This window comes from Choloepus didactylus, chromosome 15 (assembly GCF_015220235.1).
Source record: "Choloepus didactylus isolate mChoDid1 chromosome 15, mChoDid1.pri, whole genome shotgun sequence".
NCBI lineage: Eukaryota > Metazoa > Chordata > Mammalia > Pilosa > Megalonychidae > Choloepus > Choloepus didactylus.
This window is the reverse complement of record NC_051321.1, coordinates 25277164-25349252: the sequence shown is the minus strand read 5'-3', so window position 1 is coordinate 25349252 and position 72089 is coordinate 25277164.

The following is a 72089-nucleotide window of genomic DNA, read 5'->3' as shown; positions in this document are numbered from 1 at the left end:
CTTAATCCTCTTTGCAGTATTAAATTCTTTATTTCAGACTGGCTTCTCATGTCAATTCATGTGAGATGACCTCTCTATCTGAACTTTAAGTCAATAAACAGAGACCAGAATATAAAATAAAAAAATTAATATCACAAAAATAAAATCAGTATTTCCCCACTAGAAAAACATATCTATATTGTGATACCAGAAACTCTTCTACCCGAGGATATGGCTAGATAACGAAGATTACTATTGCATTTTAAACAGTTATGAGAATAGATTGAGATGACTTGAATCTTTCATGTTTTTCTTAACTACTGTACTAAATCATGGAGAAATAATAAATTAGAAAATGAGTGGTAAGAGCACAGGCTTGGGAATCAGACAGATATAGGTTTGAAATCCACTAAAATCAGTTACATATATGGGTCCTTGGAGAAGATTTAGTTTTGTTTTATATAAGTGGAGGAAACAATGGCTTTGGAGTATTTGTGAGCTCTGACTGAGACATTGCTATGTGAATGTCTATCAAATATAGTAGGGTAACTTTACAAGTAGTTAGGAAAGTACATGGGCTTTGGTGTCATCTCTGCATTTGATACCTGGCTCTATCCCAATGAGAACTTGGGGGAAATTACTCAAGTTTTCTGATCATCCATGCCCACCTCTACAACACGTGAGAAGTACAAGTATATATTTTATGGGTTGCTGTGATACACACACACACACATACATACACACACATACACACACACTGCAGATCTTAGCAAAATGTCCTTATATTCATTAGTGATTATCATGACTATTATTACATAATAAATATTGATATTCCATTGCAGTTAACTGCAGAACCCCCTTGCTTTTTGTTTCCTTAACAAGCATGTATAGGAAACCTGAGATAGTATGGGATAGTGAAATAAAAAAGAGATTTGATTCTCAATTCTAGGACTTATGAGTTGAGGTATTACGTAAGTCAACTCCCACCTTCTGAGCATCTGAATCTTCATATACAAAATAAGGATAATGGTAATACTCATCTGAAATGTTAGAATAAAATATTAAAATGATTAATAAACAGTTGGAACAGAAACATATGCTGGCTATGTTAATTATATTCCTCTTTTCTAAATACCATGACAAACTCAACATTGCATGCTAATAGAGAAAATAGTCTAGACAGTGGGCCAAAAAACACTTTCCAATGTTGTTGGCTTTTGAAAGCTTCTTTCAAAAGGAAGCCAAGTGCGAAGGGTGTACAAAGGGAAAGGACAATCTATATACTATTCTTCAGAGAGGACTTACCCAAAAGAACTGAAAATTATTCTTGGGATTTGACAAAATGGTGGTCCAAAGTGGTCTCTCCTGGGGTAGTTTCAGTGTCATGGCCAAGGCCCAACTGCCAGTGGTTGAGAAGATAGAGACAACTAACATGGATGGGTCATGAAGTTAGTCTGAGAAGAGATGTCAAGAGGCAGGATTTTATAGAATCTCTGGAGAGGTAATTTTTCTTTGTTTTATTTCATAGGATAGTAGTGGCTTGGACTTGTTTGTAGACTAAGCCAAGGAGAACAGTTGGAAAATATGTGGTTAGGGGCTTGAATGGATCAAATGGCCAGAGGAAGGCTCCAAGTGGGGGATGAGAGGTGTAGGTCTAATATATAAGAAGGTTAGATTGAGTACTCAAGATACAAACAGTGCACAAGAAGGCTGGAGGGCCAATAAAGCAAAGATTATGGTGATAACTGAGACAGGACAGTCAAAGGTATGAAGTGATCAATCTCTTTGAACCCCATCCTACTCTCAGGACTCATCATTGGCATGCATGGAGAATTCTTGATTAAGCAACCCCAAGCCACAGCAGTCCTGTGATGTATGTCATGGACTGGATTTTTGTTGCCAATCTTTTCCCTTTTTCTTCTCAACTTTTTTGAACAGCTATTTCTCATCCACTGAAGGTACTCTCAACACTTGTAAGGACATAGAACAGGAGAAGGAGCTTTTGCTTAATACTATAGTTTAAATCAGAACTCCGAGAGGAACTTCTCAAATGAGTATCTCTCTTCAAATCATTTCACTTTCTCAGGATATAATTTAACCCCCAACTAGCTTTTACCCTTAATTGTACTTAAACATCTCATATATTACCTCAGTTTTTTCTACCTACTGCTAGAAAGTCTCTATTCTCTTTTTATTATGAACCGGTGTCTTGATTAACCAGCTTCAGAATGAGTTTACTAAAAGGTATATTTTCTAAGGAATATACTTATGATATATTTAGGTTTCAAGTCAAGCTCTGATTATTGTATGTAATTGACCAATTTTCCAGGATTTACTGTAACTCATCAAAAACACACAGTCTGGTACTCTCCCCATTCCCCAACCTGCTCTCTAACAATCCATTTACTTGACATTTATTAGCATCTATCCTTTCATTATTTATTGAGCCCTCCTTTTTTACTCAACACTGTGCTGGAGGATATAATGATTAACCACAGAACATAAGATTGCCTGCTGCCCTCAAGAAACTTGCATGCTAGTAGGAGGAAAAGGATAATTGAGTACTTAACAGGCCAGATTGATACACATTATTTAATATTCACCATGCAGTATGATTATGAAACCAAGTTTCAAAAAGTTTGGTGATTTTTCAAAATCACATGCTTATCAATAAGAGTTTTTATTACTCAGAACTGCCTGACTCCAAATCCCATGATCTCCCAACTATATAATACGCTTACAAATAAACATAGTACAAGGTAAAAGAAAAATGTAATCATATGTATGAGATGGAAAAAGTCTAGAAGAGAGATTAGTCAAGTCTTGTCCTTATTCAAATTTGTATATCCAGTGCCTGGCATGGTACCTGACATAGAGCTGAGAACTTACAGATGTTTGTTGAGTGAATATTCTGGTTGGATGTGACAGCAGGAAGGCTCACAAAAGGCTCTGTGAAAGTTGAATTTGAGCTTCATTTTAAAGAATGGGAAGTGTTTAGGCAGATATGGATTAGGAACTGAGAAAACAGAAAGGATTTCATGGAGTATGGACAAGAATGAATAACGGCATTGAGACTGAAATCTCAGGTTGAATTTGAAGAATAGTAGAGTTAAGACTAAGCGAATAGAAGTTTCACAAAGGGATAGTAGTAAATAAAATACTTGTATTACAGGAACACAATTCTGATGGAGTTTTAGATGTTTGCTTATATGTGAATAGGTAGGGGGATAAATACTGTGGCCAGAAAGCCATAGTGATTTCCAACCGAAATCACTCCATGTAATCCCTCCACAATGGCCTTGAGGATTTATTGGCAGAGTTAAAGGGATAATCTGAATTGATCTGGAAAGTGGAACATTTCTCTGAAGACTTGTATTTTTTATTATTAAAAAGGGGGATTTGGCATTCACTTTTGCCATATAATACATGAATATACACTCATATATCTGCATGATTTAATTTTAAAAAAACACACTCCTAGAATACTGAATAAAATGAGCACTCCAAGCAAGATGGATCACATTTATCCTGCAGTTTAACACACCTGTGGCAAGCTACTGTAGGACTCAGGTACTCCATTTTGAGTACAATGCTTTAATTGGTATACCATACCCTCAAGAAAAAAGAAAGCAATGCAAATAGACATTTACTTTTCAACTTTAGAGAAATTTCAAGAATGTAAGAAATTCATCAAAATCAATTTATAGACTCACAAAATCAGGGTTGGAAATGTTAGGCTTGAAAAAAAACAAAAAATCTTTGGATAAAAAATCCCTGCTCCAGGAGATTCCATTTTAAGAGCCAAGTTCATGGCAACAGCGTCCAAATTGCATGGCCCAAATATGACACGTTAGTCAATGGGCAAATAGGAGCATTATCTAGCAGGATGGTAACTTTGCTGAGTCTATGCTTTCTCCTTCCTATATGCTCAAGTCTCACTAACTCATGGATTCTCCTCTGTATTAGTTTCTTATGCTGTTGTAACAGATTACCACAAAGTTAGTGTTTTAAAATACCACAAATTTCTTATAGTTCTAGAGGTGGGAAGTCCAAATGGTCTTACAGGGCTAAAACCAAGGTGTTAGCAGAACTGAGTTCTGTCTGGAAGCTCTAAGGGAGAATCCATTCCTTGCCCTTTGCAGCTTTTAAAGTATGCTCACATTCCTTGGCTTGCGTCTTCATCACTACCACCTCACCATCCATTGCCACATGTTGTTCTCTGACTCTGTTCCTCCTGCCTCCTCCTTATAATGACTCTTGTGATTACATTGGGTCCACCCAGACAATCCAGGAAAGTCTCCCCATCTCCTAATTAAATCACATCTGCAAAGTCCTTTATGCCATGCAAAGTAACATATCCCTATGTTCTGAAGTTTAGGACATGTTTAGGGGACCATTATTCTGCCTACCACACTCTCCATGTTGCTGGCACAAGTAAATGCCCAGGAAGCCTCTGTGAAAAGGTCTTTTTTTTCCTTAATTCAGTTTTATTGAGATACATTCACATACCATACAATCATCCATGGTGCACAATCAACCGTTCACGGTACCATCATATAGTTGTGCATTCATCACCCCAATCTATTTTTGAACATTTTCCTTATACCAGAAAGAATCAGAATAAGAATAAAAAATAAAAGTAAAAAAGAACACCCAAACCATACCACTCATCCCACCTTATTTTTCATTTAATTTTTGTCCCCATTTTTCTACTTATCCATCCATACACTAAAGGGAATGCAATCCACAAGGTTTTCACAATCACACTGTCACCTCTTGTAAGCTACATTGTTATACAATCGTCTTCAAGAGTCAAGGCTACTGGGTTGGAGTTTGGTAGTTTCAGGTATTTACTTCTAGCTATTCCAATACACTAAAACCTAAAAAGTGTTATCTATATAGTACATAAGAATGTCCTCCAGAGTGTCCTCTTGACTCTATTTGAAATCTCTCAGCCACTGAAGCTTTATTTCGTTTCATTTCTTATCCCCTGAAAAGGTCTTTTTACCTCTGAGCTTGCCTGTCTCCCTCCTTTTTGACAAATTGGGGAGCTCTCCTAGCTAAACATTTCCTAGACCCATCATACAGAAGCCATTACCAGAGACTGGTCACCTGGAAGCAAAGCCAGATGATCAGACATGAAACCAAGATGCTCACTATGGGAAGACTAAAGTCCAAATCATGTTAACGTGCTAGCTAAAAATCATAACATTAGCTGGCTTTTCTGACATAGCATTTTCAAGAATGTCTGTATAAATGTGCATACATGTGTGTGTGTATATATATATATATATATATGTACACATGTACATATGTGTATATATGAAAATAAAGAAATATATAAAATGCCTGAATGAGGAAGTAAATTAATATATTATCTTTGTTTCTTCTTTTCCCCTCTCCTTCCCAAGCACATTCATTGAGTTTCTACTTTATGGCAGGCACTGCTGAAAATACAATCCAAAAGATTTCTGCCTCTGCCCTCAAGGAACATGAAATCTTATAGACAAAAAGATGATGGACTGTGTTCTGTGGCACAAAAAGAAGGTAAAGTATGATCTGTGTGGGTTCAATACAGGGAAAAAAAAATCACCTCATCACCTCATAAAATGCTCACAGTATCCTAATTTAAAATTAGGCAGCTGGGGACAGCTGGATTAATGAAGGGATGGATAGATACATGTGCATCCCTTGCAAAGCCAAGTCCATTATTTTTTGTTGTTGAGGCAGAGAAGCTAAGTAAATTGTCACAGATCATAAATCTAAAAAATGAAGCCTATCATATGATTTGTAAGTCATTATTCTACCTTCTTTCTTGAAAGGAAGAAATTTTAAAATAAGAGGAAAAAAAGCATACTTCAAACAGAAAAATGCTCATGAATAAATTTCTTAGAATATAGCAATGAATAATTTATGTTGGCCTGTACTCAATTACAGATTCAAAGCTGACTGAGTTTGATACTTGAATTATATGAATTAGACAATTCTATTAATACAGGGATAATTTAAACTTTAAAATTAAATACTAATTTCCCTAAAGTCAGTCTTTTCCCCTCTTTTCGAAGTTCTACATTATCTCCATCTGCAACCAGAAGCAATTAGCTACCCCATAAATACACCAGTATTTTTCTAAGCTAAAAATGACATGACCCAGTCCTTAATGCCATCTTTGCAAACTGGCCCTGAGTCAAGCTTTGGGTATTTCCCTAGCCCTGGAGGGGAGAAACACAACATGTCCAGATTTTTCCAAGTTCCATGGCTTTTCCTTTGATCCTTTAAAATAAACAAATAACTTACAGAAGTCAAGTTAGATATTCCTTATGCACAGTGGAGAGGCCTTCCTTATGTAAAGAGGAACTTGATGCTACTGAACACAAGAGAATGGAAATGCAGCATCACTACATACATCCACATTCTCTGTACCTTCACCTCTTTTTTGCATTCTTACTAAAATTTTCTATTATTAAAATAGGGACCTTGCTTACTAGTCTGTTCTTGAAAGTTAATCTTCTGGTCTTTGAAATATAGTGGTGAAAGAAACTTTGTGCCACAGTAGTCCACTGGTGTTTAAGGGCTCAGAATTTTAGACATTTTTCTAGAGACTGGAAGTGAAGGTTTAGAATGATCACAGCTATGCTGTATGATTGTGGAGATAAAAGAAAACAGTGCACATCAAGTGCCCAGCCAAGGCTGAAGAAAGGCAGTTGTGACACTAGCATGGAGGAACAAGTCAAGCAGCTGAGAGAGCCCATCCAATGGCCCTTCATCCCTATCTCAGTCACTGTTAGTTCCCCTACATGCTGGATCTCCTACAGCTCAACTTGTGAAGTCAGCCTGCCTAAGTATGAATCCCACCTCTACCATTTACCATCTGCAAATCATCAGCACATTACTTCATGTTTCTAATCCTATGTTTTCTAATGGCTTAAGGGCATAATAATAGCTCCTAGTTCATGAAACTGCTGTGAAAATTAAAAAGAGAGGGTGAGAATATGTGTTAAGTGTTCAGAATAGTGCCTGGTAGATAAGTGCTTCGTCAAATTTGAATAATAGTACCAAGATCAATGATTTGCAAATGTGTCTGAATATCTCTCTCCAGCATACTTTTGTATGAACCTTTTGTTCATCCTATGGTGTCTTTTTAAAAATGCATAAATTACATATATATAGGGCACAAATGTTTTTATACTTCTTCCTAATACATGATTCCAAGACCAATCAATTCCCAAACTCTGAGTTCTGGCAGTGTCTCAGAATCTTTCTGAACATGCTACCTGGACCACCACCGTTTTATGTTTCCTTTTGCTGCTTTAACAAGCTACCTTCATTTTAGTGACTTAAAACATAGAAATGTATGCTTTTACAGTTCTAGAGGTCGGAAATCCAAAATGAGTCTTGCAGGACTCACATCAAGTGTTGGCAGAGCTGGTTCCTTCTGCAGACTTCAGGGGAGAATTTATTTCTTGCTTCTTCCAGCTGCTGGTGGCTGCTGGCACTTCTTGGCTTATGGCTACATCTCTCCAACCTCTCGCTTCTACTGTCACATCTTCTGCATCTTCCATCTCTTCTACTGTCAAATTTCCCTCTACCTCTTTCTTATAAGGACACTTGTGATTACCGTTAGGAAACATCCGGATAATCCAGGATGATCTCCCCAACTCAAGATTCTTAACTTAATTACACTTGCAAAGACCCTTTTGTTATAAGATGGCATTCACAATTTGCAAGGATTAAGAGTTGGGTATCTCTGGGGGCCATTATTAATTCTTCCACAACCATGATTAATTATAAAGAGCAAGCACATGAGACCTGGAAGACTTGATGGAGGAGTGTTAATTTGGGTAGGAAGAGGACAAAGAATGACTGATATTCCCTGTTGCATCTGCTAAGGCTATTCCCTGTTGTGAGCACCCATCTTCATTATCCCAGCAAGATGATTTGTAAGAACATAAAGTTAGCTCATTTTGGAAATTTGTCAGTGCAAAAGCTCAAACAAAATATTTAGGTTCCTATGGGTACTGAAATAAAACTGACAGAAGAATTTATCTTTTCAAGTGGGTGGTGGAGGGAAGTATGCAGAGAATAAGAGCTGGACATTTCCTTTAATATGTGGAGAAATACTACACCGTTTATTCAGTCACTTAGGGGGAGCTCAATAAACCCTTAATGCAAGAATTACAGAACAAAATAATAACATTAAATTTCAACTAGCTTGAATTTAGGGCATAACCTCTGGGAAGACTATGGATTTGAACACAAGGAGAAGGGAAAACATTCGTTTACTGAAATCGTCTAGGGAAATCCTTACTCCCAATAAAAACTGAGTCTTTTCAGGTGTAAAATGAAAGTATGGGGTACATGATGGAAGGGTCTTTATTACCCTGTCCTAACCAAAAGCAGAGGAAAAGAGTACTGGGTAACTTCTTGCTGATAACGTTCCAGTTTAGGATTCACTGCTTCTAATACTGCCAGTCTGTTCCACTTGATTTGAACTAAGTCAATACAGGAGAAAACTTGCCAGATATTCAGTGACAGTCTTCTTGAATAGCGGGGAAGAGCAGGTCTGTTGCAGATTATATCCCTAAAGTCAAATCTGCTTTATTAATATTTTATAATATCTGCTCAGCTCAGAAAAGCCCCCTGATCTGCAGGATTGAAGAGTTAGGAGTCATTGTTCTGATGCTGAACCTACCAAAGTTAATTGCACCCACAGCTAGGCACTGAACTCAATTTGACACAATCACCTCTCTTGTAGGAATCTGGAAACTAAAAGTGGGGATTTTGATAGACCAAGTCTTTGCACTTAATTTGACTGGCAATATGAACATTTCAGAGTCGAAAAGCAGACATCTTTCTATACAATGTTGTCTCAGTAGCAGTGAGAATTCACGTGGTGGGGGGAAGAAATGACAGGTATAGATGAGCACAAAGAGGCTATGTCCAAAGATATTGAAAAAATATAGTTTTACTTTAGGATTCAGTCTCCTTCTAATGTATGGCTCTATTTTCGGTCAGTAACACTGGTCACAAGAAAGCTGTTCAAATGGAATCACAGCCCGTCAATTGCCATTATTTCACTGGTTCTTTTGAACTGCATCTTCCTTTTTTCAGGACTTTATTGGTGGTTGTTCAGATGGTTTCTATAAGTTATCAAGATACCCTATTCTTGACTAGCTCTATCTTTTAGAAATCCAAATTCCTAGTGAGACATGTTTCTCAAAACTGAAAAAGCAGATTTATATAACTTCTGTGTTCGGGTTAGCATGTGATTGTTTTCTTGGAATATCACCCCAATCTTTCCAGCCCAAGTCAACAGGAAAACTATGACAACACACATTCTTAACATGGACACCTTTCTTGAACCCTTCCACCTCTTGATTATGCCTAATCTTTAAAGACCATTAGACTAACTCGTACCACAACCACAAAGTAGATATTAATATTTGCAATTTACAGACGAGCTCATGGAAGTTCAGACAGGTTGTGAAACAAGACTAATGCAAAGTAGCTAGTGAGTAACATGGTTGGAATGTTAATCATAGACTGCTGGATATCACAAAGTTTTCTCCAATGCATAATACTTCTCCCTCCTTGTCAATGGCAGGTAATCATCCTCAGATCCTTTTCTTACCCATAACTATGACCACTGAATAGAGATTTATGTTTAGTACTAAGGCAGTTTAACTTTATCTGGACAGTTTCCTTAAATTATATTTTCTAGCTTTTCGAGTCCAAATCAGCTTCCAGGGCACTGGAAGATAAAGAGGGAAGGACCCACAGTCTCAACATGAGATCGCAGTCAGGGCCCAAGAAAGTTGTTCAAAGACAGAAGAGCACACCCTCTTCTCTAAAGCTTTTCTTGTCACTACTATTTCAACTAATAACAACAACTAGCATTTCTTGAGCACTTAACAATAACCATACTAAGAAAGTTACATGAATTATTTAACACAATCCTCATAATTCTGGATAGACTATAATAGTTCACATTTGACAGGTTTTAGAAATAGAGTCTCAGTGTTAAGAGACTGCTGAAGGATTTCCGGAGGCGGGGCAAGATGGCAGACTGGTGAGCTGTATGTTTTAGTTACTCCTCCAGGAAAGTAGGTAAAAAGCCAGGAACTGCGTGGACTGGACACCACAGAGCAATCTGTCTTTGGGCATACTTCATACAACACTCATGAAAACGTGGAACTGCTGAGATCAGCGAAATCTGTAAGTTTTTGCGGCCAGGGGACCCGCGCCCCTCCCTGCCAGGCTCAGTCCCGGGGGAGGAGGGGCTGTCAGCTCCGGGAAGGAGAAGGGAGAATTGCAGTGGCTGCTCTTATCGGAAACTCATTCTACTGATTCAAACTCCAACCATAGATAGACTGAGACCAGACACCAGAGACTCTGAGAGCAGCCAGCCCAGCAGAGAGGAGACAGACATAGAAAAAAAACAACACGAAAAACTCCAAAATAAAAGCAGAGGATTTTTCGAGTTCTGGTGAACACAGAAAGGGGAAGGGCGGAGATCAGGCCTTGAGGCGCATATGCAAATCCCGAAGCAAGGCTGATCTCTCTGCCCTGTGCACCTTTCCTTAATGGCCCTGGTTGCTTTGTCTATTAGCATTTCAATAACCCATTAGATCTCTGAGGAGGGCCGTTTTTTTTTTTTGTTTTTTTTTTTTAAATCCTTTTTGCTTTTTCTAAAACAATTACTCTAAGAAGCTCATTACAGAAAGCTTCAAAGAATTGAAATTTGGGCACGTCAAGTCAAGAGCAGAACTAAGAGAGCTCTGAGACAAAAGGCAATATTCCAGTGGCTGAGAAAATTCACTAAACAACACAACTTCCCAAGAAAAGGGGGGTGTCCGCTCACAGCCACCACCCTGGTGGACAGGAAACACTCCTGCCCATCGCCAGCCCCATAGCCCAGAGCTGCCCCAGACAACCCAGTGTGACGGAAGTGCTTCAAATAACAGGCACACACCACAAAACTGGGCGTGGACATTAGCCTTCCCTGCAACCTCAGCTGAATGTCCCAGAGCTGGGAAGGGGGAGCAGTGTGAATTAACAGAGCCCCATTCAGCCATCATTTGAGCAGACTGGGAGCCTCCCAACACAGCCCAGCAGCCCAGAACTGCCCTGGGGGGACGGCACTCACCTGTGACATAGCACAGTCATCCCTCAACAGAGGACCCGGGGTGCACAGCCTGGAAGAGGGGCCCACTTGCAAGTCTCAGGAGCCATACGCCAATACCAAAGACTTGTGGGTCAGTGGCAGAGACAAACTGTGGCAGGACTGAACTGAAGGATTAGACTATTGCAGCAGCTTTAAAACTCTAGGATCACCAGGGAGATTTGATTGTTAGGGCCACCCCCCCTCCCCGACTGCCCAGAAACACGCCCCACATACAGGGCAGGCAACACCAACTACACACGCAAGCTTGGTACACCAGTTGGGCCCCACAAGACTCACTCCCCCACTCACCAAAAAGGCTAAGCAGGGGAGATCTGGCTTGTGGAGAACAGGTGGCTCGTGGACGCCACCTGCTGGTTAGTTAGAGAAAGTGTACTCCACGAAGCTGTAGATCTGATAAATTAGAGATAAGGACTTCAACTGGTCTACAAACCCTAAAAGAACCCTATCAAGTTCAGCAAATGCCACGAGGCCAAAAACAACAGAAAATTATAAAGCATATGAAAAAACCAGACGATATGGATAACCCAAGCCCAAGCACCCAAATCAAAAGACCAGAAGAGACACACCACCTAGAGCAGCTACTCAAAGAACTAAAGATGAACAATGAGACCCTAGTACGGGATATGAAGGAAATCAAGAAGACCCTAGAAGAGCATAAAGAAGACACTGCAAGACTAAATAAAAAAATGGATGATCTTATGGAAATTAAAGAAACTGTTGACCAAATTAAAAAGATTCTGGACACTCATAGTACAAGACTAAAGGAAGTTGAACAACGAATCAGTGACCTGGAAGATGACAGAATGGAAAATGAAAGCATAAAAGAAAGAATGGGGAAAAAAATTGAAAAACTCGAAATGGACCTCAGGGATATGATAGATAATATGAAACGTCCGAATATAAGACTCATTGGTGTCCCAGAAGGGGAAGAAAAGGGTAAAGGTCTAGGAAGAGTATTCAAAGAAATTGTTGGGGAAAACTTCCCAAATCTTCTAAACAACATAAATACACAAATCATAAATGCTCAGCGAACTCCAAATAGAATAAATCCAAAAAAACCCACTCCGAGACATATACTGATCACACTGTCAAACATAGAAGAGAAGGAGCAAGTTCTGAAAGCAGCAAGAGAAAAGCAATTCACCACATACAAAGGAAACAGCATAAGACTAAGTAGTGACTACTCAGCAGCCACCATGGAGGCAAGAAGGCAGTGGCACGATATATTTAAAATTCTGAGTGAGAGGAATTTCCAGCCAAGAATACTTTATCCAGCAAAGCTCTCCTTCAAATTTGAGGGAGAGCTTAAATTTTTCACAGACAAAGAAATGCTGAGAGAATTTGCTAACAAGAGACCTGCCCTACTGGAGATACTGAAGGGAGCCCTACAGACAGAGAAACAAAGACAGGACAGAGAGACCTGGAGAAAGGTTCAGTACTAAAGAGATTCGGTATGGGTACAGTAAAGGATATTAATAGAGAGAGGGAAAAATATGGCAAACATAATCCAAAGGATAAGATGGCCGATTCAAGAAATGCCTTCACGGTTTTAACGTTGAATGTAAATGGATTAAACTCCCCAATTAAAAGATATAGATTCGCAGAATGGATCAAAAAAAATGAACCATCAATATGTTGCATACAAGAGACTCATCTTAGACACAGGGACACAAAGAAACTGAAAGTGAAAGGATGGAAAAAAATATTTCATGCAAGCTACAGCCAAAAGAAAGCAGGTGTAGCAATATTAATCTCAGATAAAATAGACTTCAAATGCAGGGATGTTTTGAGAGACAAAGAAGGCCACTACATACTAATAAAAGGGGCAATTCAGCAAGAAGAAATAACAATCGTAAATGTCTATGCACCCAATCAAGGTGCCACAAAATACATGAGAGAAACATTGGCAAAACTAAAGGAAGCAATTGATGTTTCCACAATAATTGTGGGAGACTTCAACACATCACTCTCTCCTATAGATAGATCAACCAGACAGAAGACCAATAAGGAAATTGAAAACCTAAACAATATGATAAATGAATTAGATTTAACAGACATCTACAGGACATTACATCCCAAATCACCAGGATACACATACTTTTCTAGTGCTCACGGAACTTTCTCCGGAATAGATCATATGCTGGGACATAAAACAAGCCTCAATAAATTTAAAAAGATTGAAATTATTCAAAGCACATTCTCTGACCACAATGGAATACAATTAGAAGTCAATAACCATCAGAGACTTAGAAAATTCACAAATACCTGGAGGTTAAACAACACACTCCTAAACAATCAGTGGGTTAAAGAAGAAATAGCAAGAGAAATTGCTAAATATATAGAGACGAATGAAAATGAGAACACAACATACCAAAACCTATGGGATGCAGCAAAAGCAGTGCTAAGGGGGAAATTTATAGCACTAAACGCATATATTAAAAAGGAAGAAAGAGCCAAAATCAAAGAACTAATGGATCAACTGAAGAAGCTAGAAAATGAACAGCAAACCAATCCTAAACCAAGTACAAGAAAAGAAATAACAAGGATTAAAGCAGAAATAAATGACATAGAGAACAAAAAAACAATAGAAAGGATAAATATCACCAAAAGTTGGTTCTTTGAGAAGATCAACAAGATTGACAAGCCCCTAGCTAGACTGACAAAATCAAAAAGAGAGAAGACCCATATAAACAAAATAATGAATGAAAAAGGTAACATAACTGCAGATCCTGAAGAAATTAAAAAAATTATAAGAGGATATTATGAACAACTGTATGGCAACAAACTGGATAATGTAGAAGAAATGGACAATTTCCTGGAAACATATGAACAACCTAGACTGACCAGAGAAGAAATACAAGACCTCAACCAACCCATCACAAGCAAAGAGATCCAATCAGTCATCAAAAATCTTCCCACAAATAAATGCCCAGGGCCAGATGGCTTCACAGGGGAATTCTACCAAACTTTCCAGAAAGAACTGACACCAATCTTACTCAAACTCTTTCAAAACATTGAAAAAAATGGAACACTACCTAACTCATTTTATGAAGCTAACATCAATCTAATACCAAAACCAGGCAAAGATGCTACAAAAAAGGAAAACTACCGGCCAATCTCCCTAATGAATATAGATGCAAAAATCCTCAACAAAATACTTGCAAATCGAATCCAAAGACACATTAAAAAAATCATACACCATGACCAAGTGGGGTTCATTCCAGGCATGCAAGGATGCTTCAACATAAGAAAAACAATCAATGTATTACAACACATTAAAAACTCGAAAGGGAAAAATCAATTGATCATCTCAATAGATGCTGAAAAAGCACTTGACAAAATCCAACATCCCTTTTTGATAAAAACACTTCAAAAGGTAGGAATTGAAGGAAACTTCCTCAACATGATAAAGAGCATATATGAAAAACCCACAAACAGCATAGTACTCAATGGTGAGAGACTGAAAGCCTTCCCTCTAAGATCAGGAACAAGACAAGGATGCCCGCTGTCACCACTGTTATTCAACATTGTGCTGGAAGTGCTAGCCAGGGCAATCCGGCAAGACAAAGAAATAAAAGGCATCCAAATTGGAAAAGAAGAAGTAAAACTGTCATTGTTTGCAGATGATATGATCTTATATCTAGAAAACCCTGAGAAATCGACGATACACCTACTAGAGCTAATAAACAAATTTAGCAAAGTAGCAGGATACAAGATTAATGCACATAAGTCAGTAATGTTTCTATATGCTAGAAATGAACAAACTGAAGAGACACTCAAGAAAAAGATACCATTTTCAATAGCAACTAAAAAAATCAAGTACCTAGGAATAAACTTAACCAAAGATGTAAAAGACCTATACAAAGAAAACTACATAACTCTACTAAAAGAAATAGAAGGGGACCTTAAAAGATGGAAAAATATTCCATGTTCATGGATAGGAAGGCTAAATATCATTAAGATGTCAATTCTACCCAAACTCATCTACAGATTCAATGCAATCCCAATCAAAATTCCAACAACCTACTTTGCAGACTTGGAAAAGCTAGTTATCAAATTTATTTGGAAAGGGAAGATGCCTCGAATTGCTAAAGACACTCTAAAAAAGAAAAACGAAGTGGGAGGACTTACACTCCCTGACTTTGAAGCTTATTATAAAGCCACAGTTGCCAAAACAGCATGGTACTGGCACAAAGATAGACATATAGATCAATGGAATCGAATTGAGAATTCAGAGATAGACCCTCAGATCTATGGCCGACTGATCTTTGATAAGGCCCCCAAAGTCACCGAACTGAGCCATAATGGTCTTTTCAACAAATGGGGCTGGGAGAGTTGGATATCCATATCCAAAAGAATGAAAGAGGACCCCTACCTCACCCCCTACACAAAAATTAACTCAAAATGGACCAAAGATCTCAATATAAAAGAAAGTACCATAAAACTCCTAGAAGATAATGTAGGAAAACATCTTCAAGACCTTGTATTAGGAGGCCACTTCCTAGACTTTACACCCAAAGCACAAGCAACAAAAGAGAAAATAGATAAATGGGAACTCCTCAAGCTTAGAAGTTTCTGCACCTCAAAGGAATTTCTCAAAAAGGTAAAGAGGCAGCCAACTCAATGGGAAAAAATTTTTGGAAACCATGTATCTGACAAAAGACTGATATCTTGCATATACAAAGAAATCCTACAACTCAATGACAATAGTACAGACAGCCCAATTATAAAATGGGCAAAAGATATGAAAAGACAGTTCTCTGAAGAGGAAATACAAATGGCCAAGAAACACATGAAAAAATGTTCAGCTTCACTAGCTATTAGAGAGATGCAAATTAAGACCACAATGAGATACCATCTAACACCGGTTAGAATGGCTGCCATTAAACAAACAGGAAACTACAAATGCTGGAGGGGATGTGGAGAAATTGGAACTCTTATTCATTGTTGGTGGGACTGTATAATGGTTCCGCCACTCTGGAAGTCAGTCTGGCAGTTCCTTAGAAAACTAGATATAGAGCTACCATTCGATCCAGCGATTGCACTTCTCGGTATATACCCGGAAGATCGGAAAGCAGTGACACGAACAGATATCTGCACGCCAATGTTCATAGCAGCATTATTCACAATTGCCAAGAGATGGAAACAACCCAAATGTCCTTCAACAGATGAGTGGGTAAATAAAATCTGGTATATACACACGATGGAATACTACGCGGCAGTAAGAAGGAACGATCTGGTGAAACATATGACAACATGGATGAACCTTGAAGACATAATGCTGAGCGAAATAAGCCAGACACAAAAAGAGAAATATTATATGCTACCACTAATGTGAACTTTGAAAAATGTAAAACAAATGGTTTATAATGTAGAATGTAGGGGAACTAGCAGTAGAGAGCAATTAAGGAAGGGGGAACAATAATCCAAGAAGAACAGATAAGCTATTTAACGTTCTGGGGATGCCCAGAAATGACTATGGTCTGTTAATTTCTGATGGATGTAGTAGGAACAAGTTCACTGAAATGTTGCTATATTATGTAACTTTCTTGGGGTAAAGTAGGAACATGTTGGAAGTTAAGCAGTTATCTTAGGTTAGTTGTCTTTTTCTTACTCCCTTGTTATGGTCTCTTTGAAATGTTCTTTTATTGTATGTTTGTTTTCTTTTTAACTTTTTTTTTCATACAGTTGATTTAAAAAAGAAGGGAAAGTTAAAAAAAAAAAAAAAAAAAAAAAAAAAAAAAAAGATGTAGTGCCCCCTTGAGGAGCCCGTGGAGAATGCAGGGGTATTTGCCTACCCCACCTTCAGGGTTGCTAACATGACCACAGACATAGGGGACTGGTGGTTTGATGGGTTGAGCCCTCTACCATAAGTTTTACCCTTGGGAAGACGGTTGCTGCAAAGGAGAGGCTAGGCCTCCCTATGGTTGTGCCTAAGAGCCTCCTCCCGGGTGCCTCTTTGTTGCTCAGATGTGGCCCTCTCTCTCTGGCTAAGCCAACTTGAAAGGTGAAATCACTGCCCTCCCCCCTACGTGGGATCAGACACCCAGGGAAGTGAATCTCCCTGGCAACGTGGAATATGACTCCCGGGGAGGAATGTAGACCCGGCATCGTGGGATGGAGAACATCTTCTTGACCAAAAGGGGGATGTGAAAGGAAATGAAATAAGCGTCAGTGGCAGAGAGATTCCAAAACGAGCCGAGAGATCACTCTGGTGGGCACTCTTACGCACACTTTAGACAACCTTTTTTAGGTTCTAAAGAATTGGGGTAGCTGGTGGTGGATACCTGAAACTATTAAACTACAACCCAGAACCCATGAATCTCGAAGACAGTTGTATAAAAATGTAGCTTATGAGGGGTGACAGTGGGATTGGGAATGCCATAAGGACCAAACTCCACTTTGTCTAGCTTATGGATGGATGTGTAGAAAAGTAGGGGAAGCAAACAAACAGACAAAGGTACCCAGTGTTCTTTTTTACTTCAATTGCTCTTTTTCACTCTAATTATTATTCTTGTTATTTTTGTGTGTGTGCTAATGAAGGTGTCAGGGATTGATTTAGGTGATGAATGTACAACTATGTAATGGTACTGTAAACAATCGAAAGTACAATTTGTTTTGTATGACTGCGTGGTATGTGAATATATCTCAATAAAATGATGATTAAAAAAAAAAAAAAAAAAAAAAAAAGAGACTGCTGAAGGTCACTGTCTTCATATGTGGCTGGACATCATGCCAAAGTTTATCTGACATGCTCTTAACCTCTGTATTGTATTTTTGTCCAACTACTAAAAATTGCTCTCCCAACTGCTTCTTCAACTGTTCCAGTTCTACCCTCCCTCCTACCTTTCTAGATATAAGTGTAGGGTAAGGCAAATGTGTTTGTTTGGCCTCTCCTTGTGCTGGTCTTGAGAAAAGATGGCCAGATGTAGTGATTCAGAGAGACCTTAAAAATGGAAGAAGAAAAAAAAAAAAAAGGAAAGGGAAAGGTTATACCTCCAAATACGGACAGATGAAACCTAAGATCCATGCAACCAGTGGTAGCTCCCAGATCTACAGTCATATCCCTGACTTCGAAGAGGTCTATTGTGGGTAGCTTTGGAGTAACACTTCTCTCTCAGTTTCTACACTCTCCTACCCCAGGCCAATTTGTGGAGCCTCTATTTCATTCTTCCCCTTCAAGCCAGTTGTTTCAACCTGATTTCTCCTGGGTCACTGACACACATGGTCTTATACCTTCTTCCTGCCCAGGATATTCCTGCCTGTCCTCTCCTAGTACTTCCAATTTTTTCCCTGTCTCTTTTCTCATTCCTCTCATTCCATGTAGTATAGTCAGGGGAATGTAATAGGAAAAAAATCAATATATATGACATCTCTTTCATGCTTTCCTTTCAAACACAATTCAAATCCTGGTTTCTGTGATAAAAAAAAAAATCGTGGGGATATTGTAGATTATTTAATTATGAGAACCATTTCTAACAAAACTTCGAGATATGGGAACTTCAATAGCTACTTTCTGTTACCCATTCTGCAACTTTTGCTTCACCTGTTCAGAGAAATTTCCCTAGTGCCTAATCCAAGTCTAAGTGCATGGTCAGCATATTTCCTACTGTTCAGTCCTCAGATGATATGAAGGAGTGCTGATCTCCGGTTGATTTTACAAAAGAGTCCTTCACTTTGAGTCATTTTCTCATTTCTACTCCATTCTAGATTCCCTAGCATAAGCTTGGAGATCCATCTGCCAAATGTTTAATGCCCATAAAGGCTCTCTTAAATCTTACTCTACACTTTCAAAGGCACATGAGGATAGAGGTGCCCATGGGCAAGGAGACCAACTCTCTTTACCCAAAGTGATTACTAGGATAGTTCCTCCCCCACATGATTTCTAGAAGTCCCTCAACAAAAATCCTGCTTGAGCACTCTGGAATCAGACTTGAAGTAACAATAAAGATCTATTATTGGAAGCTTATTTTTATGAGTCCAGAGACCCTTATTTCATTACTGCCTACACAGAGCCAGAGATCCTAGCTAATGATAAAGTATAATCCTCATTATGAACTCAATATCCCATCCCTTTTACCCACTGCATCACCTTTGCTAGCATAATTTATGACCATCAGAAACAAGAGCTAAACCAGAAAGATTTAATTGTGTTTAAGATGAGAACCTAGGCCAGTCATTGTTTTAAGCTTGAGAGTGAGATAAGTACCGGAGAATGTGTCATTAAATGTAGACATTAAAATATATTACTTAAGAAGATAATTCTCCAGCATTCTCCCATCCCTGGGTTATATGTCCATTCAGGGTAAGAGTTTCTTTTTGAGATGAAAATGAGGCGGTAGGGAAAATAAGACAGAGAAGAGAGAATGCCTCACTGATTAACTGATCAAATGCAAGAAGGTATGAAAGAACAGGAATGGAGAGAGCGCGGCGGGGAGGGGGGACACGTGCATGCTGGAGCATAGCTGCTATCTTGAAAACAGAAATATGTGAAATGCTGTCTATAAAAGAAATCATAAAGCAGCCATTACAAGTTAAATAAATGATGCTTAGTTACTGAAAAATGCATCTCTATGCATCTTTTGGCAGCTTCTACTACATTTTAGTGTTTCTAAATAAAAGTGGCAAAGAGTCACTTTGGAGGTTTCATTATAAATATTAGCCTTCACCTACTTTACCTTTCATCCAGAGATTGCACATTCCTTTGCTCAGCCTAATTAGAGCTTTGTAAGTTCCTATTTATGAAAGAAAATCTCAGACCCTCTATTTTCTTCTCTTCATATTAGAGGGCAATAAAGGATACCCCTTATGAATCATTCTCAAGCTTCTTTGCTAAAGGGCCCCTGACTCTGACTTCAGTCACACCGGGACAATTTTTCTACCTTCAGGACAATGATAGTTATGCTTCTCTTATTCAGATGTGGCATAAACCTAAATAAAAATAATCTAAGCTAAAAAAGCAAAAAATAAAATAAAAAATTAGAGAACACAGACTAGGCATGAAAAATATAATGTAGGTGTGCTTGAGTGTGTGTGAATATGTGTAACCCCTTTGAGTAACACTTTTCTTGAGGAGAGCCTGTGTCTGTTTTTTCTTGGTAATCACTATGAGCTTTGTAAAGCCAGAGTTGGCATAGAGCTTGCAACAAATATATACATGGGACAACCTAGTTGATTCTGATACTCAGGTTATGCTTCTTTTGCCATCTCTCTTTTGAGCCAGGATAATTACAATCACTGCTATATAAATGCACCCTTTCAGCATTTCCTTTCTCATAAGGAATAGAAATGCAAAGGTTTCTGTTTTGATTTTTAAATGTATAAACCTAAGATCATAGAGAAATGTTTGGAAGCATGTTAAACAGATATATGCAAGCAATACAGCATGCAGAAATTACTTCCAGCAGTTCTCCCTATGGTTCTGGTCTCTGTAAATCTTTGTGAATTAGCATAAAGGAAGGTTTTTAGAAAGAGTAAAGGCAATGGATGCCAAGCAACTGTCAAAGACCCCCAGGGAACTATCTGGAGGTCAATTTTCCTACCTTCTCTCTGATTAGAGCTCATGAAAAAAAAAATGGTCAGCAAAACCATGCAGTAAAGAAACATAATTAAGACCCACAATTGGTTCATCATTGAATATACTCGGTTCGAAGTAAAAAAAAAAAATTAGCATCAGCATACCTGTATTTATTAACTGTTTTCAAAATGTGGGCATTGGCACATTTGTTTCTACCATGTTTGTGCTTTTAATATATGGATTATTGGGGTTATTTTAGTGGTCTTAAGAGTCAGTGGAACATTCAGAGCCCTGGTAGATTCAGAGGGCTTACATAGCACAGAAAAGGAGGAAAAAAAATAATAATCTCTAAGTGAGAAAAATTCAAAGCATTTGAACATCTAAGGGAAACATTCTGAAGCTTTAAATCCTAGATATGGAAATCTTTGATAAATAGGCTTCTAGGCCTATTTTCATGTGATAGGTTAAGATATAGAGGACTTGTTTTAATAAGTACTGTGAGTGCATATGGGGGAAAAGAGACTCAGAGAATTGAAAAATACGTCTCGATATAGGTCTACATTTTTATACAGAGCTGTAAAAGGGCCCAGTCATTATGGCTTTCATTGTGCCCATATGGGAGCAAGTCTGGCATATTACAGAGGAACCTGGAATTTGAAATCAGACAAACCAGACTTTGCAAGCTTGTTCAATCACCTTCTGCTTTGTAAAATTGGCAACTTCTCTGTTAGTTTTTTTTTCCATCTGAAAAACTAGGATGTTCATAAAATCTACATTATTAGATTATTGGAGCATTAAATGAGATAATGAATGCAAAGCATTAAGTGATGTGTCTGGCACACAATAAGCTGTGAATAAATTTGCTGACAGTGATAATTTAATGCACAGCATTCTCGATATGGCCTACCCCCTTACTGAATTTTTGGGGAAATGTAAAATTTACAGGAATTTTCTAAGAACTAAACAATTAGAACTTTACAAAGCTCTCCATTCCATCAAAAGGTTTTCATAACAGATTGAGAGAGGGAGGGACATTCAGTAAAAATTTCTTATATATTACATATCATAAAGCCTGTATGTTATCTATAAGCAATTGGAAAGACAAAGTTATTTTTTAATTGGAGAGAAATGATCAAGACTAAATAAAGAGGTTGTGAAGCGAGTTGCTACACAGTGTAATCCTGGGAATACAGGCCCAGACACAACAAAGACTTTCAGCAAGTGACCCCTTTACTACTTACACATCACAAAGGGTCCAAAAGAGAAGGGCAGGAGATCCCAACCTGGCCACTCCCCTGGAAGAGATCAACTGCTTGGGTCAGGCTGGTGGATGGCAGCTCTGCACACCCCACAAGCCCTGCTCCTGTCAGAAGGAGAGACGCCTGTGCTGCTAGAAGGTCAGGTATTTATACAAGCCACAGAGCAAAATGTACCTAACAGGTAACCTTTGTGCATATTGTCCACCCTGGAAACCAGTTGGGGCTGCTTGTTCCTGATTCTGGGTTCAAGCAACGGTCAGGCCTGTCTATTAGAACTAACATTTCCCTCAGCTGTGGAATGGAAACTATCGCAACATCTGCATACAATAGAAAAGAAGGGGGTAAGAGAGGGCTGGGAGCTGACCACAGAGCTTGACTTCCCCAACAGTGGTAGGAGGCATTATGGCCTATAAAGGGAACTATCCATGTGAGAAAGAATAAGGAGCCAAGTTAAGGAGGTGTCAGTGAAAAATCTTTCAAAAGCAATGTCTGAGGTACAAATGACAGTATTACTTGGAAATAAGTTAACACAGTGTTCTCAAAAGCACTGAAGTCTTCACCTGCTAATTATTTCAAAAGCATTTCAGTGCTTAAACCAGATATAGTCACTAAGCAGATGCCCCACACCCACCCTCATGAAGTTCCAGTCCAGTGATCTACCTCAACTCTTTTAGTATCCCAGAAAGGAATTCCAATGGCATAAATATAACCCGTAGCACTACAGGTTTAAAGGTCAACACAATTTTGTATCATTAATTCTGATGTGGGCATATCCAGGCTTCACAGCAAAAAAAAAAATAATTTATTACTGCTATATTTCATGGTTGAAGGAATTGATTTTGGATAATATATTGCCCACTATTGATTCATGATATAAACCATTCAGAGCTATATAAGATAGAGGATTTATTTCTTCAGTATGGCTTGCAAAAAGGAAGAGTGGTGCTTTTGATGGGATGATTTTTGTTAAATAGACAGAAAACAAAGATAATCTATCAAAGTCCCTTAGGAATCCATCTTATTTTGGTGACAACATAAGGGAATGGAACATTCTGGCAATTGCTAGGACTTGCGTCAGAATAAACATCTGCTCCAAATGAATCCTAATCTTCTATCCACATGTGCTTCACATTTGAAGGCATCTCTCCTAACTCATCATCAGTAAAGCTTACTTCCTGAAGGGTTCCCCTGAGCCCAATGGATTCTCTCCTTTCATTTTTGTGCCATAAATATTATACCAGATTAAAGATAATGGTAGGGGGGTGGGGCAAGATGGTGAAGTGGTGAGGAGTGGGATTTATTCTTTCCTGTACAGCAGCTGGAAATTAGTCAGGAACTGTATGAAATAGTGTTTTTGGGTCTCCAGTGACCAGTCACACATCCTACACAAGTCTGGATCATGTAGAAAAGCTGAGACCGCAGCAAAATCTGGAAACTCCAGAGACCTGGGCCTTGCTGGACTGGGAAAATCTGACTGGGGTTGAACATATCTGAGGAGACCCTCTCACAAAAGGACTACATAGAGGCAGGGCAAGAAACAGAAAAACAAGAGGTGAAAAACTCTGTTCAACAAAATAGAACCTAAGTTACAGGCCTAGAATAAGTTGAACAGAACACCAAAGGATAGAGAACAAAGCCAAACAACAAGAAAACCCTACGTAAAATAGTGAAAACGAGCTCCAGAATAAATTAATCAAGAAAATCAGATGCCTAGACAGCTTAAGATAACAAGCCATACTAGGAAATATGAAAATATGGCCAAGCCAAAGGAGCAAACTAACACTTCAACTGAGATAGGAACTGAAACAAAAATTAATAATCAAACAGACCTCCTAAATCAATTCAAAAATCAAATCAGTGGCAAAAGAGATGAAGGATATTGATAGGTCCGGCCTCCTCAAGAAATGCAGAGAGTAGCAGCAGCCTCTGAGGCCTTGAAGAAAACCAACCTGCAGCAGAAAGATAGCAGCAGCATCTGAGGCCTTGATGTAACCAGCCCGCAGCAATACGAGATTAACCCTCGCCCCCATCCAGAACTGACGTCAACTAAAAAACTTTTTGCAACAAACTTTTCTTCATCCTCCTCCTCCCTCCACAGGTTCCCACGTGCGCGAACCTGCCTATACAACACGTTCTCCCTGCCACAGCCAGTGCAGACGCCACTTTGTGCGCTGCCCAGGCAGGCTCCTTTCCACTCTCAGAATAAATGCCTTTGCCTGAACTCCTCAGCTGTCTCTCCTCTCTGGCAATTGGGGGTACTTTTCAGATATAAAGTAGACACTGGATGACCATAAAGAAGAATTCATAAACTTGAAATAACAAATGGCAGAACTTATGGGAATGAAGGGCATAATGGAGGAGATGAAAAAGACAATGGAGGGATACAACAGTAGATTTGAACAGGCAGAAGAAAGGATCAGTGAACCGGAAGACAAGACATTTGAATTCATACACACAAAAGAACAGAAGGTGAAAAGACTGTGTGATGGTTAGGTTCATGTGTCAACTTGGCCAGGTGACCCAGCTGTCTGGTCAAGCAAACACTGGCCTAACAATTGCTGTGAGGACATTTGAGGCTGGTTGATAAACCAACAGGCTGGTTTATTAAATCATCAGTCAATTGACTGCAGCTGTGACTGATGACTCACCAAAGGGCGTGCCTTCCACAATGAGAGAATGCAATTGGCTGGATTTAATCCAATTAATCAGTTGAAGACTTATAAGCAAGACAGATAGAGGATCTTCACTTCTTCTTCGGCTGCCCAGTGAAGCATTTCCTGAGGAGTTCATCAAAGTTGCCGGTTCATTTCCTGAGGAAATTCATCAGACATCTTCCTTGGAGTTGACAGTTTGTTGACGGCTCTACAGAATTTGGACTCATGCAAACCCACAGTTGCGTGAGTCACTTTTACAATTGGATAATCAGAGACACCTCTCATTGATTCTGTTTCCCTAGAGAACCCTAACTAATACAACTTGGTACCGGGAGTGGTTCTTGAGAAACAGAATCTTAAAATGGGCTTTTACAATTTGTTCTCTACTTTGATTAGATTCAGAGGCACTAATGACTCTATTTCCAATAATCAAGAGCGCACTGACAGTCCATGGCATGAGTTGGCAAAGGAAATATGCAAAATAGCACCATTTTATTCTCCTAATCATACCCGAGAAAGAAGCAAGGCTCTGGGTGACAGTGTTTTCAACACCTTCACGGAGTTTTGCAGTATTAAGAGATATAATGATGTTGGCTGGCTGCTCTTAGATACTTTGGATAAAGTTGTAAGAGAAAGGGATGAGCTAAAGGCTTCAAATTCAAAACTTAAACGCCGTATGACAGATGTAAAGGTTTCCATGTGTGCCCTGAAAGAAAATCCTATTTCCTGTGCCCGCAGACTGAAAGTTTCTGAAAACCAGACGCAGTCTCTCATTGTGCGAGTAGCAGATTTACAACATAAACTAAAATCTCAACCTCTCAGGGTGTCTGCTGTTAAAGTAAAGGCACTGATTGGAAAAGAATGGGATCCGGAAACTTGGGATGGGGACATATGGATTGATAATAATGGCAGTGAGGACACTGGAACCCTGGATTCTGCTGGGTCATTGTTAGATTTACCTGTAGAAGGCTGTCCTGGGGAAACAGCTTCCCTACCTCCAGTCTTCCCTAAGGAGCCTGCCACCCAACCCCCACCTAAGGAGATTAACCCTTCAGTGCCCGCTAATCCTGTAATCACCTCCCCTGAGGAAACAGCCCTCACTCCTTTGTCTGGAGAGATTAATCCTGTTTTAAGAGGTGAAAATGCAACAGAATGTCCTGAGGTGAATGGCTTGAGAGATAATTCTAACTCTTTTCATGACCCACCCCCACCACCAGTTTTGCTTCAAGACCTATAACTAGGCTCAAGTCCCAACAAGCCCCAAAGGGTGAGATACAAAGTGTGACTCATGAAGAGGTACGCTATACTCCAAAGGAACTGTATGAGTTTTCCAACTTATACAGACAGAAACCAGGGGAATATGTGTGGGAATGGATATTAAGAGTGTGGGATAATGGTGAAAAGAATATAAGGTTGGATCAGGCTGAATTTACTGATATGGGCCCACTAAGCAGAGATTTTGCATTCAATGTTGTAGCTCGAGGGGTTAGAAACGGTGTTAACAGTTTGTCTGGGTGGTTGGCTGAAACATGGATCAAAAGGTGGCCGGCATTACCAGAGGTTGAAATGCCAGAACTGCCCTGGTACAATGTGGAGGAGGGGATTCAAAGGCTTAGAGAGACTGGAATGTTAGAGTGGATTTATCATGGAAGACCTGCTCACACAGCCCTGGAATGTCCAGAGGACACACCTTTTACCAGGAGTGTAAGGAATAAATTTGTGAGACTAGCTCCATCATCCCTGAAGAGCTCTGTAGTCGCCCTTCTCTGTAGGTCAGATATTACTGTAGGAACTGCTGTCACTGAGCTGGACTCCTTAAACACAATGGGAATACTCGGGTCCTGAGTCGGTAGAAGCCAAGTGGCTGCAGCTAATCACCATAGACAAGGTGGGCATGGCTACCATAATGGAAAACAGGCTCAAAGCAACAATCAAAATAATATGACTTGCAGAGACTTATGGCATTGGCTAGTGGATCATGGAGTACCAAATAGTAAAACAGATGGGCAATTGACTAAATTCTTGTTTGAACTATACAGGCAGAAGAATTCTAGATCACGTGATCAAAAGTCTCCCTTGAATCACAAAAACAGAGAGTCACGGCCCTTTAATCAATTCCCAGGCTTGAGACAGTTTACAGATCCAGAGCCCCTCGAATGAAGGGAAGGCGAGGTACCCTTGGGGAAGGACCCTGTTACATTGCCAAAAATTTATACTGTTAATCTTTCTCCCAGCCTTCCCCAGGGGGACCTATGGCCTTTTACCAGGGTGACTGTGCATTGGGGAAAAGGAAATGATCAGATAGTTCGTGGATTATTAGACACTGATTTAGAAGTGACATTAATTCCCAGGGACCCAAAACGTCACTCTGGTCCACCAGTCAGAATTGGGGCTTACGGAGGTCAGGTGATTGATGGAGTTTTAGCTCAGGTCCATCTCACAGTGGGTCCAGTGGGTCCCCGGACCCATTCTGTGGTTATTTCCCCAGTGCCAGAATGCATAATTAGAATAGACATACTCAGCAACTGGCAGAATCCTTACATTGGTTCCCTGACTCCTGGAGTGAGGGCTATTATGGTGGGAAAGGCCAAGTGGAAGCCACTAGAACTGCCTCTGCCTAGCAAAATAGTGAACCAGAAGCAATATCGGATTCCTGGAGGGATTGCAGAGATTAATGCCACTCTTAAGGACTTGAAGGATGCAGGGGTGGTGATTCCCACCACATCCCCATTCAACTCTCCTATTTGGCCTGTGCAGAAAACAGATGGTTCTTGAAGGATGACTGTGGATTATCGTAGACTTAACCAGGCGGTGACTCCAATTGCAGCTGCTGTTCCAGATGTGGTATCATTGCTTGAGCAAATCAACACATCCCCTGGTACCTGGTATGCAGCTATTGATCTGGAAAATGCTTTTCTCTCAATTGCTGTCAGTAAGGACCACCAGAAACAGTTTGCATTCAGCTGGCAAGGCCAGCAGTTTACGTTCACAGTGCTACCTCAGGGTTATATCAAGTCTCCAGCCCTATGTCATAATATTGTCCGCAGGGATCCTGATTGTTTCTCCCTCCCACAAGACATCACATTGGTTCATTATATTGATGATATCATGTTGACTGGACCTAGTGAGCAAGAAGTAGCAACTACTCTAGATTTGTTGGTAAGGTATTTGCGTGGCAGAGGATGGGAGATAAATTCAACAAAAATACAGGGGCCTTCCACCTCAGTAAAATTTCTAGGTGTCAAGTGGTGTGGGGCCTGTCAAGATATTCCTTCTAAGGTGAAGGATAAGCTGTTGCATCTGGCCCCTCCTACAACCAAAAAAGAGGCACAATGCTTAGTTTGCCTCTTTGGGTTTTGGAGACAACATATTCCTCATTTAGGTGTGCTACTCCGGCCCATTTACTGAGTGACTAGAAAAGCTTCTGGTTTTGAGTGGGGACCGGAACAAGATGAGGCTCTGCGACAGGTCCAGGCTGCTGTATAAACTGCTCTGCCGCTTGGACCATATGATCCAGCTGACCCAATGGTGCTGGAAATGTCAGTGGCAAATAGAGAAGCTGTTTGGAGCCTTTGGCAGGCTCCTATAGGAGAATCACAATGCAGGCCCTTAGGATTTTGGAGTAAAGCTTTACCATCCTCTGCAGATAACTACTCTCCATTTGAGAAACAGCTGTTGGCCTGCTACTGGGCCTTAGTAGAGACAGAACGCTTAACCATGGGCCACCAAGTTACCATGAGACCTGAGTTACCTATCATGAGCTGAGTGTTGTCTGACCCACCAAGCCATAAAGTTGGGCGTGCACAGCAGCACTCCATCATAAAATGGAAATGGTATATACGAGATAGAGCTCGAGCAGGTCCTGAAGGTACAAGTAAGTTACATGAGGAAGTGGCCCAAATGTCCATGGCCCCCACTGCTTCCACCTTACCTTCTCTTTCCCAGGCCATAGCTATGGCATCTTGGGGAGTTCCTTACAGTCAGTTGACTGAGGAAGAGAAGACTCGGGCCTGGTTTACAGATGGTTCTGCACGATGTGCAGGCACCACCCAAAAGTGGACAGCTGCAGCACTGCAGCCCCTTTCTGGGATGTCCCTGAAGGACAGTGGTGAGGGGAAATCCTCCCAGTGGGTAGAACTTCGAGCAGTGCACCTAGTTGTTCACTTTGCTTGGAAGGAGAACTTGCCAGAGGTGCATCTGTATACTGATTCCTGGGCTGTTGCTAATGGTTTGGCTGGATGGTCAGGGACTTGGAAGGAACATGATTGGAAGACTGGTGACAAACAAGTCTGGGGAAGGGGTATGTGGATAGACCTTTCTGAGTGGGCAAACAACATGAAGATATTGGTGTCCCATGTGAATGCTCACCAGAGGGTGACTTCAGCAGAAGAAGATTTTAATAACCAAGTGGATAAAATGACCCATTTGGTGGATACCAATCAGCCTCTTTCCCCAGCAACTCCTGTCCTTGCCCAATGGGCTCATGAACAAAGTGGTCATGGTGGTAGGGATGGAGGTTATGCATTGGCTCAGCAACATGGACTTCCACTCACCAAGGCTGACCTGGCCACAGCCACTGCTGAGTGTCCAATCTGCCAGCAGCAGAGATCCACACTCAGTCCCCGATACGGCACCATTCCCCGAGGTGATCAGCCTGCTACCTGGTAGCAGGTTGATTACATTGGACCACTTCCATCATGGAAGGGGCAGCGATTTGTTCTTACTGGAATAGACACACTCCGGATATGGGTTTGCCTTCCCTGCACAACATGCTTCTGCCAAAACTACGATCCGTGGACTTACAGAATGCCTTATCCACCATCATGGTATTCCACACAGCATTGCTTTGGACCAAGGAACCCACTTCACAGCAAATGAAGTGAGGGAATGCGCACATGCTTATGGAATTCTGTGGTCTTACCATGTTCCCCATCATCCAGAGGCAGCTGGGTTGATAGAACGGTGAAATGGCCTGTTGAAGACTCAATTACAGCACCAACTAGGTGGCAATACCTTGCAGGGTTGGGGCAGTGTTCTCCAGGAGGCTGTGTATGCTCTGAATCAGCGTCCACTCTATGGCGCTGTTTCTCCCATAGCCAGGATTCATGGGTCCAGGAATCAAGGGGTGGAAACAGGAGTGGCACCACTATCACTCCTAGTGATCCACTAGGTAAATTTTTGCTTCCTGTCCCTGCAAGCTTAAGCTCTGCTGGTCTACAGGTCTTGGATCCAAAAGGAGGAGTGCTTCCACCAGGAAACACAACAATAATCCCATTGAACTGGAAGTTAAGACTGCCACCCAGCCACTTTGGGCTTCTTATGCCTCTGAATCAACAGGCAAGGAGGGGGATTACTGTACTGGCTGGGGTGATTGATTCTGACTATCAAGGGGAAATAGCACTGCAACTACACAATAGAAGTAAAGAAGAGTTTTCCTGGAATACAGGAGATCCCCTAGGGCGTCTCTTAGTACTACCATGCCCTGTGATTCAAGTCAATGGAAAACTGTAACAACCCAATCCAGGCAGGACTACTAATGGCCAAGAAACTTCAGGAATGAAGGTTTGGGTCACCCCACCAGGCAAAGAACCACGGCCAGCTGAAGTGCTTGCTGAGGGTAAAGGGAACATGGAATGGGTAGTGGAAGAAGGTCGTGATAAATATGAACTATGGCCACGTGACCAGTTACAGAAACGAGGACTATGATGACAAGAATATTTCCTCCTCATTTTGTTACGATTATGTTTGTATTTGACTGTAAACCAAATATCTTTGCTTTCTTCTCTGTCTTATCCCCTTATCATATGGCATAAGCTATAATGTTCATTTTGAAGGTATGGTTTTAGGTGATGTGTAAAACTGCCAAGCTGACAAGGGGTGGACTGTGATGGTTAGGTTCATGTGTCAACTTGGCCAGGTGACCCAGCTGTCTGGTCAAGCAAACACTGGCCTAACAATTGCTGTGAGGACATTTGAGGCTGGTTAATAAACCAACAAGCTGGTTTATTAAATCATCAGTCAATTGACTGCAGCTGTGACTGATGACTCACCAAAGGACGTGCCTTCCACAATGAGAGAATGCAATTGGCTGGATTTAATCCAATTAATCAGTTGAAGACTTATAAGCAAGACAGATAGAGGATCTTCACTTCTTCTTCGGCTGCCCAGTGAAGCATTTCCTGAAGAGTTCGTCGAAGTTGCCAGTTCGTTTCCTGAAGAAATTCATCAGACATCTTCCTTGGAGTTGACAGTTTGTTGATGGCTCTACAGAATTTGGACTCGTGCATACCCACAGTTGCACAAGTCACTTTTACAATTTGATAATCAGAGACACCTCTCATTGATTCTGTTTCCCTAGAGAACCCTAACTAATACAGACTGGAAAAATACAAGCAGGGTCTTAGGGAGCTGAGGGACAACATGAAGTGCATGAACATACTTTTACAGGTATTCCAGAAGAAGACGAGAGGGGAAGAAGGGCAGAAAGAATAATAGAAGAAATATTCACTGAAAGTTTCCCAACTCATATGAAAGAAAGAAAATTACAGATGCAAGAAGTACAGCACATCCCAAACAGAATAGATCCCAATAGACCTACTCTAAGACACTTACTGATCAGATTGTCCAATGTCAAAGAGAGAATTCTGAAAGCAGCAAGAAAAAAGCAATACAACACATACAGAGGGAGCTCGATAAGACTATGCACAGATTTCTCTGCAGAAACCATGGAGGTGAGAAGACAGTGGTATGATACATTTAAGATACAGAAAGAGAAAAATTGCCAACCAAGAATTCTATATCCAGCAAAACTGTCCTTCAAAAATGAGGGAGAAGAGGAACCTAAGATGGCGACTAGGTGAGACAGAGAAAAAAACACCTCCATGGAAAACACTAGATAAAAAACCAGAAAGGACCCAGAACACCACTTCCAAAGTAGCACCAGCCAGACAAGTTCTGCTAAAGCCACAGGGAACGTGCGTTTGGTGAAACCAGGAGTCTGCATTCTGAAACGAGTGAGTGAATAGGCTGATCCGTCGGCCACGCTGCAGTGGGGGGAGACGCTGGGCTGGCTTTTTTTTTTTTTTTTTAAAGAGAGAAGCCTGGGAACAGCTGCAGATAAGATGGGAGTGGTCTAGACTTACGCCTTGGTGCCTGGGGTGGAGGATACCCCTTCCCACACCCAGTGCAGATTGTCTCGAGTCCAGGGAAACAAAGGGGAGAAACCCAGCATCGCGGCCATCATCCCAGCAGGTGAGGCTGCTCCTGCCTGGGGCCGAGCACGCAGCACAGAGCCGAGCCAAGCAAAGCCGAGAGGCCCAGCCTCGCAGCCGTCACCCCAGCGGGCGGGGCTGCTCCTGCCTGGGGCCGAGCACACAGCACAGACCCAAGCTGAGAAGCCCAGTCTCACAGCCATCTCCCCAGTGGGCAGGGCTGCTCCTGCCCAGGGCCGAACACACAGCACAGAACCAAGACAAGAAACCCAGCCTGACAGGGAGTCTTTCCCGCAGCACCGCTCACACGACACAAAATTGGCCGTGGACAGTGGCCTTGAATACACCCACGGCTGATTGTCCCGGAGCTGGGAGAGCAGAACTGTGCAGAAAGGGGGAAGTTAACGCATCCCATTCAACCATCTTTGAAGTGGGCTGGGAATGCCCCTACACAGCCCAGCGGCCCAGGGCTTCCCTGGAGGCTGGCGCTCACTTGTGACGTGGCATGGCCCTCCCCACCTCAACAGAGGTCCTGGAAAAGCACAGCAGGGAGGGGGGAACCGCTCAGAAATCCCAGGGAACCTATGCCAATACCAAGGACTTTTGTGTCAGTGGCAGAGAACAGCCTTAAATCTCTGGGAACACCTGAGAGGTATGATTGTTAAACCTGCCCTTCCTCCCTAACCACTCAGTCACACGCCCCTCATTGAGGGCAGACAGCACCGACAACACACCCAAATTAAGTGCACCAATTGGACTCCAAAAGAATCAGATCCCCCCATAACACAAAGTTGGGGAGAACTGACTTGAGGGGAATAAGTGACTCATGGACGCCATCTGCTGCTTAGTTAGAGAAAGTTGTATGTCACTAAACTGCAATTCTAACAAATTAAAAACCAAGTAAAGCAAATGCCAAGAGGCCAAAAACAACAGAAAATCTTAAAGCATATGATAAAACCAGACAACATGGAGAACCCAAAACCAAACACTCAAATCAAAAGATCTGAAGACACACAGTTCCTGGCAGAATTAATCAAAGAACTACAGACAGGCAAAGAGAGCATGGCACGGGATATAAAAGACTTGAAGAAGAGCATGGCACAGAATACGAAAGACATAACAAAGACCCTAGAAGAGCATAAAGAAGATATTGCAAGAGTAAATAAAAAAATAGAAGATCTTATGGAAATTAAAGAAACTGTAGGCCAAATTAAAAAGACTCTGGATACTCATAATACAAGATTAGAGGAAGTTGAACAACTCAACCTCCTCAAGGAGCACAGAACAGAAAATGAAAGGACAAAAGAAACAATGGGGAAAAAAATTGAAAAAATCGAAATGGATCTCAGGGATATGATAGATAAAATAAAACGTCCAAATTTAAGACTTATTGGTGTCCCAGAAGGGGAAGAGAAGGGTAAAGGTCTAGAAAGAGTATTCAAAGAAATTGTTGGGGAAAACTTCCCAAACCTTCTACACAATATAAATACACAAAGCATAAATGCCCAGCGAACTCCAAATAGAATAAATTCAAACAAACCCACTCCAAGACATATTCTGATCAGACTCTCAAATACTGAAGAGAAGGAGCAAGTTCTGAAAGCAGCAAGAGAAAAGCAATTCACCACATACAAAGGAAACAACATAAGACTAAGTAATGACTACTCAGCAGCCACCATGGAGGCGAGAAGGCAGTGGCATGACATATTTAAAATTCTGAGAGAGGAAAATTTCCCACCAAGAATACTTTATCCACCAAAACTCTCCTTCAAATTTGAGGGAGAGCTTAAATTTTTCACAGACAAATGCTGAGAGAGTTTGCTAATAAAAGACCTGCCCTACTTCAGATACTAAAGCGAACCCTACGAACAGAGAAACAAAGAAATGAAAGAGAGATATAGAGACTTTTAACAGACATATATAGAATATTATATCCCAGGTCACTGGGACACACATTCTTTACTAGTGATCACAGATCTTTCTCCAGAATGGACTGTATGCAGGGACATAAAAACAAGCCTCAATAAAATAAAAAATATAAAAATAAATTTGTTCAAAGAAAATTCTCTGCCCACAATGCAATACAAATAGAAGTCAATCACCATCAGAGACTTGGAGAATTCACAAACACCTGAAAGATAAAAATGAGGGGGAGATGAAAACATTCCCAGACAATCAAAAGCTGAGGAACTTCGTCACCAGTAGATCAGTCCTAAGCAGGCTGAAAGGAAGGGACACTGAACAATTGACTGAAACCACATGAAGAAATAAAGATTTCCAGTAAAGATCACATGGTAGATATAAAGACCAATACTTACTGTATGGTTGATTTATAACTCCACTATTTACTTCCTACAGGATCTAAAATACATAAACTATAATGATAAATTGGTGGTTTTGGACTCAACGTAAAATATGTAATTTTTGACAAGAACTACACAAAGGTGGGGGAATGGAGGAGTACAGGATCACAGTTTACATGTCCTATTGAAGTTAAGTTGGTTTCAAAGAAAAACAAGATTGTTATAGATTTAAGAGGTTAAATTTAAGCCCCATGGTAAACACAAAGAAAGTATCAAAGAATATGACCAAAGAGATGAAAAGTAGAGTAGGGGTTCCAAGAAGTGGGGGAAGGGGCAATGGGGAGTTAAGAAATGAGAGCAGGGGTTTTGTTTTGGGGTGAAGGGAAACTTCTAGAAATGGATGTTCAGAAGGTGATAGCATTGCAACATTCTAAATGTGATTAATCCCACTAAGGGAATGCTAGGGAGGGGTGGAATAGGAAGATTTAGGCTATATATATCTTTCCAAAATTGAAAAAAAAATAAGACAGTCTAAATAGATGACAATTAAATGCCACGGATGATCCTGGATGGGATCTGAGGCCGGAGGAGAGGAGGCTCAAAGGGACACAGCTGGGACACAAGAAAAAAAAAAAAAAAAGGAAATATAGAATGTAAGCTTTATATCAATGTTGAATTTCTTGAACTTCTTAGCTGTGTTTAATGAGATTGCATAAAATAATGTTCTTGTCCATGAGAAAGGCATATGTGAATTATATTGCCTATTCAAAGATATGTGCAGCTTGCTCCCATATGTTCAAAAGATAGAGCAATAGATGATGGGTGGTAGGGAGGGAGGGAGGGAGGGAGGGAGAGATGGAGGGAAAGAAAGAGTGGTGTGACAGGATCTTTTTTTTTGGACTGAATATTTTATTTTGTCATATTCCTTGCAACTGTAAAACATCTACATTTGAAATAAAATAATTAATCATTCAGGCAATTAAGGCAGTTGATCAATCATGTCTATGGGTATTCGTACAGTTATGAAAATAAAAACATTATACCAAATGAAATACAGTCCTCAGATACATGGTGTTATGCTGTCAAAATATTCAGTTGCATGACCCAATTAGTCACTTTTTTTTTTTAATCTTCATTTTATTGAGATATATTCACATACCACGCAGTCATACAAAACAAATCGTACTTTCGATTGTTTACAGTACCATTACATAGTTGTACATTCATCACCTAAATCAATCCCTGACACCTTCATTAGCACACACACAAAAATAACAAGAATAGTAATTAGAGTGAAAAAGAGCAATTGAAGTAAAAAAGAACACTGGGTACCTTTGTCTGTTTGTTTCCTTCCCCTATTTTTCTACTCATCCATCCATAGACTAGACAAAGTGGAGTGTGGTCCTTATGGCTTTCCCAATCCCACTGTCACCCCTCATAAGCTACATTTTTATACAACTGTCTTCGAGATTCATGGGTTCTGGGTTGTACTTTGATAGTTTCAAGTATCCATCACCAGCTACCCCAATTCTTTGGAACCTAAAAAGGGTTGTCTAAAGTGTGCGTAAGAGTGCCCACCAGAGTGACCTCTCGGCTCCTTTTGGAATCTCTCTGCCACTGAAGCTTATTTCATTTCCTTTCACATCCCCCTTTTGGTCAAGAAGATGTTGTCCGTCCCACGATGCCGGGTCTACATTCCTCCCCGGGAGTCATATTCCACGTTGCCAGGGAGATTCACTCCCCTGGGTGTCTGATCCCACGTAGGGGGGAGGGCAGTTATTTCACCTTTCAAGTTGGCTTAGCCAGAGAGAGAGGGCCACATCTGAGCAACAAAGAGGCATTCAGGAGGAGGCTCTTAGGCACAACCATAGGGAGGCCTAGCCTCTCCTTTGCAGCAACCGTCTTCCCAAGGGTAAAACTTATGGTAGAGGGCTCAACCCATCAAACCACCAGTCCCCTATGTCTGTGGTCATGTTAGCAACCATGGAGGTGGGGTAGGCCAACACCCCTGCATTCTCCACAGGCTCCTCAAGGGGGCACTACATCTTTTTTTTCCCTTGTTTTTCTTTTTTTTTTTTTTTTAACTTTCCCTTCTTTTTTAAATCAACTGTATGAAAAAAAAGTTAAAAAGAAAACAAACATACAATAAAAGAACATTTCAGAGAGACCATAACAAGGCAGTAAGAAAAAGACAACTAACCTAAGATAACTGCTTAACTTCCAACATGTTCCTACTTTACCCCAAGAAAGTTACCTAATACAGCAACATTTCTGTGAACTTGTTCCTACTATATCCATCAGAAATTAACAGACCATAGTCATTCCTGGACATCCCCAGAACGTTAAATAGCTTATCTGTTCTTCTTGGATTATTGTTCCCCCTTCCTTAATTGCTCTCTATTGCTAGTTCCCCTACATTCTACATTATAAACCATTTGTTTTACATTTTTCAAAGTTCACATTAGTGGTAGCATATAATATTTCTCTTTTTGTGCCTGGCTTATTTCGCTCAGCATTATGTCTTCAAGGTTCATCCATGTTGTCATATGTTTCACGAGATCATTCCTTCATACTGCCGTGTAGTGTTCCATCGTGTGTATATACCACATTTTATTTATCCACTCATCTGTTGAAGGACATTTGGGTTGCTTCCATCTCTTGGCAATTGTGAATAATGCTGCTATGAACATTGGCGTGCAGATATCTGTTCGTGTCACTGCTTTCTGACCTTCCGGGTATATACCAAGAAGTGCAATCGCTGGATCGAATGGTAACTCTATTTCTAGTTTTCTAAGGAACTGCCAGACTGACTTCCAGAGTGGCTGAATCATTATACAGTCCCACCAACAATGAATAAGAGTTCCAATTTCTCCACATCCCCTCCAGCATTTGTAGTTTCCTGTTTGTTTAATGGCAGCCATTCTAACCGGTGTTAGATGGTATCTCATTGTGGTCTTAATTTGCATCTCTCTAATAGCTAGTGAAGCTGAACATTTTTTCATGTGTTTCTTGGCCATTTGTATTTCCTCTTCAGAGAACTGTCTTTTCATATCTTTTGCCCATTTTATAATTGGGCTGTCTGTACTACTGTCATTGAGTTGTAGGATTTCTTTATATATGCAAGATATCAGTCTTTTGTCAGATACATGGTTTCCAAAAATTTTTTCCCATTGAGTTGGCTGCCTCTTTCCCTTTTTGAGAAATTCCTTTGAGGTGCAGAAACTTCTAAGCTTGAGGAGTTCCCATTAATCTATTTTTTCTTTTGTTGCTTGTGCTTTGGGTGTAAAGTCTAGGAAGTGGCTGCCTAATACAAGGTCTTGAAGATGTTTTCCTACATTATCTTCTAGGAGTTTTATGGTACTTTCTTTTATATTGAGATCTTTGGTCCATTTTGAGTTAATTTTTGTGTAGGGGGTGAGGTAGGGGTCCTCTTTCATTCTTTTGGATATGGATATCCAACTCTCCCAGCCCCATTTGTTGAAAAGACCATTATGACTCAGTTCAGTGACTTTGGGGGCCTTATCAAAGATCAGTCGGCCATAGATCTGAGGGTCTATCTCTGAATTCTCAATTCGATTCCATTGATCTATATGTCTATCTTTGTGCCAGTACCATGCTGTTTTGGCAACTGTGGCTTTATAATAAGCTTCAAAGTCAGGGAGTGTAAGTCCTCCCACTTCTTTTTTCTTTTTTTAGAGTGTCTTTAGCAATTCGAGGCATCTTCCCTTTCCAAATAAATTTGATAACTAGCTTTTCCAAGTCTGCAAAGTAGGTTGTTGGAATTTTGATTGGGATTGCATTGAATCTGTAGATGAGTTTGGGTAGAATTGACATCTTAATGACATTTAGCCTTCCTATCCATGAACATGGAATATTTTTCCATCTTTTAAGGTCCCCTTCTATTTCTTCTAGTAGAGTTATGTAGTTCTCTTTGTATAGGTCTTTTACATCTTTGGTTAAGTTTATTCCTAGGTACTTGATTTTTTTAGTTGCTATTGAAAATGGTATCTTTTTCTTGAGTGTCTCTTCAGTTTGTTCATTTCTAGCATATAGAAACATTACTGACTTATGTGCATTAATCTTGTATCCCGCTACTTTGCTAAATTTGTTTATTAGCTCTAGTAGCTGTATCGTCGATTTCTCAGGGTTTTCCAGATATAAGATCATATCATTTGCAAACAATGACAGTTTTACTTCTTCTTTTCCAATTTGGATGCCTTTTATTTCTTTGTCTTGCCGGATTGCCTTGGCTAGCACTTCCAGCACAATGTTGAATAACAGTGGTGACAGCGGGCATCCTTGTCTTGTTCCTGATCTTAGAGGGAAGGCTTTCAGTCTCTCACCATTGAGTTCTATGCTGACTGTGGGTTTTTCATATATGCTCTTTATCATGTTGAGGAAGTTTCCTTCAATTCTTACCTTTTGAAGTGTTTTTATCAAAAAGGGATGTTGGATTTGTGACAGGATCTTAAAGGTGATGGATCAGGGTATCAGGGGAGGGGGGTCAGGGTATGACGGAATTCTATGTAAGGGGTTTGTACTGTTTTTACAACTTTTCCTGTAAGATTGAACTTATTTGAAAATAAAATTTATTATTAAAAAAAAATGAGGGAGAGATGAAAATATTTTCTGACAAACAGACACTGAGAGAGTTTGTGAATAAGAGACCAGTGCTACAAGAATTACTAAAGGGAGTACTACAGGCGGATAGGAAAAGACAGGAGAGAGAGGTTTGGAGAAGAGTGTAGAAATGAAGATTATCAAGAAGGGTAAAAGGACAGAGAGGAAAAAATAAGATATGACATATAAAACCCCAAAGACAAAATGGTAGAAGAAAGTACTGCCCTTACAGTAATAACACTAAATGTCAATGGATTAAACTTCCCAATAAAAAGACAGACTGGCAGAATGGATTGAAAAACAGGACCCATCTATATGTTGCCTACAAGAAACTCACTTTAGACATAAAGACAAACATAGGCTGAAAATGAAAGGTTGGAAAAAAGATATTTCACTCAAACAACAACCAGAAAAAAAGTGGGAATAGCTATATTGATATCAGACAAATTAAACTTCAAAAGTAAAACAATTAAAAGAGACAAAGAAGGAAATCATACATTAATAAAAGGGTTAATTCATCAAAAAATATAGCAAACATAAATATTTATGCACCAAGCCAGAGTGCCCCAAAATTCATGAGGCAAACACTGAGAACAACAAAAGGAGAAGTAGATATCTCTACAATAAGAGTTGGAGAGTTCAGTACACTGCTCTCATCAATGGATAGAACATCCAGACAGAGCATCAATAAAGAAAGGGAGATGCTGAATTGTATACTAAATGAAATAGACTTGACTCTCATTAATAGAACACTACACCCCACAACAGCAGGATACACTTTTTTCTCAAGTGCTCTTGGAACATTCTCTAGGAGAGACCACATGTTGGGTCACAAAGCAAGTCGCAACAAATTTAAAAAATATTGATATTATACAAAACACTTTCTCAGACCATAATGGAACGAAGTTGGAAATAAATAACTGGCAGAAGATTGTAAAATTCACAAATATATGGAGGCTAAACAACACCCTCTTAGAAAACCAGTGGGTAAAGGAAGAAATTACGAGATATCAGTAAATACCTCAAGGCAAATGACAATGAAAACACAACATATCAAAACTGATGGGATGCAGCAAAGGGGGTGCTGAGAGGGAAATTAATTGCCCTAAATGCCTACATTAAAAGAGAAGACCGAGCAAAAATTAAGGAATTAACTGTTCATCTGGAGGAAACAGAGAAAGAACAGCAAACTAACCCCAAAGCAAATAGGAGGAAAGAAATAACAAAGATTAGAACAGAAATAAATGAAATTGAAAACAGGAAAACAATAGGGAGAATCAACAAAACCAGAAGTCGGTTCTTTGAGAAAATCAACAAAATTGATGGACCCCTAGCTAGGCTAACAACAATAAAAAAAAGAGAGCAGATGCAAATAAATACAAACAGAAATGGGACAGGAAACATAACTACTGACCATGCAGAAATAAAGGAGATCATGAGAAGATATTATGAGCAACTATATGTTAATAAACTAGACAACTTAGATGAAATGGACAACTTCCTAGAAAAGCATAAACAACCAACACTGACTAGAGAAGAAATAGATGACCTCAACAAACCAATCACAAGTAAAGAGATTGAGTCAGTCATCAAAAAGCTCCCAATAAAGAAAAGCCCAGGATCAGATGGCTTCACATGTGAATTCTACCAAGCATTCAAGACAGAATTAGTACCAATTCTGTTCAAACTCTTCAAAAAAATTGTAGGGGAGCAAAAGCTACCCAAGTCATTCTATGAAGCCAGTATCTCCCTAATACCAAAATCAGACAAAGAAAAATTATAGGCCAATCTCTTTAATGATCATAGATGCAAAAATTCTCAACAAAATACTCATAAATCAAATTGAGCAGCACATTAAAAGAATTATACACCACAACCAGGTGGGGTTTATTCCAGGTATGCAAGGCTGGTTCAACACAAGAACAACAATTAAAGTAATATACCACATCAATAAATCAAAGCAGAAGAACCACATGATCATCTTGAATGATGCAGAAAAGACATTTGACAAAACTCAGCATCCTTTCTTGATGAAAACACTTCAAGGAATAGGAATAGAAAGGAATTTTCTCAATATAATAAAGGCAATATATGAAAAACCCACAGCTAATATCATACTCAATGGGTAGAGACTGAAAGCTTTTCCTCTAAGATCAGGAACAAGACAGGGATGCCCACTATCACCATTGCTATTCAACATTGTGCTGGAAGTTCTAGCTAGAGTAATTAGGCAAGAAAAAGAAATAAAAGGCATCCAAATTGGAGAGGAAGAAGTAAAACATTCACTCTTTGCAGATGACATGAGTCTATATGGAGAAAATCCAGAAAAATCTACAGCAAAGATATTAGAACTAATCAATGAATACAGCAAAGTGGCTGGCTACAAGATCAACGCACAAAAATCTGTAGTGTTCTTAAACAGAAGTAATGTGCAACAAGAGGAAGAAATAAAAAAAAAATCCATTTACAACAGCAACCAAAAGAATCAAGTATTTAGGAATAAACTTAATGAAGGCCACAAAAGACCTATACAAAGAAAACTACAAGAAACTGCCAAAAGAAATCAAACAGGACCTAAAAAATGGAAGAACATACCGTGTTCATGGACTGCAAAACTAAATACAATTAAGATGTCAATTCTCCTAAACTGACTTATAGATTCAATGCAATACCATTTAAAATCCCAACAACTTACTCTACAGAAATAGAAAAACAAATATCCAAATTTATTTGGAAGGGCAAGGTGCCCCTAATAGCCAAAAATGTCTTGAGAAAGAGGAAGGAAGTGGGAGGTCTCATACTACCTGACTTCAAAGCATATTACAAAGCTACAGTGCTCAAAACGGCATGGTACTGATGTGAGGACAGAGATACCAATCAATGGAATTGAATTGAGTGTTCAGAAATAGCCTCTGGCATCTATGGACAACTGATCTTTGATAAGGCAGTGAAGCCAAAGCAACTGGGACAGAGTAGCCTCTTCACTAAATGTTGTTTGGAGAACTGGATATGCATTTCCAAAAGAATGAAAGAGGACCCCATCCCTGTATCACAACTAATAAAAAAATTAACTCAGAATGGATCAAAGACATAAACATTAGTGGTAAGACCATAAGACTCTGAGAAGAAAATGTAGGGCAGTTACTTAAAGATCTTGTGATAGGAGGTAGTTTCCTAGACCTTACCAAAGAACAAATAGACAACTGATATCTCCTCAAAATTAAACACTTTGTACATCACAGGACTTTGTCTGAAAGGTAAAAAGGCAGCCTACAAAATGGGAGCAATATTTGGAAACCCTTATCAGATAAGGGTTTCATATTAATATCCCGAATATATAAAGTGATCCTACAACTCAACAACATAAAGACAAACAACCCAATTTAAAAATGGGCAAGAGACATGGACAGACACTTTTCTGAAGAGGAAATACAAATGGCTCAAAAACATATGAAAAAATGCTCAATTTCACTGGCAATTAGGGAAATGCAAATCAAAACCACAGTGAGATATCATCTCACACCCACAAGAATGGCCATTATCCAAAAAACAGAAAATGACAAGTGCTGGAAAGGATGTGGAGAAAGAGGCACACTTACTCACTGTTGGTGGGAAGGCAGAATGGTACAACCACTCTGGAAGACAGTGTGGCGGTTCCTCAGGAAGCTAAGTATAGATTTGCCATATGACCCAGCTATTCCATTGCTAAGTATATACTCAGAGGAACTGAAAGTTAACACATAAACAGACATTTGTAAAACGATGTATATCATGGCATTATTCACAATAGCCAAGAGATGGAAGCAGCCCAAATGCCGATTAATGAACGAGTGGATAAACAAACTGTGATACACACACAAAGGAATATCATGCAGTTGTAAGACAGAACAAAGACACGGAACATATAATAATGTGGATGAACCTTGAGGATATTATGCTGAGTAAAGTTATCCAGAAACAAAGGGACAAATACTATATGGTCTCACTAATATATGATCTAACTTTGAGAGTTAAAAGCTGATAACACAGGCTAACAGGAGATAGAAAGAGGGTAGAAATGGGGCATTTGATGCTGAAGGACTACAGAATGTTCAGCAGTATTGATTGTATAGATCCAGAAATTGATAGCACAATACTGTATGATGGTGTAACTACACTGAACAAAGATGTCCATGAGTAAAGCTGAAAGAGGTGGGCTAGGGGCATGAATGACACCTAAGGTAAAGATAAAAGATAAAGACTGGGACTGTTTAACTTAGCAAAGACTGGAGTGGTCGATTATGACTAAATGTACAAATATAAAACTGTTCTTGCATTTGGGAGAACAAATGAATGTCAACCATGCACAGTGTTGGAAAGGGGATGTTATTGGGGAAAAATATAATCAAAGCAAACTGGAGTCTATGGTCAACAGTAACATTGCAATATGCTTCCATTAAATGTAACAAAATATATCAAAGCTAAATGTGTATGAGAGGAGGATATAAGGGAGGGATATGGGATTCTTGGTAGTGGTGTTGTTGTCTGACCCTACTCCTGTATTGTAATGTATGATATTTTTCTTTTTAGTATCTTTTTTATTTTTCACTAAAGAAAACTCTTTTTTTCATAGTAATCAATATGTTCAAGTGCTGACTGTATTGATAAATGTACAACTGTATGATGATACTGTGAACAACTGATTGTACACTGTTGATAATTATATGGTATGTGAATATAGCTCTATAAAATTGTATGGAAAAATATAAACAGGGATAAAAGTCCTGGTGAAAACAGAGAGAGAGGGATGTATGTGTTTACTGTTGGTTAGGAGGAAGAATGGTATAGCCTTTCTGAAGGACAGTGGGGTGGTTTCACACGAAGCTAACTATGTGGGTACCTTAAGGTCCTGCTAGCTCATTAGGGGGCATTTACTTGGAGGATCTGAGAGCAGGGACATGAATGGACATTTGCACACTGGTATTCATGGAGACAGTATGCACGATTTGGAATGGGTGGAAGTGGCCTAAGGGTACATCGATGGAGGAACAGAATGGGGAATTGTTGTGCGTACATACAATGGAATATTGAGCAACTGCGAGAAGGAGTGAAGCTGTGAGACATGCGTCGAGGTAAATGGAACCTGTAGACAGCATTTTGCGTGAAGTATGCCAGAAACAAAGGCAAACACTATAATGCCTCACCAATATGGACTAACTACAATGTGTAAACTCAGAATCTAACCTTAGAGCACAGCTTATCAGGGAATGCTTACTGTAATGGTCCCTAGATCATAAGCTCTTACAGCAGTCACACTATTCCTGAATTGTAATGGATATCTCCAGATTCTGAGATGCTGATCCCTTTGTATATAGCCTGACCAATTCCTGGAACTTTGGGTATCTGTGTGACACCTGAAACTCAGAGCTAGAACTCGGCATATATGAATTACTCAGTATTAGAAAATGTAGCAACTGTTTAAAAAGCTGAAAAAGAGTCCAGACTTCAGCTGGAGATATTAATGAAGCAGATGTGGTTAGGACTAGTGCAAATCAGGCCAAAGTGGAAAGGACAATACTGACTGTGTTTTAAAACTTCAAATTCCATGTGAGACCAAGGGAAGAGATGTTTAGTTGGTGCAAGATCTATATATCCTAAACAATTTAACTTGTACAGTTTGTTCAAACATCATAATTACATGGAACTTTTAATAGGAAGTGAGACCTGGTAGTTTTGCATAGGTCAGTGTGAAATAGAGACACATCCTAAAGTAATTCAGATAGAGAATAAAAATTTATACACCAGGCCCCCGAGGAGCTGGGGAAAATGCAGAGGTGTTCAGCTTCCTCACCTGGATTGTTGCTGATGTTCTCACAAGCATTGAGGAATGGCAGTTTGATGTGCTGAGCCCTCTATCATAGGACTTGCCCTTATGAAGCTCATCACTGCAAAGGAGAAGCTAACCCTGCTTATAATTGTGCCTAAGAGTCTCCCCTTGAATAACTCTTGCTTGCTCAGATGTGGCCCTCTGTCTCTAGCTAAGCCAACTCAGCAGGTCATCTCACTGCCCTCCCCCACTACGTGGGACCTGACTCCCAGGAGTGTAAATCTCCCTAGCAATGCAAGATATGACCCCTGGGAATGAATCTGGATCCAACATAGTGGGATTGAGAACATCTTCTTGACCAAAAGGGGGGTGCGAAATGAAATGAAACAAAGTCTCAGTGGCTGAGAGATTTCAAATGGAGTCAAGAGGTCACTCTGGTGAGCATTCTTATGCACTATATAGATAACACTTTTTAGATTTTAATGCACTGGAATAGCTAGAAGTAAATACCTGAAACTATCAAACTGCAACCCAGTAGCCTTGACTCTTGAAGACAATTGTATAGCAATGTAGCTTATAAGAGGTGACAGTGTGATTGTGAAAGTGTTGTGGATCACACTCTTTTTCAGTGTATGGATGGATGAGTAAAAAAATGGGGACAAAAAACTAAATGAAAAATATGGTGGGGGATGATTTGGGTGTTCTTTTTTACTTTTTTTTTTTTATTCTTATTTCCACTTTTTCTGGTACAAGGAAAATGTTCAAAAAATAGATTGGGGTGATGAGTACATAACTATATGATGGTACTATGAACAAGTGATTATACACTTTGGATGACTATATGGTATGTGAATAAATCGTAATAAAATTGAATTACATATAAAAAATATAATGATAGGGATTTGCGCTAAATCCTGAGTTCAGGGAAAAAGCTAAAGTTAATTAGGCCACTCAAGAATTGAATACATCCCTGTAGACACCACACTGCTCATTTCCATGGTCAACCTAAATCCTAATAGCATTTTTGTCACATAATTTTGTAATTACCTTGACATTAATCAGTGTAGAAATAGCTAAGCCAAATAAGGGTAACATGATGGGCACTGATGTTTTATTTTTTAATCTGAAATCCAGCTAGAATGATCACACAAGTTCCTGAACAGGCCATGTTTTAACATTTGATGTTCTTTGATACAGATAATAAGAGAGTAAGCTCAGCATATTCAACAACTTGTTTCCTCCTCTCATCACAATATCTCAACCATCATCCCACCATATCTGTCCTGTTAGTTCATCGAAGAACTGAGTTTTTAGAAAGACACAGCCTGCAAATCTGTTCATTGAGAAGACTCCTAGTACTTGAAAAACATCATGGAGAGTCTGATGGCCCCACTCGGCCACCTTTAGTCCTTGAATGCACACAGTAAAGACAGTCACTGAAAATGGATATTGATGATGTAAGTACCTTTTTAAGTGAGACATCCTTATGGGAAAATGGAGAAAAGTCCACAGGGAATACTGGGGTAATGTCATCTAAACTTAGATAATTCCTTCAAACAATCAAAACACAGATCCAAACACTAAAACTAACGGTGTGCTTGTAAAAAGATGTATATTAGCCAGAGAAACAGGGCCAGTGAGGCAAGAGACCAAGAAGGAGCTTTGTGTGTATTCTTTAGAAGATTAGGGCAGAGTATCTGCCAAAGTGGCTGTGAATTGTGAATGATACGAATGAAGCGTGGAGGGTCATTTGTTGTTTTTATCTGTCCAACATAGACTCTAACTTCTTATAGTGATAAACTTCTGATTTTACTTGGTGAACAACTACTTCCCCATTCTCAAGCCATGTTCTTAAAGTGGTTCTCTTTAGCTATACGGATCAACACGTTGCTCAGAAATGTCATATTAGACCATCATATTTCCTGGCCAAAGGATAACATCTGAACGAAGTGAGGCCAACCTGAGACAATTATACCCAATTTTACCCTTTCTGTAAAAACTGGTAAAGAGAACATATTTTATTGCTGAACTCAGAAATTAGAAAGGTGAAAATCTGTAGCTATAAGAGGTCACCATGATGGGGAAGTCTATTTTAGACTGGCGCTCCCTCCGCACCCCCAAGCACATGCTCCGACACACACAGCAGATCTGAAAGATGGACAGATGCCCAGTACTAATAAACCTATTAGAGACCCTATCTAATTTTCCCCAAATTATTCATTATTTATTTATATGAGCAAATAAATAAGCACTTTTGCTTAAAAACATTTTGGGTTAGACTTCTATCACTGGCACCCATAACAGTGTGATATATGCAAATGATTAAGCGTCTGTCTTTCTTATGTTCTCTTCCAAAGCAGAGCCTGACACAGCCAGTTTATTTTAGGAAATGATCCCAAGGAATGGCTGTGCGAACTGGAAAGTAACAGAGTAATAGGGAAAGCCAATTTAAAGTTGTATTATCTAGTTTATCACTACTGTGGATCATAGGGGATTAATGATGCAAGAGACTTTTCAGTATTGTTCACCCAAACAATGGACAAGGAGAGGAGCCACTAGCCATAGATACAAAAGCAATGGTAGGGCAGGTATAGGATAGAAATTACTGAATCTCCCTTTCAGAACTGGTATAAAGAGTAGGGATACAGCAGTTGATAGTTCATAAAAATTCTGAAGTTCTTCACCGTGCATGTTGGCAGTTCTTTGATTAGGACTGAAGGTTTAGGAATGATTCTCCCTGGCTCTTGGTTCCACCATCTGAGTTCTCAGGTCCTAATTCTGAATCATGCTTCTTTTTCCATGAAACATAGTTTATGTTTGCAGATGAGCAGATTTCTCAATGAGCTTCCTGCATGTAAATGTTTGAATGTTTAAAGTCTTATTTTCATTTTGCACAGTCTTTGTTTCTTTCAGAGGAGGAAAAATTTCTCTTAAAAAGCATTGTGTTTCAACACCGAGGACTGGCGGTTTGATGTGCCGAGCCCTCTATCATGAGACTTGCCCTTATGAAGCTCATTACTGTAAAGGAGAGGCTAAACTTGCATATAATTCTGCCTAAGAGTCTCCCCCTGAGTGCTTCTTTGTTGCTCAGATATGGTCCCCTCTCTCTAAGTCACCTCGGCAGGTGAACTCACTGCTCTCCTACATGGGAACTGACTCCCAGGGGTGTAAATCTCCCTGGCAATGCAGGATATGACTCCCAGGGATGAATCTGGAGCCGGCATCATGGGACTGAGAATGTCTTCTTGACCAAAAGGGGGATGCAAAATTAAACGAAACAAAGTTTCAGTGGCTGAGAGATTTCAAATGGACATTCTTATGCACCATATAGATAACACTTTTTAGGTTTTAATGTACTGGAATGACTGGAAGTAAATATCTGAAACTACCAAACTCCAACTCAGTAGTCTGGACTCTTGAAGACGATTGTATAACAATGCAGCTTACAAGGGGTGACAGTGTGACTGTGAAAACCTTGTGGATTGCACTCCCTTTATCTAGCGTATGGATGGATGAGTAGAAAAATGGGGACAAAACCTAAATGAAAAATAGGGTGGGATGGGGGGATGATTTGGGTGTTCTTTTTTACTTTTATTTTTTATTTGTATTCTGATTCTTTCTGATGTAAGGAAAACGTTCAAAAATAGATTGGGGTGATGAATGCACAACTATATGATGGTACTGTGAACAGTTGACTGTACACCATGGATGACTGTATGGTATGTGAATATATTTCAGTAAAACTGAATTTGATTTTAAAAACATTGTGTTTCTAATTAAAAACACTGTGAATTTTACTCGAGTTCAAACTTTTAGACAAAAGCCATACCCACAAATTCCATCAAGGTAAGTCTTTGTTTCAGATGCTCTTAACTGAAAGACAAGGCACATAAACTTCTCAGAAGCCGTATTATTTGATTAAAAGGTTATTTGAGGTACTGCCTAAGATCTTTCTGATTACATACAGAATACATCTTCAATTTTATATTTAGTCTATGATTTCCTGGCAGTGCTTGCTCTGGGTTTTATCTTTGTCCAGGAACCGTTTCTTAATTTTATCAGTTTGCCATCCGGAAAGACTGGGATTTTTTAAACCTGTCAGGTCCTGGTTCCTTTCTTTTTAACTGTCCTTCCTTTAGCTTATCTATCTACTCTCACAAGAAAGGAAAAAGAAAAGAAAAAAAAAGAGAGCTCCTGTAACTCTTTTCCTAGTAATCTTTTTAGCCAGATCTTCCTAGTTCTTAAGATATAATCTTGCTAAACTTTCTCTCACCACTTTGTAAGGATTACTTTCTCTGTGTTTTCTGGTAACATTTTTTCACTTTCTTTTTAGAGCTCACTGGAAGCTCCTCAAAATCATTCTGGCTTACCACTCTCATCAAAATCCTTCAACCTTCTATCTATTATGCAATTCCAAATCTACTTACGCATTTTTTTAGGCTTATATTACCCCATTTCCATTACATTATATTACTCTCTCCAGTTGCTAATACTAATCTGTATTAGCTACTTATTTTTGTGCAGAACTTTGTCACAAATCTTAGTGGCTTAAAACAACAGTAAGTATTTTGTCTTAGAGTTTCTATGGGTCGGGTATTCAAGATTGGCTTGACTGGGCCATTTCAGCTTGGTGTCTTTTATTAGTTTATGGCTAAGAACCTGGCCAGGACAGCAGTCATCTGAAGGGTTAATGTGAACTGGAGGATCTTCTTTCAAAAAATTCTCACTCAAATGGCTGGCAAATTGGTGCTGGCTATTAACAGCAAGGAGTCAGAGTCCCCACTATCTTTGCCTTATTTGGCTGTAATTTTTCAAATTGTGCGTTTATAGTTGTCATCTGTCATAGAAGCACCAAGGGCTACCCCAAGGAATCTACTGGGTTCTAGATATACTCCTTTCTGCCTATACTGTATAGAAGCAACCCTGGTGCTACCCAGTAATTAGGGTTATATACATTTGGCTATATGATAATTCCTTTCTTTGCTTTCTTACAAGTCAGCAAAGACTTACAAGAAGTGTCCCTACATCATAAATTATCCCAGTTCAACCTTTTATATTCCATCTTCAACATCAACACTTTAAATATCCACCCCATACATGGTCCTCTAATTCCTGTCAGTACATATTAGCTAGGTATTAATCATTTGTTGCATTCACAATTTCCTCCAAAAGAAAAGACCTATTTTTTTTCTTCAACATAAGCCTAGTTAACACCATGAGACAATGAGAGAAGATGGTGAAAACCCTGATAGGGCAAGCATCTGATTCAGGATATTTTTGTTAGGTATCTCGAATAGGGTAGGATAATCTTAGTATGGGAGAGGAGGCTAGTTTCAGGGGAATTTGATTATAAATGCCTAGTCTTGTCCACCAAAATGACCTCAACCAAGGTCTTTGAGTCCTATTATTTTTCTATGAATGCCTTGAATTAGGTATAGGGTACTTATTGTGGCTGAGCATTCAGTATCCTTTGTATTATGCTGCCACTATAAATAAATTCTGGATCAACATCTTTAGCACAGCCTTTCCTGAAGGTGCAGAAGCTGAAGATCTCTTCAAAAGCAGCCAGGAGGCAACTCTGACTCTCATGGCATGCCTTGAATTAATACTTGGTTAACCTCTCTTACTTTTTTTTTTTTTTTCAGGCTATCTAAAGCCATTAAGAAAGTCCAGACAATCTGGTATCACTTAAAATTGCCATTGCATCTATAGTATTTAAGTGTCTCTACTACTGCACAAGTCAAGTCATAATCCTCCACCTCCACTTCATCTCAACCCACTAACAGCAACATTTTAGTAATTGTGAAAATGTTATAGATGGAGTTGCCACCACCCCATATACAACCAAAATGGAGCCTTATTGTTCACCAAACTCGCAGCCATTCAGTTCCACAGTCCTATTCAGAGGGATTTCTTTCTAGGGCTGATACCAGTAAGAAAAGTCTTAGTTTAGGTTTACCCCAAAAGCAGATCCTGAAACAAAGGTTGTTATGTATTTAGTTTATGTTTTAACATGGTCTCCCCCCCAAAAAAAACAAAACCAAACAGGAGTGGAGAACTGGCAATAAGGAAACAAAATATGAAAGAAAAATCAATCCAATAGTGACTTATCAAGCTTAACATTCCGAACCGGTGGAGCTCAAATTCCTCCAGTGACCTGAGAAGCTGTTTCGGAAAAAAAAAAAATCTCAAAATATTTGTTCGAGAAATGAAACAAGAGAGTATTCTTCCATTGATTTCCATTTCCCATAAGGCTGCCCTGTGGAATGTTAATTTCCTTCCACTTCAAGATTTGCACATGTGTCGGAAGGGTTGAGTGGCTTCCTGAGTGCAATGTATTCAGCCAGAGCAGAAACACTTGGAGAAAGAAAGCAACAGCTATTTGGTGCAAATGAGGTGATCTGCTGGCAAGATTCACCTGTGCACAGTTAGAGACCACAGAAAAGGTTAACTGATCCGTGAGGAATTGAGTTGGTGTACAACATTTATCAAATACAGTATCTCCCTCCATCAATTTATAGAGCACTGAGTTGAATGCTTTTCCTTTCAGGTACTTAGTAAGCAAGTTTTAAGCATCTACCCAGAGAGTACTTATTTACCAATTTAATAAGAGCTCAAGAACCACCCTCCTCCCTGCCATTGCCTGCAATACTTTTATTCATTTTATTAAATGAATTTACTTTATTAAATTCAATTTATTAAATACATCTATATCCTTCAGTTGTATCCTTCTTTCTCCAGTAAGTATCAATAGTTCGTTGACTATTTCACTGAATAACTATGTTATCGTTTCCAAGGGAAAAGTCTAGACGGAAATGATTAATCAAAAGGGCAACTGATTTCAAGTAGCTTACGGAAGAAATGAGAAGGCAGGTGTCAGAGCCCTTTCACAGTCATAGATTTTCATATTTCATATTTATCACATTCATACATGTCTGTGCAGGAATTATTAAGATCCCATGATCTCCAATAGCAAAAACTCATGTTTACTAGCTCCCCCGCACCTCACCCCCTATTTCTGACTGCTAATACTTGGACTTAATGTATGTTTCTTTTACCTTTGAATTTTCTCAGCATCTGAGGTCTCCTCCTCCTGAACTAAACCTTATCAACTAGATTCGGCAAACTGTTCTCCTGTCATACTCTGGAATCTCTAACTTTTAGAGAACGTCTCCTTCTTTACTAAAACACTTTTAAAAACTTACCTCAGCAGAGCGAAGGAAGGCGCCGCCTCGAAGCACAGCTCGGATCCGCAGCTGCCCAGTCTCCTGCCCTTGATAAATCCCCGCGTCCGAACCTGGGTCCGCGCGTGGGTGGGTCCGCGGAACCTGCTGGAGGCCTGGGGCTCCGGGCAGCGTACGGCAGGCAGCAGCAGACCCTGGTGGCCGCCGCCTTGTCGGCGCAGCTCTCGCGCTACACAGCAGCTCGCGGCTCCTAGGGCGCCTTCTGCGAGGGGCCTGCGCGCACGCGGCCGGCCTTGTTCGACCTGGCCTGGCACCTGCGCATGTACTTCCCCTACTTCTACGTCTTGGCCTCGGTGATTCTCAACGTCCGCCTGCAGGCCTGGATATGACCCCGGAACTGCTGCAGCCATCTTGCTAAGAGCCTGACAATGAAAGCCAACACGTGGAGGGTGACGGAACCAAAGAAATCACAAAGAAGTGGAGCTGGAGTCTCGTGCCCAGACCCTGCCCTACTTCTGGACTTCTCCCAGGATGACACTAAAAAAAGGAAGGCTCTTACCACGTGTGCAACAGATGGAGTTGATTACCGGGGTATTAGAGACTTGGAGTTAGAGAATGGGCTGACATTGGTGCTCCACCTCTCCTACATGAAGTTGTGTAGCAGAGGGCTCCATATCCTTGTGGCCCACCTGCAGCAGTGTACAGCTACTGGCCTGCCGACCACTTCCCATCACAAACACCAGACTTTTCTTCTCTACCTGAAAGATTTTTCCAGCATCAACATACATAAAGCAGATTTTCCAGCATCAACTTACATAAAGCAGAAATTCCAGAAAATACCAGAAGAAATATATAGAAACATAATAATTTGGATGGACTTTAATTCACCTCCTTTAGTTCCAGAAGATCAGTTGGATGAAAATTAAGAGGAGAAACTAATAGACAAGACCTAAGCCATATAACCAAATAGTTAGATGTGATAGATAGATTGAACTCTGTACACCTGTCTTTCAAGTGTCCATGAAGCATTTGTGAAAACTATTAGGCCATAAAGCAAACTTCAATAAATTCCAAAAAAAGGAGAAATAATATAGATAATGTTCTATGATATCGATGCAATACAACTAAAAATTAATATTAAAATCAGAAAAACAATAATGTTCCTCCACCGGGAAATTTTAACTCTCTTTTAACTCCGGGGTCAAATGGTGAAAAGAAACCAAAATTGCAGAGTTTTTAGAAAATAATGATAATAAAAACACACCATTTCAAAACCTATGGGATTCAGCAAAGGTAATGCTCAGAGGAAAATTCATAGGCTTAAATACTTATATCAATAAAAAAGAAAAATTAAAAAGAAATGAATGGCTTAGATGGTTCTTTTTCTTTTTTTTAACTCTATGCAACAAATCACTAGCTAATCTAATCAAGGTAAAAAAGAAAACACAAATATGTAAGATGCGAAATGACAAGGGAAAAATAACCACAAAAACAAAACACACCCATACAAAATCCTAACAGACTATACCAGATGACTCCATGCAAATAAAATTTTAAAACCTGGACAAAATGCATCCATTTCTAAGAAAATATCAATAACCAAAATGTAAATTCAAAATGAATTAAACACTGAAACAGATCATTTCCCATGAAAGCAAGAAATTTTTAAAAGAACAAACTCCAAATAAAGTACCAAGCTGGATGGTTTCACAGGGAAATTCTATCAAAACTGTAAAGAAAAGATAATTCCAATACTATTCCGAGAACATAGAGCAGGAAAAAAAAAAGGACAACTTCTAAATTATCTTCACGGAGTGAATAGAATACTGATGTGATTTTGACCAGCAATACCATTTCCTGGAAATTATCTTAAAAATCCTCCTGCACAGTGAGTTACTGCTTAATAAAAAACAGTTTGGGTAATAGATGGTGGTGATGGTAGCATAATTAATACCACTGAATTGTACATTTGAAAGTGGTTAAAATGGGAAATTTTGAGTTGTATATATATTCTATCACAATAAAATGTTTTAAAATAAATTTAAAAAAATACCTCAATAAACAGGAATGCCACCTCTTCCCATTAGAGAAATCCTGCTGAAAACTTGACCCAGTAGTACAGTTGCCTTATAGATAGAAACTTCCATTTCTAGCGTTGAGAGGAAGCTTCACTCTGTGAAGACTTAAAATCTCACCCAAAAGTTTAATTAGGATCTATTTATAAGTCCAATTAAAACTTTGTCTGATTAGATGGCATTTTATAGGCCTCTTGAATCCTAGTGACAATACAATACTGAGCCACCCTTATTGCTGGACCCAATGTAACATCCTGGTTTTAATAAGCGTCTCTTGGCATGTTGTTTGTGGCAAAGACATTGCCAATTCTCTATTCTCTGTAAATCTATTCCTGCCCAATATCTCAGGATCTGAGGGACCAAGATGTTTCTCAAATCTCCCAGAGGCTGAAGTCTTACCCCTGAAGTGTTGTTCCTATGTCTTGATTTCTAGCTACAACTACAAGTCCTACCTTCCTTCCTGTGAGCCAATAGTCTGCTCAGCACAGAAGATTCAATCATTTAAATTATTGAGTATGTAGCATGAGTTAAGAACTCTTCTTGGCACTAAGCTCATATGATGGGTTCAATGAATACATGTATCATCAATATCATTACCATTATCATCGTCTCTCTACTCATTTCTTCATTCACTCTTTCATTTAATGCTAATGAAATGTCGGAAAATACTCTAAGTGAAGGTGATGGGAACATAAAGAATAGGTCACATTCCCTGCATTCAAGGAACTCACACCACATTTAAAAAGACAAAGTGTAAACCGTTTCCTTATTAGTCGACATTGGGGCATGTGGAAAAAAATTTACTGAAATCACTCCAGTGAGATGATTTCTGTCTGGGGAACTCACAGAAGGCAGCCTTTAAATTTTCATTGATGTATCCTACTACATACTTTCTTTATGCCAGGCTTTTAAAATTTTCTAATATTCCCCACTGCTATTTGCTCTTATGACAGAGTTGGCAAAAACTAGGTTTCTGAAAAGCAATCCCCCACAATTATGTCCTTGGGAGACAGCATTAATTTCTCATGTAACTCTTTGATTGAGTCCACATGAGGCATTAGAATCTTTTTTCTTTACAGTATTCCAGTCAGCCTCTATCGATCAATAAGTTATGATTTTTTTTGTTTGTTTATTTTTTTTTTCATTTTTATTGAGATTGTTCAGATACCATACAATTATCCAAAGATCCAAAGTGTGCAATCACTTGCCCCTGGGTACCCTCATACAGCTGTGCATCCATCACACTTAATTTTTGTTCAATTTTTAGAAACTTTTCATTAGACAAGAAATAAAGTGAAAGATGAAAAAAGAAAAAAAGAAAAGGAAACTCTAAACCTCCCCTATCCCTAACCAACCCCCCTCAATTGTTGACTCCTAGTATTGATATAGTACGTTTGTTACTGTTTATGAAAAAATGTTGAAATACTACTAACTGTAGTACATAGTTTGTAATAGGTATATAATAATGCCCCTCTATTATTAACTTCTAATTGTATTGTCATACATTTGTTCTGGTTCATGGAAGTGATTTCTAGTATTTGTACAGTTGATCATGGACATTGCTCACCATAGGATTCAGTTTTATACATTTCCATCTTTTGACCTCCAACTTTCCTTCTGGTGACATAGATGACTCTGAGCTTCCCCTTTCCACCTCATTCACACACCATTCGGCGCTGTTAGTTATTCTCACATCTTGCTACCAACACCCCTGTTCATTTCCAAACATTTAAGTTCATCCTAATTGAACATTCTGCTCATACTAAGCAAGAGCATCTACATTTCTTCCACAAGGCAGGAGGGAGAGTCAAAGAAGGTAGAGAGGCAAAAGAAAGAGGAAACAAAAAAATGACAGCTAGGAAGCAGCAAAAGGAAAAGTAACCTTAAATCAAAGTAGAATAAAGAATCAGACAATACCACCAATGTCAAGTGTCTAACATGCCTCCCCATCCCCCCCTCTTATCTGCATTCACCTTGGTATATCACCTTTGTTACATTAAAGGAAGCACAATACAATGATTCTATTAGTTACAGTCTCTAGTTTATGCTGATTGCATCCCTCCCCCAATGCCTCCCCATTTTTAACACCTTGCAAGGTTGACATTTGCTTGCTCTCCCTCGTAAAAGAACATATTTGTACATTTTATCACAATTGTTGAATACTCTAGATTTCACCAAGTTACACAGTCCCAGTCGTTATCTTTCCTCCTTTCTTGTGGTGTCTCACATGCTCCCCATCTTCCTCTCTCAACCGTATTCATAGTTACCTTTGTTCAGTGTACTTACATTGTTGTGCTACCGTCTCCCAAAATTGTGTTCCAAACCACACACTCCTGTCTTCTATCACCCTGTAATGCTCCCTTTAGTATTTCCTGTAGGGCAGGTATCTTGTTCACAAAGTCTCTCATTGTCTGTTTGTCAGAAAATATTTTGAGCTCTCCCTCATATTTGAAGGACGGCTTTGCTGGATACAGGATTCTTGGTTGGTGGTTTTTCTCTTTCAGTATCTTAAATGTATCACACCACTTCCTTCTTGCCTCCATGGTTTCTGCTGAGAGATCCACACATAGTCTTATTAAGCTTCCTTTGTATGTAACGGATTGCTTTTCTCTTGCTGCTTTCAGGATTCTCTCTTTGTCTTTGACATTGGATAATCTGATTATTAAGTGTCTTGGCGTACGCCGATTCATATCTCTTCTGTTTGGAGTATGCTGCGCTTCTTGGATCTGTAATTTTATGTCTTTCATAAGAGATGGGAAATTTTCATTAATTATTTCCTCTATTATTGCTTCTGCCCCCTTTTCCTTCTCTTCTCCTTCTGGGACACCAATGATACGTACATTATTGTACTTTCTTTCATCCTTGAGTTCCCGGAGACGTTGCTCATATTTTTTCATTCTTTTCTCCATCTGCTCCTTTGTGTGTAGGCTTTCAGGTATTTTATTCTCCAGCTCCTGAGTGTTTTCTTCTGCCTCTTGAGATCTGCTGTTGTATGTCTTTCATCTCTTGTGTTGTGCCTTTCATTTCTATAGTTTCTACTAGTAGGTTTTTTGAACTTTTGATTTCTGCCGTATACATGTCCAGTGCTTCCTTTACAGCCTCTATCTCTTTTGCAATATCTTCTCTAAACTTTTTGATTTGATTTAGCATTAGTTGTTTAAATTCCTGTATCTCAGTTGAAGTGTATGTTTGTCCCTTTGACTGGGCCATAACTTTGTTTTTCTTAGTGTAGGTTGTAATTTTCTGTTGTCTAGGCATGGTTTCCTTGGTTATCCAAATCAGGTTTTCCCAGACCAGAACAGGCTCAGGTCCCAGAGGGAAGAAATATTCAGTATCTGGTTTCCCTGTGGGTGTGTCTTAGAAAATTGCTCCACCCTTTGATGCCTCGGGTCACTGTGCTTTTCTGCCCAGCAGGTGACGCCTGTTAGCCTATAATTCTTGCCTGGTGTGAGGAGGTATGGCCGTGTTCCCCCAGGCTCTGGGGTCTGGTTCTGAATGGAAAGGGCCCCACCCCTTTCCTCCTAGAGAAGACAGAGCTCCCAGGTGGAGGTCATTAGCATTTCAATGGTCTCTCTCTCTGCTTGTGCTGTCTCCACCCTTCCCAGAGTCACAGCCCTAGAAACTGAAAATGACTGGGGCTTTCTCCACTGAGCCGAAAAAGAAACAGTCCCCTTCAGACCCAGTCCAAGGCGACCCTCCGGCTCTCCCAGGTCAGTCGTCACCCAAAGCCTCTGTCTGTTTTTGGGGGCTGTGTACCTGTAGTGAGCAGTTCACACTTGCTACTTAAAACCCCAGTTGGAGCTCAGCTGAGCTATATTTGCTTGCTGGGAGAGAGCTTCTCTGTGGCACCACGAGGCTCCGCAGCTCGGGCTATGGGGGAGGGGGTCTCCCGACCTGGTTCCGCAGGTTTTACTTACAGATTTTATGCTGTGTTCTCAGGCATTCCTCCCAATTCAGGTTGGTGTATGATGAGTGGATGGTCTCGTTTGTCCCCCCGCAGTTATTCTGGATTATTTACTAGTTGTTTCTGGTTTTTTGTAGTTGTTCCAGGGGGACTACTTAGCTTCCACTCCTCTCTATGCCGCCATCTTGCCCGAGTCCCCAATAAGTTATGATTTTAAATGTATTTGCCATCTCTGTGATGTAAACGTCAGCAGTTATCTATATTCCTAAAATTAGAGTCCTAGTCTTACTCAGGCTGTATTGTGGAACTTAGCATGCCCCAGTCCTGAAATCAACCTTTAAATCCATTGGTTCAAGACCACTATTCCAGGACCCCCAGAAAGGATTAAGGAATAAGACAATTAGACAGAGCCAAAAAGTCAAGAGTTAGGTTAGAAAGCCAAAGATCTTTTTCAGTCAAGGACAAGCTAAAAACTGGGAATAATAATAAGCAAGATGGAGAAAATTTACAAGGTATTCAAGACAATCCTAAACCCAGAATTCAAAAGGCAGGTCCATGGAGAGAGCATCAACACAGAGGCAGACCTTTTCCAGGGCATGATTCTTGAGTGTTTATATATGGTAGTTTTAGACAATTTGCACTTTATGTTTTCAACTATTTTTAACATATCCCCACAGTACAATAATGATTATAATTATACTGAAGCACAAATCTATTTCCTATTATTTCCTTATGTATGATTAGTGTAAAAGAGAAAGTATAAGCCAACCTGGCCTACTGTCCTGCTTCCATCCACAGTGAATACACTGCCTGTTCTATGTGGACAGCCTTAGTTTATCAGGTATTTATAGGAATCAGTTGATTACAGAATTAAAGACAGAAAATCCATGATGATCCATAAAACTAATTCTCACTTGAACAGTGGAAAAAGAGCTAGAGCAAGGATACTAACACCAATCAATTGATAATGCTTCTAAGAACTTTGTTTTAAAGGAGTTTCTGAAGTCATACAGTGAAGAAAATCTCCATCTTTCATTACAGATGGATAAGAAAATGTAAAGGGTTAGCAGGCATGTCTTTTACTTGCAATTCTTGAAAAAGAGGTGAGAGTGATATTGCCTTGGGGATGAAAGGGGGAAGCACTTAGTCATTAGCTCTCAAGTCTGCCAAGAGTTGTCTCAGGGTGCCAACCCCCTTACACTCCAAAATTGTATGTCCAGACTAGACATTCATGAGTATTGAGAATTTTTTTTCAGTCATCCTATATCCTAGCTTTGGAGAAGCTCCAGGGCAGGAAGGGAGAGATACATCATGCAAGATATGAGGTGTGAGGTGTGAGGTACATGGTGCAAGGTATGAGGTGTGAGGTACATGGTGCAAGGTATGAGGTAAGGTACTATCAGATGATACCAGCAGAATGCTGGTCACAGTAGTGGTCACCATGGCAGTGGAGAGGACGTGAAGTAGTAGACAAGAGGTGTCCCATACACATATTCCTCTACCCACTTTTCATGGCATTATAGTGTGTAATAATCCATGCTGGTGGAATCAACTGATTCCATAGAATTTCACCAATATGAAGGAGTGGCTCTCCTGATGCGATATTTTAAAAATTATATTCCCTAGATCCACAGTTTAACCATTTATTACCAATTCAGAATGAATCTTTGAGCAGTAAATCATGCCATTCAAGCTTAGAGACAGCTGCTATATAGACAAGAATGTCAGTTAAATAACACGCTATTAAAATGAGGAAATCCCAGCATTCCCCTTAAAAATGATATTAGCCTGATCTATACTTATTTTTACATTCTTCAAAAATTGGTGTTTTCCATAAGCTTTTGAGAAGCCCACCAACAGTAATGAAGCAGAAAAAAATGATGGATGTTACGAAATTAAGGTGCATCATAATGGGTTATAAAATTGCATCCCTTTGTTGCCGATGTACTATTGATGAGCTTGTGACATTTAAGACATCTTTAATTTATGATGAAAGTTTTATTTCTTTCTGCTACAGTGGATATAATTTCCTTATCTGTCATTAGAATGGTTTAATGCATTCATTAATCCACACCTCATAAAGCAGAGAATGATTTTTATACCTACTCCAATCACTCATTGTGCCTATTCCAGAAAAGAAAGCACTGTTTTCTGCTAATTCCAAAGTTAGACTTAAAGCCAATGTCTTCATGAGCCATCATAATCATAATCAACCAGTAAGCAAAACAAGCAAAACAAAACAGGCTTTTTTTAATATTAGACAATTTAAAAATAAAAGGTCAGCTGCTAAAAGGAAATAATAGAATGAATTATTGTTCCATAAATTAAGGTCAAACAGTGAGTTGGTCCAGGAAGATGACAGATTAGGAGAGGCAGAGCAAACTTCTCCTCCATGAAAAACACTAGATAAAGGGCAGAAAGTGCTCCAGAACAGCGGTTCCATGGTGTGACTGGCTGGACAGGGACCTCTAAAACACATAGTGTGGACTTGGATGGATAGGCAGAGAGATGGCGTGTTTGGCTGGGACTGCTGCCAGGCTGCCAGGGACTGGTGGCTGGAGATGGCTGCCAAGTGCAGGAGGGAGCAGCTTTCCACACCCCATGCACCCATCTCAGCGGTTGGCTGGGGAGATAACACTTCATAGCCCTGTGGTGGGGCGCTCCCATGAGGGAACTCAGGATTCAGTGGAACTTGTGACTGCATTTACTCTTCCTCTATGGAAGCCTATGGTGTGCACAGCTGAGAGGCGGGGAGAGGCAAGGGCTCTGCACGGAAGTGCCAGGAGCCCCTCCCCAACCCCAGAGGCTCATGGGCCCACAGTGGACAGGGACTGCAGTGCATTTGAGCTTTGAGCTGGAGGGTGAGACACAGCCCCAGAATGGTCCAATTGGACCCCCGGGAAATGCCAGACACACTGTGCCCTAAAGCAGACTCCCTGCCGAAGTGTGCAGGGCCCACTTCCCACCCACACAGCGGGTGGTCCCCAGCACACATGGAGAACAGGTGTGCTGATTGAATTTCCACCCAGTTTGGACCCAGCACATTGCACAGGCAAAGTTGGAAGACAGCTGCCATGAGGGTGAGAGGTAGCTAAAGAGCACCATCTGCTGGGAAGACGGGGAAAGTGCACTGAAGCAAGCTGATGACTTGGCCTACATATATATATGTTCAAATAATCCTGTATTTCCCAAAATAACCTTATCAAGATAAGCAAATGCCCTGAAACAAACAGAAAATTATAAAGCACATGAAGAAACAAGAAGATATGGACAAACAAAATGACCAACTTAAAAAGCCAGAGGAGATACAGAACTTGGAGCAATTAATCAAAGATTTACAAATAAATCTCCAAAACAACTTAATGAGTTGGCTAAGGACATAAAGGACATCAAGAAGACTCTAGAAGAGCATACAGAAGAATTAGAAAGAGTAAATTAAAAAATAGCAGATCTTATGGAAATAAAAGATACTGCTGATCAAATTAAAAATATACTTGAGACACACAGCAGCAGATATGAAGAGGCAGAAGAAAGAAAATATGAACTAGAGGACAGGGAATCTTTATATAAATATATATTTTAGATATTAGGGTATTGGAATAGCTAGAAGGAAATAACAGAAATGGTGGAACTGCAATGCATAACATTCTTTGAAATTTGCTCTCTAGCTACTCTTTACATTGTACTTGGAAGTTATCACCTTTCTGTATAAATGTTATATTTCACAATAAAGAAATAACTGAAACTGTGGAACTGTAACCCATAACATTCTTTGAAATTACCAGTGTAACTACTTGTTAAATTGTACTTTGGAAGTTATCACTGTTCTGTATATATGTTATATTTCACAATAAAAAAGGTAAAAAAAAAAATTAAGGTCTGTTCTAAGAACAGTAATCTAGGAATTCTTTGGCTACTGTTAGAGAGGATTTCCCTAGTTCTGCTAAGATCTTACTTGGATTGTATTTGTGACTTAAAACTGCCTTGTCTAATCCTGCAATTTTACTCCCACATAAATAGTATCTCAAGATGTCAAGATTAAAGAAACCCAGAAGAGTATACAATAATTTTTCATGAGACAATAGATACCTTTCTCATCCTCCAGGGAGTTTGTTTTCTATGCTCAAACAAGGATATTTGATTACTCTTTTAGCTGTCCACATGACTGGCTATAAATGATGTTAAGCAAAGGTAACTAGCAGTCCTTACTAAAACTACAGGGACAATATTTCACTTAACCATCACCTGTGTTGTGGCTCATGGAGGTGTGGAAGGTGCTTGGTGGCCCACTGTGGTCCTGGTCTCAGGAAGGACCTGTGGTCAAAGTTAATGGATTGTTCTCCATCTTCACCACCACAGTTTCCTCCACACTTGTGTGCCTATATTTCATGGCAGAATGAATTAATACTAAGTATTTTCCTTTTAGAAGGAAAATTATTTCAGAAGAAAAGGTATCCTTATGTATAATGAAGGCTTAGAGAAAGAAAAAGTAGAAGAGTTTGCACTTCTGATTTCAAGGGTTTTTACACTACAGTAATCATGACAGTTGGTATTGGCATAAAGGCAGACACATAAATCAAAGGAATACAACAGAAAATTTAAGAGACAACCCAAATATGTGTGGAAACTTGATATTTTACAAAGGTGCAAGGCAACTCAATGTAGAAAGAATAACTTTACTTCAACAAATGGTGCTGGAAAAATTCAATAGCCATATTAAAAACAAGCAAACAAAACCAATTCAATAGCCATTTTAAAAACAAGCAAACAAACCTCATCTGTTACCTCACATCTGCACAAAAAAATTAATTCAAAATGGATCATAAACTTAATTGTAAGAGCTAAAATTATAACATTCATTAAAAATTCAGGAGAAAAAAATAATCTTGAATTAGGTAAAGATTTTTTCAATAGGATGGAAAAAAAACAGAAAAGAAACACAATATATTGGACTTCATCATAATTAAAAATGCTTGTTCTTCGAAAGATAGGATTAAGCAAATGAAGAGAAGTCACAGACTAGGGAAAATGTTTGCAAAACAATTACCTGACAAAGTCCATAAAAAAATGCTCAATAAAAATTGACAAAATATTTGAAAAGATACTTTACTAAAGAAGATATATGATTGGTAAATGAGCAAATAAAAAGATGCTCAACATCATTAATTAGGGAAATGGAAATTAAAAACACAATGAGATGTATCTATACCTCCACTATGACAGCTAAAATTACAGAGACTGCACTTACCAAGTGTTGGTGATGGTGTGGAGCAACTAGAACACTTATACACAAATGGTTGGAATGTAAAATGTTATAAAAATTTGGAAAATTGCCTCACAGTTTCATAAAAAGTTAAGTAATATTATTTAGTTATTCTATTCCTAGATATTTATCTAAGAGAAATTAAAACATGTTTATACCAAGACTTGCAAACAAATGTTCATAGCAGCTTTGTTTATAATAACACCAAACTGAAAACAAACAAAATGTCCTTTAATAGTTCAATGGATGAACAAATGGCGGTACATCCATATAATTGAATACAATTCAGGAATACTAAGGAACAAATTTTGATCCATACAGTAATGTGGTTGAATCTCAAAATGATTACGCTGAGTGAAATAAACTAACCCTCCTATCCACAATATAAAGAGTACATTCAGTAGGATTCCATTCAAATAAAAGTCTAGAAAATGCAAACTACTTCATAGTGAACAGAAAGCAGATCAGTGGTTTCTCAGGTATAGAATCAGGACAGGTGTGAATGGATTACAAAGGAACAAGAGGGTGTGATGCATATGTTAGTTTCTTTGTTTCTGGTTATGGTTTCACATGGGTAGGCATATGATAAAATTCATCAAATTTATACTTTAAATGTGTATTGTTCATTATCATACCTCAATAATATTAGAAATATAAATATAATGGAAGCATAACAACGTGCTACATATACTGAAGTCTTCCTGGATGAAGAACTGAAACCCCCTTAGCTTCTCACACTGGAAACAGACTTATCACGTGAGAGAAATTTTCCTAGCCAAGACTGCTGAGAATTAATTATTCAACATCTGTGTACTGAGCACCTTTTATGTGCCTAGCACAGTGCTAGAGGCTTTGTATATATTATCTTTTAATGTCATCACAATAACTGTGATGGGGTAACTTTAGGTGGTTCAGGTCATTCCTTCCACAAAATAAGTGTCTTGAGAAACCATAGTATTTTCCCTTATTTTTGACATATTTATGAAAAGATTACACTGTCTACAACATGCAAAATAAATTTGCAGACCATATAATACTGTGAAAAGAGCCCTGGATTCTGAATGGGAATGAGGAAAGCAGATCTGAGAAATGAACCTAAAAATTAAGAAACTGACAGAATATAAACACTTGTGAATTTAAGGAAAAAAGAATTGAAATAGGTTATTAGATATTTTATTGGCTTTATAATTTCTAATGTTTTAGAAGTTCTGAAAACAGTTAATTCTTCACTTGGCATTTACATCACTTGGATGAGAAATCCAATAGTGGGTTAAAAGACTTCCTCAACAAGTTTTCACTGCCTTAAGTCAAGGCCTAGTATGCATGTTTATCCAACAGACAGAAGACATAAAACTTAAAAGGAAACCTAATAGCAAAAATTTTAAAAACAAACCAGAGAACAGTCAGCAGCTATAGTAAGCTTCATAATTTAGATAAATGGTTAATAAATTAATTTCTTAAATGCACTAATCTCAGAAGGACACAAAATTTGAGATCAACTGAGTTTGTAGAAATGCCAGTTAACCTTCTTGGAGAGAGAGTGTTGGTTGATCTCAAGTTTAAGAGATTCTCTTGTGAACTGATTTAAAATTAGTTATCTTAAAAAAGTTGACTTACAGTTTAACAACATCTTCCTCCTCCTCGTCTTTCTTACATTTAAGTATACTGGACAGCAGTCTTTTGTCAGAAATGTGTTTTACAAATATTTTTCCAAGTGTGTGGCTATCGTATTAAGATTTCTAAATTTGACAGACCAATGTATCATATTTTTTCCTTTAGAGTTATTTTCTGTGACCTATCAAAGAAACTTAGCCTATCCACAAATCACAAAAACATTCTCCTATGCCTTGTGCCAACAGCTTTATAGTTTTAGCTTTCACATTTAGGACCAATTCACTTTGAATTAATTTTTTGAGTATGGTGCAATGTAAGAGGTGGAGATTCATTTTTTTTGAAATGTATGGATAGCCGATTGTTCTAGCACTATTCATTGAAAAAAAAAATTCCCCATTGGATTGCTTTGGGAGTGATTCCTGCCTTATTTTGGATGAACGGGATATAATTTAATATTTCATTTTACCTCCTCTGTTTTCATATTAACTATAGCTTTGTTTCGTATTTTGGTAGTTTAGTTGTTGCTCTAGGATTTACAATATGCCACTTTAACTTAGAACAATTTATCTGAAAATAAGATTATTCTATTTCGCCTGTAATGTAAATGTTTCACAGCAGTATACTTCCATTTCCACACCTCCTGTGCTTTGTGCTCTTGATTGCATACATGCTACCTCTATGAATGTTACAAACTTCACTATATGTTGTTACTATATGTTACTTAAAGAATAAAATATCTGTTATATTTTAATGTAAATATATCTTATATATTTACCCACATAGTTACTATTGCTAGCATTCTTTGTTCCTTTGTGCAGATAAGTTTATAGGCGGGATATTTTCCCTCCAGCCTGCAGAACGTCCTCTAATATTTCCTATAGATCAACTGTACTGGTGACAATTCTCTTGGCTTTTTATCGTCTTAAAACTCTTGCTCTCTTTTGTTGCCTTTATTTCTGAAGAATATTATCAAGGGATGCAGAATTCCAGGTTGAGAGTTTTTTCTTTCCCATCATTTCCAGTATAAATATACACCCGTGCACACATACACATTACCATTAGAAAACACGATCCTAAATAGTCAGGCCCACCTGATCATGCATCAAACAGAGAAACAAGTCTCTTTGTTTTGGTGAGAAGGTGAGTCAATTGACAATGCTGGAGAAAAAAAAAAAAAAAAACTTTCCAAGATCAGTTCAGAGTGAGAAGAGTGGTTTTGGGTTTTATAACCCAAACAGACAAAGGAATGGCTAGGATCCAGAAGAAAGCAGAAGGGGGAAAAATAGAAGAGAAAAAGGTGTTTGGTCAAGTCTCCTGTTATCTTGAAGTCCTCCCCTCAATCAGGCTGGGTTCTTTTTCAAGAAGACACTGGTTATCAAACTATAAAGTGATATCTCTTGCCTTCTCCTGCAGGCAGTGCTGGGAAAGTTCCTGAGAACAGAGAGTAAGTTTTTTTGTTGTTGAGATTAGAGCAACAGCAAGTTAGTTTAACAAGGGCTTTTTATGCTTAGAATAACTCAATGCTGCTTTAATGAAGTTTTTTTTTTTTTTTCCTTTTGGCTATTGAAGACTATACTAAGCATTTTCCAGCTAAAGAATTATATTGAGTATTTTCTACTTATTCAACTATCACACACACACACACACACACACACACACACACACACACGCACTCCCCCACACACTCTTTAAAAGCCCTTGTCTGCTAATTAAATCATCACTATCACTTCTTTGTGTTTTTCTATTGACTGATCTTAGTTCTGTTTTGGGTCACATTTTCCTATATCTTTGTACCTCTAGTAATTTTCTATAGTATTTAGGACATTGTAAGTGGTACATTGTTGAATATCTTGATTTTGTTTTGCTTTATATGAACTGTTGAAGTTTTTTGTCAGTGATTAATTTACTGTGGGTCAGCCTAATCCTTGTGAAGATTGATTTTAATCTTCATTTGGCTAGATGTAGAATAGCCTCTATAGTAGGACCATTTTCACTCTACTCTTAAGGCAAGTAATTTTGAGTTTCTCTGTCAAATGTCCTGGTGTCCAAACACTTCTCTCTAGTCTAGTTAGTAGGAAATCAAATATTCCTCAAATCTTTTCATGTCCCATATTCTTTGTTTTACAACTCCACATTAGCAGTTCTTTTTTCAGGTGTTTTTTGTTTTATTTTGTTTTGTTTTTGTTTGTTCTTTTTTTTGTTTTTGCTTTTTTGTTTGTTTGTTTTTGCTCAGTCTCATGGAACCTCGCCCTGAACATGCATGGTTTGTTATTATTCAGCCAAAAGCACAAGGTTGTCCCCTCTTTTCCCATCTTCTTCCACACACCTTCCAGCTCCCTCTGCCTCCTCAAACTTTGATTCCCATCTCCTCCGCTTAGTGAGACCATTATGTTCTGCTCGGTTTCCTCCTCCTCACCTTGAATTCCCAGGGTGAGAATTCAGTAAATATCTTGAAGCAGAAATCCAGAATGATCACAGGATAAGAAGATCGTAAGATCATCTTGGTTGTCTTCTCTTAACAATATACTCCTCTACTACCTATCATCCAACATCTAAAAATACATTGGATCTTTTTCATATATCTGTCCAGTTTTCTAATTGTTCACATCATATGGCTAATCCAGCACTTGTTGCTTGGTCATAAAAAATGTGGAAGTCAAAACTGTTTTGTTAACAATTAATTATACCACATTACTTGAAACCTACCTCATAACCTGTTACATCCTATGGAAAAGCATACATTAATATTTAACAATTCACATGCTGGCACCATGTTCCTCGGGTTGAAATCTCTCCTCCTTGCCTTTTTGCTTACTAGCACTGTAACATGGGTAGGTCACAAACTCTCAGTGCCCCCATTTCCTCATTTGTCTTCATTTTTTAAAATGAAGAATGTTCAACAGGATTGACGATAAAGATCCAGAAATGGCTAGCACAATACTGCCTGATGGTGGCACAATATTCTAAGTATAATGAACGAAGCTGAGTGTAAGTATGGTTGAAAGAGGAAGACTTGGGTTATGTATGTCACCAGAAGGAAAGGGACTGCATAACTTAGCAAAACCTAGACAGTGATGGTGATTAAATGTACAAATATAAGAATGTTTTTACATGAAGGAGAACAAATGAATGGCAGCATTGCAAGGTGTTGAAAATGGGATGATATATGGAAAAATACAATCAATGCAAATTAGAGTCTACAGTTAACAGTAATATTGTAACATATTTCCATAAAATGTAACAAAGGCAATAAATAAAAGCTAAATGTTAATGAGAGGGATATAAGGAAGGGGTATGAAATTCTTGGCGTTGCTGTTTCTCCTTTCTATTTTATTTTATTTTTATTTTCTATTTTTTATTCTTCATTTATTTTCTATTCTTCTCTATTTGTGGAAGAAATAGAAATGCCCTCATAGAGATTGTGGTGGTGAATGCATAACTATGTGATTATACCAGGAACCATTGATTGTTTATTAGGATAGATTGTATGGTATATGAATAAAACTGTTTAAATACAAACAGAAAGATACAAGTGCTGGAGAAAATGTGGATAGAGAGATAAACATGATCATTGTTGGTAGGGAAATAGAAATGTGTAGCCCCTCTGGAGGGCAGTGTGGTGGTTCCACAGGAAGCTAAGTATGAGATTGCCATATGATCCTGCAACCCTGTTATTAGGTATGAACCTGGAAGAACTGAAAGCAGGGACATGAATAGTCCATATTTAGTCACTAATATGGACTAAATATAATGTGGAAATATAATGTGTAAGGTTCCTAGATTGTAAGCTCCTACATCAGTCACATCTTTTCTTGAGTTGTTACAGTTATTTCTAAATTCTAACATGCTGAGCTGTTTGTGTATAACCTGGTTGTTCTCTGGAACTTCAGATAGCTGTCTGACACCTCCAGTGATAGAGTTCTGTGGCTATGAAGGTCAGCATTATCCCATATAGCAACTATTAAAAAAGCTGAAAAAGAGATCAGACTTCAATTAGAGATATGAATGAAGCTGATCTGCTTAGGATTAAGGCAAATCAGCCTAAAGAGTAAAGGCTAATATTGACTGTGTTTTAAAACTTCAACTTCTGTGTGAGGCCAAAAGAAGAGATGTTTATTTGGTGCAAAATTTATATTTTCTGTAGCACACCATCTAATTTAATTTGTATAGTCAGTTTATTTGAACACCATAATTACATGGAAACTTGAATAGGGAGTGAGATCTTATTAGTTTCTACAGGTTAGTGTGATGCTCCAACACATTCCAGAGGTATATGGGTAGAGAAGAAAAAAGTATTTGCAAAGCCCCCTTGAGGGACTTGGGAAAAATGTGGAAATATTAAACTTCCCCACCTGGGGAATTCCTGATATTCTCATAAGCATTGGGACATACCACTTAAATAGGCCAAACTCTCAATCTTGGGGCTTGCCCTTATGAAACTTACTCCTGCAAAGGAGAAGCTAAGCCTACTTATAATTATGCCTAAGAGTCACCCTCAGAGAACCTCTTTTGTTACTCAGATGGTGCCTCTCTCTCTAAGCAAACTCTGCAAGTGAACTCACTGCCCTCCCTGCTACATGGGACATGACTCCCAGGGCTGTAAATCTGTCTGGCAACTTGGGACATGACTCCCAGGGATGAGCCTGGCCCTGGAATCATGGGATTGAGAAGGTCTTCTTAGACTGAAAGGGGGAAGAGAAATGATACAAAATAAAGTTTCAGTGTCTGAGAGATTTCAAGTAGAGTTGAGAGGTCAGTCTGGGGGTTATTCTTATGCATTAGATAGCTACCCCTTTTTAGTTTTTAGTATATTAGAATAGCTAGAAGGCAATACCTGAAACTGTTGATTGGTAATCCAGCTGCCTCAATTCTTGAAGATGACTGTTTAACTATATTGCTTTTATGGTTTGACCATGTGATTGTGAAAACCTTGCAACTGACATTCCCTTTGTCCAGTTTATGGACAGATGAGTAAGAAAATAAAGACAAAAAATAAATAAATAATAGGGGGTGGTAAGGGGTATGGAGTGCTTTGGGTGTTCTTTTTTGTTTTTATTCTTATCTTATTTTTATTTTTTATTTTTTTGAGTAATGAAAATGTTCAAAAATTGATTGTGGTGATGAATGCGCAACCACATGATGATACTGTGAACCACTGTTTGGACACCTTGGATATGAATATATCTCAATAAAATTGCATTTAAACAAAAAAGAGCACTGCTTTTTCTGGGGTACATAACAGCTTCAACCAGCACAGAGCATGTACCTCATTTGGCTGTTTTAAGAACTAAATGACTTAGAGTGCATTAAAAAAAAAAAATGCAACAGTCACTGACACATAGTAAGTGCTATTTAAGCATTGGATATTATTATTCATCTTAATCTTTTACTATTTTAATCATTTCTCTCCCTGGGCTTAGTCTAGTATCCATACTAATTCCACATGTATTCTCACCATTTAACATCTTTTCCCTGTAGATAATTTCCCTATTGTCTTTCCAGTAGGATATTTTGATACTGAATCTTGTTGTGATGTTATACAGAAGCAAAGGTCTGAATTTACATCTGAGGGGTGCCCAGGGAGATTTTCATCCCCAAGTAAAATTGGTCCCCTCCTTGTTCAAAACAGAATTCAGGAGACTTAATCATCTTTTCTTTTTCCTTAGGATAATATATGTCAATAAATATGATATTTCATTTTTATAACTTGTCCACAGAAAATAATATTCCTTATTCTACCAGGTCCTTCAAATGAAATCACTGAAAGTAACAGTTTACCTTGAGTATGAAGATTAACAAGCATGAATTAAATTTCAGCAGATTTATTTTCCTCCAATGTATTGTGTGCCAATAAGAACTTGTCAACTTTTGCTCTACTCCACATCCCCAATGTAAGTATATATGATTAAATTTACCCTTCTTTCCTTTATATTTCAAATGTTTGTGCAGCCTGGTTTTTCACGGGGCAGCCTCTTGAGGGACTTTTCTCTTGAAAAAAATCTGTTAGTCCATAAGACATTTTGATAATATGCCTGGAAATGAGACCTGGAAAATTTGCAATCATATCCTATGCGCTGCTATTCTAAAACTCCATAAAATTAAAGTGAAATTAAATAAGCCTAAAGATAATAGAGTGGGGTATTTAAAGACCCTACACATATTTTGAAAAGATTTGTAAGATATACTATTACTTTAGAAATTAAACCACTTGGTTAGATACCAAGGAGATTGGTTTTATGTAAGCTATGTTAAAAGATACATTTAAATTAAAATACAGTTATAAGGTATAATAGTGTCACTTACAAAGTCTCATCTGGCTCCAAAAAATTCAATGGAAGTAAATGTCTTCTGCACACTTAGACATGGTTTATGGCATCTATGTTGTGCTGTAGGAACAATAACAAAGCTTGCAGCTCAGTGAGAACATCAAAACTGATTTGTTTCTTTTCATTAGAGCATAAATTTATTACAGTTACCATGAGCAACTAAGAATTTAATTTTCTACTATGATTTTCATTTAGCATTCAAAAACTTGTTTGATTTCTCTTACAAGGAAACTTCCAAGTCTTTTAATATGGTTACACTTTTCTATGAGAAAGTTTGAAACAAATGCCATTTTTAAAAACTGAACATGAAATTGCTGAAGATCATTGCACTTGAAAGTTTCTTGAAAAAAATCTTATTTATAAAATTAAAGTACTACAGTATTATGATCATTAACAATATTATTTTTGCAAGTAGCTTATATGCTATTTTAAACTACTTGAAATGTTTTTAGAACAAGATGAAAGTAAAATAAGCATAAGAGGAAATCATAAATTTCCAAAATTCCTTATATGTTCTCAAAACCATGGTAGGCACTATAATGATACAGAATAATAATAATAATGATAATGATAATAATAATAAGAATAAGAATAAGAATATAGCTGACAAGATAAGACTAACAAATATGAAAAAATATATATTCAAGAGTTTGTAATTCCTGTGCCATTATTAACAAATAAAGCAGAAATGGAGAATCAAGGAACTTGACAAGTCAAAACACAATATAATGTCAAAAATTTCCTGAGATAGTAAAATAAAGGAGCCTAGAATGATTAAAAGATCGTGGAATTAAAAAAAAAAAAAGGAAGGAAGAAAAATCAACTACCAAGAATATTATAAAGCCTTCTGCCTGCTGGTGTTTGCACATAAAAATACTGAAGTGTGGGATTCATGAGTTCAGGAAAGAAGAAACAAATAAGAAATTGAGTAGCCGAACGTCTCCCTCAAGGACATGGGGCATGTGCTGGACACTGCTAGATGACAGGAGTTGTAAGGAAGGAAAAAGGGATAAGAATGTAGGCAAAGAATTTACAGATTGTGATGAACATGGCATAGGGCAGAAGGAATTCAGAAGTGAGTTTGGTGACTATCATGACAAAGCTAAGAAGTTTCTTTGGAGCATCAAACAAGGAAAATTCAGTTTGAATGAATATTGAGTTCGTTTTATATGGACATAATGGGAATGAA